Below are 72,089 nucleotides of genomic sequence, written 5' to 3'. Positions count from 1 at the left end.
GGAATTAAATTATGTAGGAACCTGGGACTAGTAGAGAACATTAATTAGGCTTTTGTTGTTAATAAATTGAAACAGACGAAATAAAAAACAAATTTTCTCTTAATGTAACATAATACATTTTTTTTAAAAAAAAAAATCAAACTTTCCATCTGAGCAGTCTTTCAGCTAAATTGCCAGTTATAGAAAGATTCCAATCCTTTCCTCTTTTCTAGGATTTTGCCACTGTTGGTTTGGCTAGAACTAACCAAAACAAAAACAAACAAGGAAATAAAATCCAAAGAAACTATTAATTCTTTATAATCTAAATTGTTGCTTGGGCTATCAAAATTAAGGCCAGCTGGGGGTCAAATATAATATCTTGGTTGTGAGTTTTCCTATTTCAATCATGATGTAACAACTTTGCAGAGCATCACATATGATAGCATGTTATTTTCTTTTTCTCCAAGACATGGGGCTTAAGCTAAATTTATCATTTTCATTGTTGTAGGGATTAAATACCGTCTGTAAAATTCATTCACTGAATTTTCCCTAATTTTACCCAAAATGGATTTCAGTGGTTTTCTGAGCCAATTGGGTAAACATAAGATCAGAGGTAACTATGCTTTGTAATCTGAATCTGATATAGCTTTTAACACATTCAAGAAGTTTGGCATTCCTTTTAATAGGAGGTTGTAATTTTTTAAAATTCTCCCTTTCCCTGTTTAGCCTGATTTCAGACATAGACGTGGCTCTTATTGCTTGCATTGTAACTGTTGGGATTGCACTGAAATGCAGAATTTGATGTATTTAAAAATATACATGCACTAAGTGTTCTAAATGTATTTGTCACTGCTCTCCTTTTTAAGAATAATACCTTCTTGTAAGTCTTTAAATTAACAAAGTCTTTTAATTCTCAGTACTGGTTCATATATATGCGATTCATCTTGATTATTTTCCCAACGATTGCCAAAATTACAGGTTCCTTCTTTAGCATTACTGGTGATGTTTATTTGATAAATAGACACAAGATAGCAATTAGACTTTATGGGGCTTTAACTATCTTCAAAATATCATTTTGTTGAACAGTGTAGAGAGAGTTGCCATCTGAAGCCTTTCCATTCTAATCCTTATATGATATTTCAGATTGTCTTATCCCTAGCTCATTCTCTGATAGTCTCTGTATTTTTTTTTCTTTTTTGTTTTCCTTCCCCACTCATATTTCTCATTCTAATTCTGATAAATGGAAAGATGTACTTTATAACACACATTAAGAAATACTCTCTTTGGGTGCTGTTTGCTTAGATCCCTTTTAGATAAGGGCATTTATTTTTACCAAGTGGAGTGATCACAGAAGAGAAATGAACAAATGGAAGCTTTATTAACTATAAGAGATGGTCATCAAGGCAGAGTTTTATTAATTTAACTTAATGATGGAGAAAATCATCCCACTTTTTTCTTCCAAAGAAGTGAGGATCTCAAAGTAGCTACACAAATACATACATACATAAATACATATTAATAGCATTCATTCAAAGCACATTAAACACTGGGAGCAGCTGAAAGCACAGAGAAACCACACATGTATGCAAACAGACTGAAAACTAACAGTTAAAAAAAAAAACAACGAATCTGTTTGGAGAAAATATTCCAGTACTGTGGCAATGGTCTATATGTAAATGTAATCAAAAATGTTATCACACAGTTTAATGCTGTAGAGACCAGATATTTTTCTGCATAGGAACATCAGTCTTTTTCTGGATGGGAATTATCAGAAATAGGATGGGAATGATACCAATGTTGCTCCTTATGTTCCTATTCTATATTATAGGCAAGACAGTTGCCATCAATTGTTCCATACTTGATGACCCACTTCCAATACCACATCAATTCACTCAGCCAGGAAATGTTATCATTGGCGCAATTGCCACTCAAGCCTTCTTCTTTCAGAACAGTCCTTCCTTCACAGAAGAGCCTTCTCGGATGGTGATCAATGAAGTGATGTAAGGAATTCTATTTTTTTAGACCATTGAGTGCAAAATAATTGGGAACAAAATTAAGCATCAGGGTTATAAAGTGGTAAGTCTTTGAAAATTTTCATAAACCCAAAGTCTTTGGGAATTTAATTAGTTTGCTCTCTCTTTTAAGTAGGGCTTAAGGAAAATATATGGTAGCTGTGGAGATCTTCTCTATTTTATCCTCCAGTGCTGGCTTACTGGGATGTATGTTTTTCCCCAAGTGCTATATTATTTTATTGAGGCCTGAGATGAACAAGAAGGAAAATTTAATAAGGAAAGAAAAATAACTGTCTTTTTGTATTCATCTCTAATGAAACATCTTTAGATTATTCCTGAAGTTTATTTTTATTTGTTTGTTTCTGTGTTAAAATATGTCTTTTTATATTAATCTTCCTTGAAGGAAAGTGGAAATCTTGATTTAAATCTATTCATACATAAAGAAAACTTTATGGAGAAAAGAGGTCCTTATTAGGGGATGTGTTTCAATATGAAAGAATGGATTTTTCCAATCCATGATAACATGAATGTTGATTACATTAATGTAAATTTTTATGAACATAATCATATGTATCCACATATTCCCCTAACCAAAAGAGTTACTATATACAAATATGGAATCTTATTAGGTTGCATATTGTCTTATTGGATATTAAAATTATTATTATTATTATTATTATTATTATTATTATTATTATTATTATTAATAATAATAATAATAATAATAATAATAATTTTGGAGCATGTTCAAGTTTTATGTTTTGCAAATAGGTTCAAGAAAGGGATAGGTTATGTGGGCAAACTCCTAATTAGACTTTGAATTAATGAGAATATTCATGCCCTGGTTGTACTATAATATACAATTATTGAAATAAAGGCTTTGGCATGGTTTTTTACATGCTGCGGTTCTGCCATTGTAAAAGGGGGGGGGAAGTAGGGATGAGAAACCATTAAAAAGCAGATGGCTCCTTATCACAAGCTCTGGCATGCTCAAGGTCATACCAGCAAGAGAATCAGAGGACCAAGAACTAAGGGCGATGTGGGGGGGGGGGAAGTAAGAAAAACAGCTTTTGGTGTGCTTTTAATCAGTCTTAGCAATGCTTTGGATCTGTACACTTATTCTCAATAAATGCACTTTCTTTTGAATCAATATTGGTTGCAAGGAAAGTTGCTGGATTTAGGATCAACAGGTGGCAGCTCGTTACACTGAGAAGGTCAGGGAATTTCTAAAAAAAATTGAAGAGGACTTGGAGGAAACTCAAATGGAGATGTCAGAGAAGACTACACAAAAACTCCAACAAGTGCAACAGGAAACTGGAAGGGATGATATTGAACTAGGTGCTACAGGTATAGATTTTTAAAATTTTTTGGCTTGATTACAGATTACAAATGCTTAAAACAGAATATAAAAGGAGCAAATGCTCTTCAAAAGAGGGGAAAAAATCATTATTTGCAAAATTAAAACAAGATATAATTTGCCTACAAGAGATACATGTTAGAAAAAAGGACATAAAATATTTGACTTATAAAAATTTAGGTGAAGAAAGAAAGAAAGAAAGAAAGAAAGAAAGAAAGAAAGAGACTTGTTTTGTTTATAAATCCCCAGCTAGAACTGGACCTTGTATTAACTGATGAGCATGGTAAATTTGTTGAAATAGAAGTTAATTTGCATGGGACTAAGACTTTGATATTAGGAATTTATGTCCCAAATGAAAACAAAGTATTGTTTTATAAATGACTTCTGGAAAAATGAATAGGTTATTCTTATAAAAATTGGTGTTTAATTGGGGATTGGAACGGAGTGATGTCCCCACAACTGGACTGAATTTCTGAGAAAAATATTAAAATCTCTCAAGGCAAATTACCAAAAAGTGTCTTTGATTTGTTTGACAAGTTAGGGCTGGTTGAAATATGGAGAAAGAAAAATCGCAATTCGAGTGAGTATACCTACTTTTCTGAAAGACATATGTTTTTTGAAAATAGCCATGCTTTAGAATTCAAAGAACTTGGATACTAAGTTTTCTAAAGTAGAAATATTACCAAAGATTTTTTCAGATCACAGTCCTGTGAGTTGTATATAAAAGAAAATCTAATTCTTTCAGATGGAGACTAAATGAAATGTTGCCACAGAAAGAAGCAATAGTGGTGTATTGTAAAAGAGTGAACTGCAACTGGTTTGAGCAACTGGTCAATAAGTTAACTGAATCACTTGATACTAAATTGACAGCTTTTGAAAAAGAATGGATGAAAGACTTGTAAAGATGAAAGAGGAGATGAAAGAAGAAGTTAAGAAGATGGAAAACTTTGTAAAAGAAGTGCCTGAAGATGTAAAACAAATTAATGACAAAGTGGAAACTTTGGAGAGTAAGACAGAAGCTATAGACAGAGAGCTGGAAAGAGAACTAGATAATCTGGCTCTACTGGAATTGAAAGAGAAGGAATTTTGTTTGAGATTTAGAGCAATCTCAGAGGATTCTAGTGAAGGTATTAGAGAAAAGAGTTTCAAAGTTGTAGCAAATTTTTTGGATTGGGATGAGGAGGATACAAAGGCAGAAACTGACAAAGTATATTGAATAAATTTCAGATTTATAAGAATAAGAAATGTTCGAAGGGATGTTTTGGTGCACTTTGTCAGGAAGAAGACAGAGGGTTTTGCAGCAGCATTTTAATATAAAATTCAAACTTGATAGGACAGAAGTAATTGTTCTTAAAGAAATTCCTATTAGAATTTTGCATAAGAGAAAAGAGTATTCTCCTTTAACTCAGAGATTACAGCATAAAAAGCTTCCATTTCAATGGGACAAATTGGAACATGTTATTTTTATTTTTAAGCAACAGAGGTTTCAATGTAAATTCTTTCTTCAAGGCAAGGGAATTTCTAGAAAAATTCAAAAAGGAATTGGAGGAGATTCAAGTGAAGGTGTCAGAGGAGACTACACAAAAACCTGAACACTTACAACAGAAACTGAAAGGGGTGATACTGAATTAGGCACTACAAATATTGGTTTTTGAAATATTTTGGCTTGATTATAGATAACAAATGCTTAATATGGAACATAAATGGAGCAAATTCTCCTCAAAAGAGAAAAAATCATTTCATTATTGCAAAAAGTAATACAAGATATAATTTGCCTACAAGAAGTACATACAGTCAGGTCCAGAAATATTGGGACATCGACACAATTCTAACATCTTTGGCTCTATACACCACCACAATGGATTTGGAATGAAACAAACACAATGTGCGTTAACTACAGACTGTCAGCTTTAATTTGAGGGTATGTACATCCAACTCAGGTGAACGGTGTAGGAATTACAACAGTTTGCATATGTGCCTCCCACTTGTTAAGGGACCAAAAGTAATGGGACAAAATAATAATCATACATCAAACTTTCCCTTTTTAATACTTGGTTGCAAATTCGTTGCAGTCAATCACAGCCTGAAGTCTGGAACGTATAGACATCACCAGATGCTGGGTTTCATCCCTGGTGATGCTCTGCCAGGCCTCTACTGCAACTGTCTTCAGTTCCTGCTTGTTCTTGGGGCATTTTCCCTTCAGTTTTGTCTTCAGCAAGTGAAATGCATGCTCAATGGGATTCAGGTCAGGTGACTGACTTGGCCATTGCATAACATTCCACTTCTGTCCCTTCAAAAACTCTTTGGTTGCTTTTGCAGTGTGCTTTGGGTCATTGTCCATCTGTACTGTGAAGCGCCGTCCAATGAGTTCTGCAGCATTTGGCTGAATGTGAGCAGATAATATTGCCCGAAACACTGCAGAATTCATCCTGCTGCTTTTGTCAGCAGTCACATCATCAATAAATACAAGAGAACCAGTTCCATTGGCAGCCATACATGCCCACGCCATGACACTACCACCACCATGCTTCACTGATGAGGTGGTATGCTTAGGATCATGAGCAGTTCCTTTCCTTCTCCATACTCTTCTCTTCCCATCACTCTGGTACAAGTTAATCTTGGTCTCATCTGTCCATAGGATGTTGTTCCAGAACTGTGAAGGGTTTTTTAGATGTCGTTTGGCAAACTCTAATCTGGCCTTCCTGTTTTTGAGGCTCACCAATGGTTTACATCTTGTGGTGAACCCTCTGTATTCACTCTGGTGAAGTCTTCTTTTGATTGTTGACTTTGACACACATACACCTACCTCCTGGAGAGTGTTCTTGATCTGGCCAACTGTTGTGAAGGGTGTTTTCTTCACCAGGGAACGAATTCTTCGGTCATCCACCACAGCTGTTTTCCGTTGTCTCCCGGGTCTTTTGGTGTTGCTGAGCTCACCAGTGCGTTCCTTCTTTTTGAGAATGTTCCAAACAGTTGTTTTGGCCACGCCTAATGTTCTTGCTATCTCTCTGATGGGTTTGTTTTGTTTCTTCAGCCTAATGATGGCTTGCTTCACTGATAGTGACAGCTCTCTGGATCTCATCTTGAGAGTTGACAGCAACAGATTCCAAATGCAAATAGAACACTTGAAATGAACTCTGGGCCTTTTATCTGCACATTGTAATTGGGGTACTGAGGGGATATCACACACCTGGCCATGGAACAGCTGAGAAGCCAACTGTCCCATTACTTTTGGTCCCTTAACAAGTAGGAGGCACATATGCAAACTGTTGTAATTCCTACACCGTTCACCTGAGTTGGATGTACATACCCTCAAATTAAAGCTGACAGTCTGCAGTTAACGCACATTGTGTTTGTTTCATTCCAAATCCATTGTGGTGGTGTATAGAGCCAAAGATGTTAGAATTGTGTCATTGTCCCAATATTTCTGGACCTGACTGTATTAGAAAAAAGGACATAAATTATTTGATTTATAAAAGTTTGGGTGAAGAATGTATTTCAGCAGGAATTTAAAAAAAGAAAGAAAGAAAAAGAAATGGTTGTTTTGTATATAAATCCCCAACTAAAACAGAACTTATATTGACTGATGAGCATGGTAGACTTGTTGGGGTGGAAGTTAATTTGCATGGGACTAAGACTTTGATACTGCAAATTTATGCCCCAATTGAATATGAAGTATTGTTTTATAAATGACTTATGGAGAGATTATTAGGTTTCTTTTTGAAAATTGGTGTTTGATAGGGGATTACAATGGTGTGATCTCCCCACCACTGGATAGAACCTCTGAGAAAAATATTAAAATCATTCAAGGAAAATTATCAAATGTTTTCCTTGATTTGATTGACAATGTAGAGTTGGTTGATATATGGAGACAGAAACGTGGCAATTCAGGAGAGTATACCCACTTTTCTGAAAGACTCATGTCCTTTGCAAGAATAGATGTGATTTGGATTTCAAAGGACTTGGGTACTAATGATTCTAGAGTAGAGATATTACCAAAGACTTTTTCAGATCATAATCTTGGAATCTGGTTTTAAAAGAAAATCTAATTCTTTTAGATGTAGACTAAATGAAATGTTGCTAAGGAAAGAAGCAATAGTGGAGGACTGTAAAAAGAAATTAAAATAATTTTTTGAAAATAGTTTAGGTAAATGCACTGATTTAATAATGGTTTAGGATACAAGTAAAGCTTTTATTAGAGGTTATTTTATACAACGTAATAGTGAACTTAAAAAGAAAAGTCAAGGGAAAACACAAGCTATTTTGGAGGAAATAGAGAGAAAAGAAGAATTAAAGAAATTTCCAGAGAAGATAAGTATTTCTCAACAAATTAAGCTTTTACAGTGACAATTATTTATGTTAACAATAAGAGAAATGGAAATAAAAATGAATTATGTAAAGCAAAATGTTTGAGTTTGCAAATAAACCAGGGAAATAGCTAGCATATAGCAAAATAGCATAAATTATGAAGGGAAAAACAGAAAATGATATTGAAATTACAAGAGGGAGATACTGTATTAATGGACAGTATGGACATACAAAAAGCATTTCATCAATATTTTTCCAATTTGTATAAAGTAAGTGACATCTTTCTAGAGAAAATAGATGAATACCTAAATAAAAAAAATTACTGAGGATTACAGAAGAATAAAGACAGATTATGAATGGACCTAAAACAATAAGGGAAGTTTCTGAAACTATGAAAAAGATTAAACCAGGAAAAGTGCCTGGACCAGATGGATTATCAGGTTCTTATGATAAATGTTTTGAGGATGAACTTTTACAGCCTTTACAAAACATGATGAGCTATAGGGAGGAAAGATGCCAGAGAGTTAGAAAGAGGCCAGTATAGCATTAATACCTAAGGAGGGACAAGATTTGACTTTAATAAGAAACTATAGACCAATATCATTATTGAACAATGACTCACAAGTTGTTCACGATGACTCTAGCTGATAGAAAATAATTTTGCAAGAATTTATTCATAAGGATCAGTGAGGGTTTTTATCTAAAAGACAGTTAAACAACAATGTTAGAAATGTGTTGGACATTTTGGAATATTTGGAGGAACATAATGAGGTTGAGCAGCCCAAAGTTGAATGGTGCAGTGGGCAGCTTGAGTCGGGCGGCATAGCGAGTGCAGCAGGCAGCCTGAATCACCTAGTGGTGCCCAGCGGAGCTCAACAGAAGTTGGAGGAGCTCAATGGAGGCTGGTGGAGCTCAGCGGAGGTTGGCAGAACTGGGCTTCACAGCTGAATGGTGCAGTGGGGTGTGTGGCAAGCGGCCTTGATCCTAACAATACAGTGCAGTGGGCATCCTGGGTTCAGCGGCAAGGTGAGTGGCTTGTGGTGCCAGGTCACACCCAGTGGAGCCTGGTGGAGGCTGATGTGACTCAGCAGAGACTGGCAGGAGCTGATTAGGAGCTAATTAGTTTCCCTAATTAGACCAATATTTGTGAGTCAATTTCCCTCATGCTCCTGAAAATTATTGCAACAGATACTTGTCACAATAAACAATAATTATTATGATTGACACAGGATATACTCAACATGGCTTGTAGAGATTGACCTTGAAACAGAGAAGCTGGGAGGTTAATATTTTGGCTAGTACAGTACATATGATCTTCATGCAATTGTCTTTACTAAGTCAAAAGAGGCCTTGTGATTTGCTGGAAGAAATAGTCTGCATTGCTTTCCTTAAGCATCCCTATTGTTTCTAATCTCTTCTTTTAAGCTTTTCCCAGCTTTCCAAGTGCCAAATGAGTAGCAGCTGAGCTTGGAGTCTTTCTCCATTTCAAAAAGCAAGAATAGCTTGAGTTTTGGACATCTTAGAGAAGGACGAGGAATGGTTGTGAAGCAAAATCAACACAACTATTTCTTTTCATTAATTAAAGTATTTTGGGAAAAGGTGCTAAGTTGTTAATGAGTGGTAGGATGAAACCTGAACTCTAAATCACTAAAGATAATGGTTGTTCATGAATTCAATGTGTTTGAGCTGAATGAGAGAGGCTGTGATTTTGAAATAAGTATTATCTATCACACCTTAGATCCTCATCTGTATTTTTCAAAGCAAGATTGTCCAATTTGAAATAGTTTTATAAAGTTGTGATTTAAAAGCCTTGCTATAACTTTTTTCATTTTTTAAAAAATATAGTTCCACTTTTTCTTGAAAACCATCGCATTTAACAACAGTATGGGAGACACTATTAGTTTTGATGAAAACAGAGAATTGATTACCAGTTTTGATGCTGTAAACTGGATCACTTTCCCCAATAATTCCTTTGCTTGAGTCAAGGTTGGAACCTTGGAACCTCAGGCTCCACCAGGCAGAGAATTAACACTTAATAAGAATCAAACTGTATGGCATAGAAGCTTTAACCAGGTGAGAAGAAGCTTCACATTCTAAACTAAAGATGAAGGTAAAGCTGGGCTGGGTGGCTGGGCGTCGACCAGCGGCGGGCTTGTGGACTGTTCGCCCTGTGTGGGATGCGGCGGGGAGCCCGGGTGAGACGCGGCGCAGCGCGGCTCGGCGTGGCGGGCTCCAGCGACCGGCGGTGGCATGCAGTGGACTCTGGCGGGGCCTGACATGGCGTTTCCAGCTCCAGGCCCAGTGGGCCCAATAACCTAGTGAACTACAGGCCTCTTAGGGTTAGTAGGCCCCAACGAGCCCGGACGGTGGGGTGACTTCCAGCAGGCCTCGATGCAAGGTGGCTGCCCAACTGTGAAGGAAGATCCCTCGGTTTGGAAGAACAGTGGGGCAGTGGGGGGGGGGGGGTGCCGGATGGCATCCCAATTGACTTTTGCTGCACGAGGGGGGAATTGGGGCTTCAAGAACCAGCCACCCCTTCTCAAGCCCGCCCAGTGCCAGGGCAGAGCCGTGGGTCCCTCCAGTGGGTGTTTGGGACTCCCTCCCGGTAGTGAGAGTCTGGGGGGGAGTCTGGGAGTGTATGGGGATGTGAGGCTCCACCTGCTGGGTGAGAGCCAGGAGGTGTGAGCGTCTGCATGGGATGCCCACCCTGCCGGCTAGTGAGAGAGGTCGTGGAGGGGGGCAGGGGTGATTGAGGTGTGAGGGCGGTGGGGGGTGGGTCTCAGCCTGTGCCGAGAGTGTGAGCTGGTGCGTGGGCGAGTTCCCCCCTTTCCTGGGAGTGGTTGGTCTTGAATGTGGATGCCTGATTGGATGGAGGGATTTTTGCCCAAGATTGGGGTCCCCAAGGGCCTGGGATTGGAGGTACTTGGGCCTGGCACCCCCGGGGAGGATGGGGGGACCACATTATCGAAGTGGTAATGGGCAGGGGACGTTATGGCCGGAGCAGGGGGCAGGCCATTTTCGGGGAAGACACCCCCAGTGTGTGCTGCCGGTGGCATGTTCCGGCCCTCCTTGCTCATTCCCGGGTCCTGGTCAGCAGGTTCACGGGGGCCCTGGCCTTTGGCTGCTGCTGCTTAATGCCAGGCCAGTTAAAAACAAGGCCCCCATCATAGGCGACTTGATCACTGAGGAGGGGGCAGACCTGGCATGTATTACTGAGACCTGGCTGGGGCCTGAGGGGGGGTGCCCCTCTCGGAAATGTGCCCAGCTGGGTTTACAGTGTGGCACCAGCCAAGGTATCAGGGCAGGGGAGGAGGGGTGGCTGTTGTCATCCGAGAGTCTCTAGTGGCCTTCAGGGGCATTGATCCACAAGTTTCTGGCTGTGAGACACTGTTTCTTAGGTTGGGCCCCTGCGAACAGTTGGGATTGCTGCTACTGTACCAGCTTCCCTGCTGTGTGGCAGCCTCCCTGCCTGAGCTGCTGGAGGCCGTCTCGGGGCTGGCAGTGGAGTTCCCCAGGCTTATGGTTCTGGGGGACTTCAACCTGCCATCCCTGGGACGATCCTCTGACGCAGCTCGGGAGTTCATGGCTACCATGACAGCCATGGGCCTGTCTCAAATTGTGCGAGACCCAACCCGAGATAGTGGCCACATGCCAGATTTAGTTTTCTTGTCTGAGCAATGGCAAAGTGACCTGAGGGGAGATGTACAGCTTTCCCCGCTGTCATGGTCAGATCACACCCTGGTGACCCTGAGTTTCTCTTATGCCACCCCCCTCTGCAGGGAGGCAGGACCCATACGATTGGTCCACCCCCGGTGCCTGATGGACCCGTCAGGGTTTCAGAGGGAGCTGGGGGATATTCCCGTGGACCTGCTGCACGGTCCAGCGGAGGCCCTGGCTGCTGCCTGGAATAGAGAAGCAGCCGGGGCCTTGGACAGGATTGCGCCTTTGCGACCTCTCTTGCCACGTCAGCCCTGACACTCCCCGTGGTTTACGGAGGAGTTGAGGGTGCTGAAGAGGGTTAAGAGACATCTAGAGCGCCACTGGAGGAAGACACGGACTGAATCCGACCAAACACATATTAGAGCCACTATTAAGGCCTACATTGTGGCGATAAGGGCAGCGAAGCACCAATACTTCTCTGCCCTTATTGCGTCTGCAGAGTGCCGCCCGGCGGTCCTGTTTGGCATCACCAGGTCTCTCCTGGGTAAGGGGGATATGGTGGTGCATTTGCAGGGCCGCACAGAGGAATTTGCAGAGCACCTGCAGGATAAAATCACTCGGATTCATTCCAAGTTGGACTCCAAGTATGGTGCAGGGTCTGGGGAGATACCGGGGGATCGTCCTTGCCCAGTTAGCTGGGAACGGTTTGATCCTGTTGTTCCTGAGGAAGTGGACAGGATCCTTCGGTCTGTGAGGGCCACCACTTGTCATCTGGACCCATGCCCCTCCTGGCTGGTGAAAGCACTCGGGAGGGGACATGTGGTTGGATCCAGGCGATGGTTAAGGCATCCTTGCAGGAGGGAGTGTTTCCAGTACCCTTTAAAGAGGCGTTGGTGCACCCCCTCCTCAAGAGGCCTTCCCTGGATCCCACTGTCCTGGACAATTTTCGTCCAGTCTCCCACCTCCCCTTCTTGGGGAAGGTGGTTGAGAAAGTGGTGGCTTTGCAGCTCCAAAGGGTCCTGGAGGAAACGGATTATCTGGACCCTTATCAGTCAGGTTTCAGGCCCGGTTATGGAATGGAAACGGTATTGGTCGCACTTATGGATGATCTCTGGCGGGAGTGGGATGGTGGTAGTGCAACCATCCTTGCTCTCCTTGATCTCTCAGCGGCGTTTGATGCCATCGACCACGGTATCCTATTGGGACGGCTCAGGGATATGGGGGTGGGCGGCACAGTTCTGTGCTGGTTCACCTCCTTTCTCCGGGGCCGATCCCAATTGGTAGTGATAGAGAGTGAGAGGTCCCATCCTCGGCCCCTCCTTTGTGGGGTGCCGCAGGGTTCGGTTCTCTCTCCGCTCCTTTTCAACATCTATATGAAGCCGCTGGGTGAGATCATCCGTCATCATGGGATGAGGTATCATCAGTATGCTGATGATACTCAATTATACATTTCCATCCCTGGTGAGGTAAGTGATGCTGTTTCCGCCCTCTCGCGGTGCCTGGAGGCTGTGAGGGTCTGGATGGGGAACAACAGGCTCTGGCTGAACCCTGGCAAGACGGAGTGGCTGTGGGTTAATGGGTCCTCTGTATCTGGGACGTTGACATCCTTGGTTCTGGATGGGGTAGCACTGCCCAAGACAGACCCAGTGTGTAACTTGGGGGTCCTCCTGGACTCACGACTCCTGCTCGAAGAGCAGGTGGCAGCCATGGCCAGGAGGGCTTTTGCACAGCTTCAGGTTGTGCACCAGTTACGCCCCTTCCTGGATTGGGAGGCCTTGCGGATAGTCACTCATACCCTCGTTATCTCCCAGATAGACTACTGCAATGCATTCTACATGGGGCTACCCTTGAAGAATATCCGGAAGTTTCATCTGGTCCAGAATGCGGCCGCGCGAGCAATTTTTGGGGCCTGAAGAAGGACCCATATAACACCTCTGCTCTGTGAGCTGCATTGGGTACCAGTTTGCTTCTGGGTCCAATTCAAGGTATTGGTTATCACCTTTAAAGCCCTACATGGCATGGGGCCAGGCTACCTGAAGGTCCGCCTCGCCCCCACAATCTCTACCTGTCCCACCCGATCTCACAGAGAGGGCATGCTTCGGATCCCCGCAGTAAAAGAACTTCGATTAGTGGGGTTCAGAAGGCGGGCCTTCTCTGCTGTAGCCCCCGCCCTTTGGAACATCTTGCCCCTGGAGGTGAGACAGGCCCCCTCACTCCAGGCCTTTCGGAGGGACTTGAAGACCTGGCTCTGCCATCTGGCCTGGGGCAGGGAGGGAGGATATCAGAAGTGGGGTTGGCTGGCCCCTTAGTGGTATGCTGTGTCCCCAGCGGCCTCTTGGTTTTTTTAGTTGTTTATTTTTCTAATGTTTGGTTTTATAACTTTTAATGGTATTTATGTTTTTTAGTGTGTTGTAAGCCACCCAGAGTCCCCCATTGTGGGGAGATGGGCAGGGACAAATTAAGTAAATAAATAAATAAAAATAAATAAAGCATCTTTTAGAATAATTGTTAAATACATGGCAGTAACTGAAGAAAGTGATATTTTGGCCTTTGGGGAGCCTTTCAGGTGATGAGGTGTAACATTTTCTATGTACATAATTGACCATTAATAAGAACCTGTCCATGGCAGGTTTAAAACTAATACTTCCAATTGTACCTGGGACATATGGATTGCTAAATAGCTAGTGTGACATTCATGGCATGCACTGAAAAATACTGGGCCCACCAGTGTAAGGTTTGCCCTGTTCAGCTCCAATGAAACTCTCATGACATGCAGGTTCAACAAAGAAGTTTACCAGAGTGTAACATAGGTAGGTACAGACAAAGCCAGGGTTGGCTTGGCATAACTTACATGGTGTTTTATAGTTTCCCCATTCCCGTGCTTTACCCCGTTGCCTAGTTACCGATTACCCGCAGTAATCCCCCCTCGCCCAAATGGCAGATTCAGTCCAGTTCTTTTGTCTTCTTGATTGCCATCTGTTGTTTGTGTGGTTGTTGCCTTTGTTGGGTTTTCCTGTTGTGCATAAAGCCAGGAGTTCTTAATCGCATGTTGATCGCTGCGCTTCCCTTTGTCTGCAGTGCTCAAGAGAAGCCGGCGATGATACAATGTATCCGCTCTCAGCCAGAGTTAACCACCGCCACCTGTCAGCAATTATTTCGTGGTTTGGCTAACTTCCCCTTTTCTGCTGCTAGTGCCTGGGCAGTGAAATTGACTAGGTGAAACTGAGCAGCGGTGTTCGCTGTGCTGTGCTGGCTGAATCTGACAACCAGAACCTGGACAGTGAAGTTTGCATCTGCTTTAAACCCTTGTTCAAAAACAGCATTACACAAAGAACCCATTAGGAGTAATCCAAATACATGTCAGATCCTGTAAAAGCATGACTTACTTCAATTCTTAATTGTACTGATACTAAGCATTTCAAGAGAAACTGTCCATATTGGGCATGGGAAACCTATCCAGGATTAGTTTTATAACATTACTCAGCCCTTCCCTGAGTAATGTTACACATCCCTGATATGAGGGTGATCTGGCAGTGATATCTGCCACCCCATTGATCACCAGGATTGATTTGGCTGAACTGGGTGGCCAGGCAGGTGTCCTCTTCCTCACTCTTGGCTCCATCTGGCTCCCATGTGGAAGAGGATCACCATCTTTGGTCAACCTGCTAGAACCTCCAAAGAAGCCCATCCCAGTTCCTTCCCATTAACTCAATTTTCCTCACTTTCCTCTTCTTCTGCTTTCATACAACTGTTGTGTATTCCTTGTTTGTGAAAGCTCTATTGATGCAGGTATTTTATTCCCTGTCTCTCTCATTCAAGTTTCTGTCTAGGTGCTGCCTCCCTCTGTGTGCAATGACCGCTGCTATCCAGGCTACAACAGAAAGAAGAAGGAGGGGGAGAAGTTTTGTTGCTATGATTGTGCGCCATGTCCAGAAGGGCAGATCTCTGACAAAATAGGTAGGAGAAAGAAATGTGAGTGCTTCAGCTAACTGAGTAGCAAAAATCCAGCCTGGTGTCCTTTTTTATTTAAGTGCAACATGTACAACAGCAAAAATAAAGCAAAGAAAGAGGAAAAAAAGAGAAAAAAACCCAATTTCTATCTATCCCTCCATCCATCTATCTGCTTCTTAGGCATGTATATATGTAAATAGAGTTGTTTATGATGGCCATACTGTACTGTAATCATCCATATATAAATTAATTTTAAAGGAATTCATACATAGATCTAGGTAATATCAGGTTTTCAATGCACTGATCAATCTGAGCCATATATTTATCCTTCCAATGTTGAAGGAGTAGTATCTAGACAAAAAATAAAGCATGGGGAATCTATTTCTATTGTTCAGATATCAGATCCCATGTAACAGGTATGTATTTCCAACAACAGGGGGGTTTAGTCTTTCTTCTTTAATAGAAATGCGATTGTATCCAATAAAAATACTCTATGGTACATTAAAACTTTTAATACCATTGTTAAGATTGTTTTCCATTGTTTAGAAAAAATAGGGTTCTCAAATTTTTTGTTCCATCCACTCTATAAATTTGCATATCAAATTGATCTACTGATATAATATTATTTCTAAAAACCTAGATGTCTTTGAAGCTGTAAATGCTGCTGGTACAAAGTGAAATGCTATATAAAGAGTCTATTAATAACCATCTCAATTTAAAAATGAACAAACAGAACAGAAAAAACTAATATGAATTGCATTCTTGTTTTGATTTAATATCACGTTGGCCCTAGGGTTACCCTTACTTTTTGCTAAGAGTTTGGTGAGAACATGATAAAACTACAATTTTAGGTAGTAATTCTTTGAGAAAAAGATAAAGATATGTAGTGAGCTAGTTAGAGATTTTCCTTTGCTTATTATTTTCAGTCAATACCCTCTGTCTCCCCTCCACCCAGCTATATGCGGAAATTTTTGTTGGTGGACACAGAGGCACAGTTGAAAATATAGGCTATTTTTCTGTGTAGCACATTTGTTTCTCATTCGTTTTTTTTTTAAGTTGAACAATAGAGGAAGGAACTTTATATGTGTCACTGAAGGTGCTGACAGCCACTTTGTCACTCCTCTGGGTCTTTTAGTCTGGAACTAGGAACTAGATTATGAAAAGTGCAACTGGGTGTTCATTTCCATGTTCTTGCATAATTTTTATTGGTCATAGAATTCAGCTGTTCTTGGCAGAGGAATTAGATACTTGGAGCACTAACTATTTGACAACATAAGAACAGTTGTGGTTTCTTGGGCCTAAAAGAGACATTACATTAATCTCAATGTAATGAAATCTATCATATTTTTTAGCAACCCAAAACAGTGATCTGACTTTTGTAGAAGCATTTGTAATCTATATTTCTTGTTTTTTTGGGGGGGGGATACTATTAATCCCCACAGGGTACTTCTTTCAAATGACAAGCAAAGCTAAGATATTACAGTAAGTTCTAATTGCCATGTATCCAGCAAGGGCAAGTAGAGTTAACCATTGCTGTTGTAACTTAAGGGGGCGGGGGGGGGGGGGAGAATCTTGTTTCAGTTAACAACCAGCATAAAATGATAAAAAGCTACACAGATGTAAAAAATGACAGACATTTTAGAAGCAATAAACTTTAATACTAGTAAAATAATCATGTGTCAGCCCTTCAAGGTAGACTAGATTAGGATACCAAAGACATGCAGGCTAATGCTACATTATTATAAGGTTATAGTAAGGTATAAGGTATAGTAATGCAGTCTTTCAAATCTGAATGAATGTTCCCCCTCCCTCCCTTTATCTTCATGAGAATTAGGGAAGGTCCTCTGAGATACTTCCTTAGGTTAGAGGTTTCTTTTATCTGACCGTTGCCTTGGTATGGGCCCTTCCTGCTGTTCAAGGTCATTCCCACTTCTCGTTATATAATGTGAGAATTTATAGCTCTTAAGTCCTGTGAATAGAGTGATACTACTATTATTAATCTAAATTATAAAAGAGTTTGCAAAATATAATATAAAAAAACAAATATAATACCATTAATAAAGATTTAAAACAGCTACCCATTCCACTGGACTCTGGGTAGCTTACAAAGTATAATTACTGTATATACTTACAGCTTATCCATGGATACGCTGACCCTTGAATTTTTAACCAAAACACCATGAAAAATGTGACACCAGTGGATAAGCCTACATTCAAACTTTTTGTATGTTTTAATTTTCACAATTGGTTTATCTGTGGGTTATTCATGGATTATCGATTTTTCATGGTATTTTGGTTAAAAATCAGAATGTCAGCTTATGCATGGATGGGCTTATAAATGAGAATATACAGGATATATGGGATATATGGCTTCTATAAAAGAGAGCTAGTTTGGTCTAGTGGTTAAGGGTCCAGGCTAGAAAGCAGGAGACTGGGAGTTCTAGTCCATCCTTAGGCATGAAAGCCAGTTAGGTGACTTTGGGCCAGTCACTCTCTCTCAGCCCACAATGTCAGGTTCAGGTGACCAGCCAGTCAGTCAATTAGTGTCGCAACCAATGGATCAACATTCGGTTGATCTAAAAAAAGAAAAGAAAAAAAACCCCTGGACCCTGCATCTGTAGGAAAAACACTAGGAAAGGGGGGGAAAGGTACTTTAAAAAACCTGAGGGAAAAACTGATTGTATATATTTGCAGATAAGCCCATCTGTGGATAAACCAAACCCAATTTTTTGTGTTTGTTTTGGCACCTAAAATTCTCAGCTTATTTGCGTCTATATAAGGTAATGATTAAAACAATTAAAAACATGGACAAAATGAAACAAGAAAGCCCAAACTAAAACATTGATTAAAACCAAGAATGTCAGCCTCCTCCCAGCACATTAACTCCAGAACTGGAACCAAACCCAGGTTTTAAGGGCTTTTTAAAAGAGGGCACCATCTGTATCTCTGGGGGGATACTATTCCAGAGGATGGGGCCCTGACAGAGAAGGTGACAACATTTAACTGAAGGGACTGGAGCACACCAACTCTGCCCAAACATATCACATGGGCAGAAACCTGGGGAGAAAGGCAGTAACTGGGTCCTATACCATGAAGGGCTTTAAAGGAAACAACCACCTTTAATTGTACCTGGAAGCAAACTGGAAGCCAATGCAGCTCGCGCAGCTGCATTGTCATGTGTCAATACTAATTTCAGACAAAAAAATCTAGTCTTTCATATAGGACAGTCAAAATACTTTTTTTTTTTTTTTTTTTACATCAGGCCATGAGACCGGCAGGCATTTCTGAATACAGACTGCAGACCAAGCCTCACTTTTGAAGGAGAAGAATACACAGTGCTTAGTGTTTGTGGCTCAGTGTTGACTAAACCTAGCCACAAGGGCAGTAAGGAGCAACAGCAAGAGGAGGCATGCAGATAATCTTGCTGAGGAATAAGAACCTGGGTCTGATCGTCACCTTCACATATCTAGTGGTAGCATTTGATTCTATACCCTGAGAGAAACTCTGGAGAAAATCAGCAGCCTCAGCAAATAATCACTGTCTCCTTAAACTGATCATACATTTGCACCAAGGCACTATCATACAGATCAAGTTTAATAGTAATGAGGGCCTAACAGGGTCTATTTCCACCTGTAAAGGAGTCAAAGATGCATACCTTCTCCCTTGGTCTTCAACCTTTATATTAATGGCATTATTGAGATTTTGGGCAACACAGATTTTCACCCTCCCTTTGTTGCCAATTGCCTGACAGCTGTTCCTTTATATGCAGATGACACAGCTCTTTTCTTCATATCGGAAATCAGGCTGTATAGGTGCCCTAGAACATTATCAGCCTTCTGCAATAGGGAATGGTTTGAAATCACTCAAAAACAAAAGTTTTGGTATTTTCAGGAAAACACTGTAAAATAATGAGTATGTATGCATGTATGTATATGTGTGTGTCTCTGTGTGTGTGTCTCTGTGTGTATACATATAGATACATACATAGACATATAGTATGTGTTTTCCCCACTCTTGTCCTACTCCTACTTGGTTTTAATATCCAGGTTTGTTAACATGGGTTTCAGAAAAGTAATATGATTTAAAGATGTAAACATGATTTTTAATCATATACAGAAATGTAGAATGCATTAATATTCAGTATGAAGAATTATGCATTTACATAATGCATAATGCATAATTGGGGCATAGAAAAAAATGATTATTCTTTTACAATAGAAAAACAGCACAACGCTGGATTTAAAGTTTTGGATTGATTATATGTACTCATTCCCTGCTTACGAGCTAGCTCTTTATTAGAGTAATGGGGGAAAAAAACCCCAATATTTTCTGATATGGTTAAGTTTTAACTTTTTGATTGAAAGGTAAAGGTTTTTAAAAATATACAGTACTGTGCAAAAGTTTTAGGCAGGCATGAAAAAATGCTGTAAAGTAAGAATGCTTTCAAAAATATATATTGTAATTGTTTATGTTTATCAATTTACAAAATGCAAAGTGAGCAAACAGAAGAAAAGTTTAAATCAAATCAATATTTGGTGTGACTACCCTTTGTCTTCAAAACAGCATCAGTTCTTCTAGGTACACTTACATACAGTTTTTGAAGGAACTCAGCAGGTAGATTGTTCCAAACAACTTGGAGAACTAACCACAGATCTCCTGTGGATGTTGTTGTTGTTCAGTTGTTAAGCTGTGTCCGACTCTTCATGACCCCATGAACCATATTGCGCCAGGCCTTCCTGTCCTTCACTGCCTCCCTGAGTTTGCTCAGTTTCACATTCATTGCTTCAGTGATGCTACCTAGCCATCTCATCCTCTGCCGTCCTCTTCTCCTTTTGCCTTCAATCTTTCCCAGCATCAGGGTCTTTTCCAAAGACTCCTCTCTTCTCATTAGGTGACCAAAGTATCTGAGCTTGAGCTTCATTATCAATCCTTCCAATGAACAGTCAGAGTTGATTTCCTTTAAGATTGACTGGTTTGACCTCCTAGCAGTCCAGGGGACTCTCAAGAGTCTTCTCCAGCACCACAGTTCAAAGGCATCAATTCTTCGGCGATCAGCCTTCTTTACGGTCCAGCTCTCACAGCCATACATTACTACTGGAAAAACCATAGCTTTGATTATGCGGATCTTTGTCGGCAAGGTGACATCTCTGCTTTTTAATATGCTATCTAGGTTTGCCATAGCTTTCCTCCCAAGGAGCAAGCGTCTTTTAATTTCATGGCTGCAGTCTCCATCTGTGGTGATCTTGGAGCCCAAATAAATGAAGTCTGTTACTGCTTCCATTTCTACCCCTTCTATTTGCCAGGAATTAATGAGTCCAGATGCCATGCCTCAAATCCTTCTGTTTCTTCATGTAATCCCAGACAGACCTGATGATGTTGAGATCAGGGTTCTGTGGGGACCAAACCAGCACTTCCAGGACTTCATGTTCTTCTTTATGCTGAAGATAGTTCTTAATGACATTGGCTGTATGTTTGGGGTCATCCTGCCCTAAGAATAAATTTGGGGCCAATCACACACCTCCCTTGATAGTATGGCATCAGATAAGTATCTGCCTGTATTTCTCAGCATTGAGGACACTATTGATCCTGACCAAATCTCCATCTCCATTTGCAGAAATGCAGCCCCAAACTTGCAAGGAACCTCCACCATGCTTCACTGTTGCCTGCAGACACTCATTATTGTACCACTTTCCAGCTCTTTGGTGAAAAAACCGCCTCCTGCTCTCCTTGCCTGTTGTTGATTTTACTATGTTGTGTACCCCAATACAATAGTATTCAAATATCTTCATCCAAGACAAATTAACTGTGATTGAACCAGAAATTATGCCACAACAGAAGTCTTTTCAATTAATAAATTCAATTAATATGAAGGAAAAGATGAGAAATATAATGAATATAAAGAAAAAGAAATGTGAATGATAGCTTTATGTAGAATTCTGAATGAAATTGTTAAATAATAAAAAAGTAAAAAATGCATTAATAAATAAATACTATTTCCTTTTAGTGAGCTGGTCTTTGCTGTTTAACATAGGCTGAAATAGAATTATGTAGCACTTAGGGAAAAAAATACAGCCCAGTAATCCAGCACTAGAAGCCAGGATGGAGAAGACCTCCACAGCCACCATGTATTTTCCTTTTGTGCTCAAATAAGATGGAATAAAAGAGAACCACACACTGCAAAATACCAACATGCTGAAGGTGATAAATTTGGCTTCATTGAAAATGTCTGGCAGTTTCTTGGCAAGAAATGCCACAATAAAGCTAACAATGGCTAGAAAACCCAAGTAGCCCAGAACACAATAAAACATGGTGTCCGATCCTTCCTTACATTCCACCACAATGTCTTCAGCCAGAGTATGAAAGTCAAAATCTAGGAAAGGAGGAAATATCCATAGCCATATAGCACAAATCCCGGCTTGAATCAGGGAGCCGCCAAGAAGAATAAAGTTGGCCAGCCTTTTTCCTACCCATTTCCTCAGTCTGGATCCTGGCTTGGTGGCCATGAAAGCCAGAAGAACAGTGACAGTTTTGGCCAATATGCAAGAAACAGCGACTGAAAAAATGATGGAAAAAGTGGTTTGTCGTAAATAGCAGGTCAGGGTCTGGGGCTTGCCAATGAACAGGAAGGAGGAGTGGAAGCACAGCAGGAGGGATATAAGCAGATAGTAGGTTAGATCCTGATTGTTGGCTTTAACAATGGGGGTGTTCCTATGTGATGTGAATATCCAAAGCACCCAAAAAGTGATCAGAGATAAAGTCAGAGCCAAGAAGATTAATGTGATCCCCAAAGGTTCACTGAAAGAGAGGAAATTAATTCTCTTGGGAAGGCACTGATCTTGGTTTTTGTTTGGATAGCGATCTTCTGGGCATTGGAAACAATCATCTATGTCTGAAAGACAGGATATGTGCTGTGTTAATATCTAGAGGAGGATTCATTTTGCCATAACTCTTGCCATGAAATAAGTCCTTAAAATAGATAACCTTGACCAATTTTGATGTTTTAATTATCCTAAAGCTTTACGTGATTTAAATATAGAGTACGGGCATATTTGAACTGGATAAAAGCCAGAATTTCTAATAAGAGATTAGAAAAAAATTATTTGTGAAACTCATTCCTGACTCAACCTTACCAAGACCTATTGGCTGTGAGTTTTTGGGCCACACAGATCTGAGGATATTCCATCTTTCACCTTGAGTGGGACAGCACTTTCCTTTTCAAGGTTGGGAAGCAATCTGTGGTCTTCCTGGATGAGCAGATGTCAGCTGTGGCCAGGAAGGCCTTTGAACAACTCCATCTGGTATGCCAGTTGGGCTCTTTCCTAGATTGGGGGGTCCTTCAGACAGTCACGCATGCCCTCGTCACCTTGTAACTTGATTCTGCAATGTGATGTACATGGGGCTACTCTTGAAGACCACCTGTTCCAGAATGTGGTGGTGTAAGCAGTAATGGGCATGCCTCAGGATCATGTAACACTTCTGCTTCGTGAGGTGCATTGCTTGTAGTTTGCTTTCAGGTGCAATTCAAGTTGCTGGTAGTTACCTATAAAGTTCTACATAACATAGGGTCTGATTACCTGAGGGACTGCCTGTCTCGCATAACATCTGCCCAGCCAATTCAATCTTGCAGGGTTGGTGCACTCTGGGTTCCTTCTATTAAACAATGCCATCTATCGTTTCCCCAGAAGCGTGCCTTCTCTGTAGCAGCAACTTCCCACTGAAACAAGATGCCTGTGAGATCTGGGTGGCCCCTACTCTGCTCTAGTTTAGAGGACTTGTGAAGGCCTGGCACATTACCCAGGCCTTGGGTGGAGGAGAATGGGACCCCTCACTTCATCACACTTGTCATCTTCTATCATCATATTTTACATTTTATTGATTTGATTGTAATTGGTTTGATTGTTGTAAGCCACCCAGAGTCATTGAGAGTCAGATGATAATGATGATGATTTTCCATTCTTCTCTGAATGATTCAATAATTATGCTAGTGTTGACTAGAAGTTCCAGAATAAGCTATTCTTAAGTATATCTAATTTATTTTGTATTCGTTTCACTGAATGGACTTCAGCATGATTTAATCTGTACTTCATCTTTGATAGAAAGCCAAGGAAATAAATAAATACATAAATAAATGTCCCTCAAGTACAAAACATTTCTGACATGCAAGAAGAGACACACGTATCACAAAATACCTTGTAACTGAAAAAGTGGAGAGAAGAATTTTTGCATGCCACAAAAGCTTTAGTTTTAAGCTTTAGTGATGATTACTTTTTCTGTTTCACACAGTTATTTCTGGGTTTTCTAAAGATAAACTAACCTTGAATATGTTCTAAAATATATATAATAGCATGCTGAAGTGGAACTTGGGGGGAAGATCAAATTATATCATGTCTCCCATCTGATTTTCTTTTTTTGAACTAATGCACATCCTAGACAATATTCAGTTAACTATCTACACATACTTTCACACACCAAAACACATGCTACATATATTTTATATTTGATAAATGGGATAGAGATTTTCAAAAGGGCACATTTGCTCAGCCTTCTTTTAGTTGTAATTATTCTCTTTTTTTCACTTCTATTCATGCAGAGACACACCAACTTATTCTATCTTGTCCATGTCTGTAAACAATTGTGTGTACGTGCATTAAGAATATACAATGGCACAAGGAAATGTCTTTTTATGGGATAATCAAGTTGTAAATTATTGGTATTATATTTCATCCTACCCATCTGATCTGAAATCTTCCCATCTGCACATGGAACACAATCATAGCAGCAAAATGGCTTCCCTTCCTTCTTTCTTCTGCTGTAACCTGGATGGCAGTTCTCATTGCAAAGAGAAAGGGGTTGCACCTGCCCACCAAGGAAAGAATGTGAACAACTCTTCTATTTTATCTGAAAGATGTCACAGACACTGCAATTTTACCCAATGTCATCTGAGCTCATGCCTGACTATCAGATATGTGTACTTCCCTGAAGTAGAGCATAAACATTTTAAAATAAAGAAATTGGACATGAACAGATGGGAATAATGTATGAGCAAATGAAAGGGGCTTCAGGTAGAATCTGGATGGAATGCTTTCAAAATAGATAGAGAACTTTCCAAACTATCTTCTTGGAATAATATTCTTTTCATCTGATGTGTTTTAGAGTTGGTGAAGTAAAAAGATTGAGAAACTTAGTGCTGGTGACAATAAAACATTCTCAGGTGCTATTGAATGGAATTATCCTAGCAAGACAGGGCAAGACTGTCAAGCGTCATTGCACGATAATTTCTCAGCTAGCCTGACATTTTTTGAACCCAAATTGCATCTCACCTGATTAAATGAACTATGCCATATGATGGCATCTGTCTTAATGATGAGTTCTTTGTCCCATGGATCCATCTTTCCTACAGTTACTCTTAAGAAGGATTGGTTTGGGAAAGTAATCCAGTTTAGAATATCATATCCAGCTGTTAATTCACCATTTTCATTGAAAGACACAATATCCCCAGCACTATTATTGAACGAGATGCTCCTCAAGAAGGGGTGAATCTACAGAGGTAAAGGCACATTTCTCTAATCACTTTTTCTCCTACATTATTCTTGTTTTCATCCCTGCTTAGGGATGAAAGGTTAATTCATGCAAGTTTAAAATCTACAGTTTTACAGACTTCCAATGTGTTCAGCTATTTTCCTGGGAAGGCAGAGATAGCTGAAGACACTTTGCTACCTGTGATGGACAAAATATTGTCATCTCCACCATCTCATATACAAGAGGCAACCAGACAAGAAGTAGAATCTTAATTTGATACTGGCATCTTCTATTGCTGTCTGAAGATAATAAGCTCCTAAGCACATACAGGCTAAGCTTAATATCAAGTATATTTCTCATCAACATTCTTTCAGCATTCCTTCTCTGCCTTTATAATATAAGTTATGGAGCAGCTTCATCAGTTCATCTAATAGTAGGGAAGTTCCTGTTCCAAGGGATCAGATTTGGAATTCAATTTTGTAAAGGAAAAGGAATATTCCATATTATATATGGAGGGGTGGATTCAGGAGGTACTTATATATTCAGCAATCTTGAAATGTTGTCTGATTTAAGAGTTAAAAGCCACAGGGCAAATAGAGATTGCAAATAGAGATTGACATGTCTTAGTATGAAAGTATGTTACCATGTGCCATGAGCAGCGAATATAATAAAAATGTGCCGTGCAAGTGTGGAACAAATACTGGAGATACAAAACAAACACATAAACCCCCTACCTATAAAACCACCAGTGTTTTCATGAAGTGGCATTATTTGGACAGAGGATGACATTTACTGCTTAATATGCCAGTTATCCTGTATTAGACCAAAACTGAAATAGCAATAAAACATTACCTGCCAAGGTTGCAGATTCAGAGGAGCCAGATGACCTCTGTCTCTTGTTTCTGGCCTGGGTTTGTAGATCTTATACAAAGCATGTGCTAAGACATAAATGGCATTGTAAATTCTGTAGCTCTGGGAAGTCATGCTCATTTCAAAAAGAACCCCTGGCAGATGGCCCAGCTTCTCTTGCCCAGTGCATTCTTCTCCAGTATTACCAGAAAGTGAACAGCCAAATGCCTGTTCCCAGAAAACCTGAATAAATCGGTCATTGTTATCTGATTGAGGATCTACAACCTGCAGAAAACGTGTGAATCCCAGCACTTCATTTGAGTGAATTGCAAAAGATAAGGCACCATGGAAGAACTGGATTTCAAAATTCTTATGCAATATGTCTGATGAGAAATCCCAGTGGGCTGTCATAATCCAGATTTTATTTACTGATATATTTTCATTGCCTTCTATTAGTTTATCTATATATATCAACCATTTAATACATGTTATAGTCCTGGACTCTGCATATAAAATAAATACATTAACTTCAGATGAGGTTAATAAAATGGATCTGGGTGATTTCTTCATGAATAAGTCCATGTAGTTTAAATAATGAGATAAAGTTGGTATATTTGCAATAATGGCTGGGCAGATGCCATGCTGAGAAAGCAGTGGAGTTAAAGTCTGAACAAATTTTTCTCCATCATCATCATCTGTTGCAATGATCCCAACCCATGTCCACTGGAAATGCCGAAGAAGTTGTACAATTCCTGAGTATTGAACTACATCACTTGGCATCATCCGATACAAGAAAGGGAGATGTGTGCTTGCGTTCATCACTGGAGCAAATACAGAATAGGCAATCTTAAAAAAAAAAAAAAAAAAAAGACAAACATGAATTTTGTCAAATACTTGCCGTGACTTCATTTGTTCTTTGGTGCATAATTTTAATATGATTAAGCACTCCACAGAATAAGTCATTTAAAACAAACGATTTGAAAATCCTTCATCTTCTTTGAGTGGGGATTCTTCAAGATATTTGAAATGATGTCCATTTGTGGAAGCATTTGTTTAGTATTCTCATCAGTTTCAGTCTCTGCGCTCTGCCAAAAAGATATTGTATGGTGAATTGATCAAAGAACTTAAATTTGTTTATATTTAGTGAAATTATTCAGAAGACATCTGTTTTTGATATCAGGCATACATTTCTCCCATGAAAACAGTGAGGCAGTAACATCTGGGAGTAGAAGAGAGAAGTAGCAACTGGAGGGTGCAAGGCTCCATGTGGCCCTCGAAGACTTGCTAGGAAGAAGCCATGGCTAATGTGGGAGAATAGAAAATTGTTTAAACATATGAGGACATCATCATATTGATTGTATTTAACGTATTTGATTTAAATGTCAGTTATATAAATGTGAATTTTAGTCTAGCAGCTGATCTGAAAAATGTCTTCTACAAAGATAAAGTTAGGGTGGGGAAAAACTTTGGAAGCAGTCATTGTTTCTACCTGTGGCATTTTGTAGAGGCCTGTGAGGGTAGCCATAGAGAAGGAGATGGAGGAGTCTAATCCCCCAACCAGGGCCATCAATTTTTTTGCCTTCTCACAGCTGTAATTAGGAATGGTTCTTTTCCAAGCAGAAAGAAGCTTCAAAGTATTGTAATAAGTCATCCTTTCACTGGAATAACTGTCATAGATGTGTAACCCCAGAGTAAGATTTGGTAAGATTTGGGAATTGTCATTGATCTCCTTCACTGCAAATGCCATGGTCAGGACATGCTGGTAGTTCTTCAGCTTCAGACTGAAAGCAGAATTACATTATGAAAAAGAGATACCATCATCACTTTTTGAACCATTGGTTTGGTGTTGTCAGTGCATGTAGGGAAAACCTATATTATTGTTGAATGAAAGCTTTTAGCAGTCTTAGTCCATATGGCTAACAGTGAATAATGTTGACATGTGAAGTTCAGCAATATCTAAAGGGCCACAAGTTATTGCTGTTTGGATATGGATAGATCAGTTCTTCCTTATTTATAGAAATATGAATGTATATGCTTCTATTTTTCTCCTCTCCTCTCCTCTGTAAATTATGAGACACCTTAGACATATCCATTCCTCCTTTGTTTTTATTTTTTCTGATAAGGTTTGCAGTACCTAATGTGGAAAATCCTTGAAAGGTTCTTTCAAAAATCCTGACTATGGATAAGCAGCTGGAAATCTGTTTCTTCTCCCGTGTGTGTTTGTGTGTTTGTGTAATGTGTATAATTAATAATTCACATGATCCAGCACTTGAACTCCACAACTCACTTTTCTTTAATATGTAAAGAATGTAGTCATATTTCATATTCTCTTCCCACCCTAAATATTACACATTTGCTTCATAGATTGTTACTGAATGTTCTGAGAAATAGGATACTTAGCATAAATGACTCAGTATGCTCTGAGTGACACTAAGTTTTCCTTTCCCCCAGTGCAAAATAGCTTTGTATTCTAATAGCTTAAATTGTAGAAAATTTGTTCTCGTATATGTTTTCATGGAGATTCACATTCATTTTTCAATAGGAAATATGCTATACTTTGAGAACCCAAAAGATTCCTCTGTTTTCATTTCAGTAACATCTACTGAGAATTTTAAATTGTAGAAAATTTGTTCTCGTATATGTTTTCATGGAGATTCACATTCATTTTTCAACAGGAAGTATGCTATACTTTGAGAACCCAAAAGATTCCTCTGTTTTCATTTCAGTAACATCTACTGAGAATTTTAATTTTAATTTATCACATCCTCAATTCAAGAATGTCTGTTCACTACTTTGAATGACAGAAAAAGCACAGACAGGTCTTCAGCCATAGAATATAATGAAGCAAGTACAAAGCAGTTGAAATCGTAGCCAGTTCAGCAAGTCAATTTTCAGCAGAGTGAAATAAAATAACATACAATTAAATAATTTATTTTTAATTTATGTTATGTTATTTTTTGCCCTGCTGGAAATTGACTTGCTGAACAGACTGTGTATTCAACTGCTCTGTACTTGCTTCATTATTTCTAAACATTCTAAAGCCTGTCAATCTTTTGGGAAAGACATATACATAAATTAATTAAATGATAATTAAATGCAGGAGGAGGCTTGCAAAGATATAAAATTTGGCTCCTTTGCTGAAAAATCCACAGCATAAGCAAGATAGAGAATTAGATTAAAAGGAATACTGGGTATGATGAAGGAAGAAACAAAGATTATAAAGCTATGAGAAACTGAACAAAAAAGTCAGAACAGTTTCAAGAAGGTAAGAGTCAAGGCAGCGGGTGAAACCTGAAACTCATGGTGAAAAATGAGATTGACTAACAGGAGAATATAGAAAAGGGGGGAGGAAAAATATCAGGTGTATTTGGATCCAGATTTAGGAGTGGACCTCAGGTTTGGTCATACCAAATTTAACTTCCGTTAATCTAGTTTGTAACGTAGAACAAGACAGATGTAGTTTGCTGAATATTCCATTGCGAGTACATATTTGTGACCTGAATTTTGAGAAAGAAAGAAAGAAAAAGAAATCCGTACACAAGTTCGCATAAAGGCTTCATTCTGAAACTTTCACTAAAAGATGGTTTCTCAAATACGCAGTTATACTGAGTTGTAATGGCTCCTATGATTAGGTCCCCTGTCTGACAATATTCATTGAGGATCTGGATGGGCTCCATAATCATACATATAATACCCTGTGTTTTGCATTCAGCTGAACGCTGCTGTAGCCACAGTATGAGCAAAAGCAACAGAAATATTTTTGCCATTCCAGCAAAAGGTGGTTCAGATTTCACACATCAGTAGTGTCCTCCAACATTAGTCCAGATATACTATCATGTCTTGAGTGACTTCAGATACTTTTCATGAAGGTAAACTTTCAAAGATGGCCTGATGGCTTCAACGGTCTCTCAGTCCAGGTTGGAACTGCACGGAGTTACTTGATATAAGCTTCCAGAAAGTGTTAACGTTGTATGAGTGACTTCAGGAAGGCCTCATAGGGTTTGCCAAGATGGGGATGATTGCTAGTACTTTGATTTGATTGCTAGGTTAATGCATAGTGAAGGCACTCTGTGTTGCACAGGGGAAAAAGTAAACATAATTGTTCAATCTCCCTCTGGCTTGAGACATCAGTGGCAAGTATAGCAAAGAGAGCTAGATAGAAATGGCACATTTGGAATGTCAGGAAGATGTGGGCTCTTGCACAAAATGGTTTGCATAATAGGTAGGGCCAATTGCTAAAATGGTCCCTTTCTTAGTGGGTCTAAACACACCTTAGATGACCTAGTAACTGTGTTGGCTGTGATAAACATTGGACTTGTAGTAATATTGCTTTCCAGTCAAGTTTGGGTTCCTATCCCTATTTCGGAGCCTTAGAGCTCTTGTGCTCTCCTGTTGGGGACTCAGTATAGTCTACAGATCTGTGTTCTGTGCATTTGTAATCTCTTCCCCCTTCTCCTTCACTTGACATATCTATCAAGGGAAATTCCCATCACTATGTTCTTTTCAAAGCTTCTGAGGCTCTCTGACCAAAGCCTTTTCTTCATTTCCCTTCCTCTCATATTCTACTGCAGTGGATGATATTCATTCTCATCCCTCTTTAGTTATTAATGTTCTATTTGCCCCTTTCCAACTCTGCACCTTTCCTCCTTGTAAAATAGAATTCATTGTATTTTGTAAAGGCTGTAAAAGTTCATCCTCAGAACAATATATATTAATAATATCATCTCAACCTTCAAAAGCTCTTTGAAATAATTCATTTAAAAGGCTTATGGAAGGTCAGCAGTATGTGGGATAACTGAAACTCCATACTGCAGATATACCCACTGAGAAATTGCACCTAAGAGTGCCAGTCCCTGTTTAACTCTCAAAAATGGGAAACTAAGAGCAGTGTCTCCTGGGATGCATGGATTGGATAGGTCAAATCTGGTTGGAGAAGACAGCCTGGAAAATCATTTGGTGCCAAGACATACAAGACAAGTCAAAATAAACACTTTCAATTATATCTAGAAGTCAGTAGGAAGCCAGCATGGGATCTGAAGCACTGGTGTAATGTACTCAAGGTGCCATTTACCAGTCTGCTACATACTGGACCAACTGTAGTTTCTGAGTGGTCTTCACAGGCACTCCCATGTAAAGAATCGCAGTAGTCCAAGCAAGGGATGATAAAGGAATAAGTCAACACTGCAAGATTCTCCCACTCCAAATGTTTCCACAAGTGCTTCACCAGCCAGAGCTGGGCCAAAATTTGGCTGGCCACAACCTCTACCTGTCCAAACAGCAGTTGCATGAGTCCAGGATGACCCCAAGTCCGAGACATATTCTCCCATACAGGCCCTCGTAGCCTCCAGACACTGGGAGAAGATACTGACAGCATCTCCTGCATAGTGATGTATCATTAGGTACTACCACCATACTGATAGTTCTGTACTTCAAACTGATAAATTCATCTAAATGGTAAAAAGTTAGGCCCCCACCCTTTTAGCCTTCCAGAAGACCATTAAGGGCTGGCTTTTTTGTGTGTTTTGGGTTGATTGTTGGGGCATCTGAAGGGTGTTGGGTTTGGGTTGTGTATTATGTTTTTATGGTTTTTATAATTCAGTTTTTTATTGTTGGGTTTGTATGGCTGCCCAGAGTTGTGTTTTAAGATAGTGGCCATACAAATCTAGATTAAACATTTGTAAACTAGACAAATGAGGCACCCAGATGTAGATTCCAGAAAAATGACAGGTTTTGAATGACAAACTCCACTTTTTTTTCCTTGTAAAATTTTGGGCAAATAGTTGAGAATCAGATGGACCAGTCTTAAAATTAATCATAATAAAAATTCTCTAAGGAGGCAAGAAATGTTTTTTTTCATGATTTCAAAATAGATTTGACTACTGTAAATGAAATATATTTCCTTTTTATTTCTGATAGAAGAGTCATACCATGGGGAGATCTCTGATGCTTAGTCCATAAGTTTTAATTTAGATTTAAATTTAATTTAGTTAGGAATATCAATAGCCATTTAAACAGAGAAACATTTATTTCTTCTGACAAGGATCTTCACAAAGATATTTTTCTTCCTCTCATGCTACAATATTGATATGCTAAGTGGAAATCATCTAATGATCTCATATATCTGTCAATGATACAAAAAAGTTAATGGAATAATTATATGCCTTGACTGTTTTCTGTTTATTAAATAATCTCTTTTATTTAGTTCTGGCCTCAGAATAACTATGCAATATTTTGGGAGGAAGATGCAACCCAGTAACCCAGTATTGGAAGCTAAGATAGAGAAGATCTCTACTGCAATTATGCATTTCTCTTTTGTAGGTACATAAGGTAGGGGGAAAAAAAACCTTAACCAAAACTTACAAGACAGAGCAAGCTGAAAGTGGTAAACTTGGCTTCATTAAAACTATCTGGCAACTTTCTGGCAAGGAAAGCCACAATGCAGCTCCCAAAACCAAGAAGCCTATGTAACCCAGCACATGGTAAAACATTATCAAGACCCCTCATTGCATTCCAACAGTATTTTTTTCATTGACTGCATCCATGTCAACATCAGGAAATGGGGGAGAGGTAGCAGGCCGCACTGTTTGGATGCCTGCTTGGACAGAAGAGCAGAGAAGAGCCACTCTTCTTCTCACCCATTTTCTCAAGTTGCTTCCTGACTTGGTGACCAGGAAAGCTTGAACTACAGTGATGATCTTTGCTAGTACACAAGAACAGTCACTGAGAAAATTGTCCCAAATATAATGTGATGGAGGAGACACTTTAACTTCTCTGGTTGGCTTATTAACAACAAAGCACAAGGAAAACAGATCAGGAAAGAGATCAGGCATCTATAAGTGAGGAGCTGGTTATTGGCTTTAACAATGAGAGTGTAATGCTAATGTTTCACAGGGCCTTAAAGACCTGGCTCTTCACCATGGCTTTTCTTCCTTTCTGTTCCCCTCTAGGTTTATTTTCTTTGCCATCATTGTTGTTCTTTCTTGTGCTGTTTTTGTGGCCTTCTTTTTTTCTTTTGTTTTTTAAAATGGACATTGAGAGGGTGTTCAAATCATTCTGCCAACTGCAGGAACTAAGATATGAATGAATGACCTCAACCTTCATTGGATAAGGCAGAAGAGAAAGAAAGAAAGAAAGAAAGAAAGAAAGAAAGAAAGAAAGAAAGAAAGAAAGAAAGAAAGAAAGAAAGAAAGGATGACCAAGCAAAATTGGTAGCCCTTTCCTCCCTTGCTGGAAAAAAAAACTACTAATGAATAAGCAAGAGGTAAAGTGGAGAAAACATTGGGTACAGAATCAATTGGCAGTTTGACTCATAAATTTTACCCATGAGAGAAGTGCCCACTGGATTTGGGCTAAGAAGAGAAGAAGCAGTCTGTATTCAATTGGGCCAGGTAGAGGGGTCAAGATGCCAAAAGAGAGATAAAGAAATCCATCTACATGAGACTTTGTGCAGAAATTATGGTGATTTCCAAACCCAGTTTTTGAATATATGACATTTATTGTTAATCAAGATTTTCTGTTCTCATATTTATGACATAACAGAATCATCACAGAGATATTACCTGCCGTGGTTGCAAATCCTTATTCTCATATCTTATTTTGGATCTGGATTGGAAAGAGTACAAGGCATGTACAGAATATGCCAAAGCAACTGTCCAGAGTGTTCTGCAGTGAGATGGGCTGTGACAAATTTGAAATATAAATAAATAAAATAGACTGCACTGTAAATACTGTAACTGTGACTATCACAGTCACTTCAAAGAAAGTCCAGGAAGGCTGTCCAGTCCAGTCCAGTGCAGCTTTTCTCAATATTCTCAATAGCATCTGAGTTTGGAAATGAACAGAGACTTCCAGGGAAGAAATGGCAAACAGAGAAGCTGATGACCATGGTGGAATGAAGAGCCAGCATATAGACCAGCTCTTTGTAATTTCTCTCTGGACAAGGAGTGGACTTATGATTGCCCACAAGTGCTCCAGACAGCTCCTTCTCACAAGGAGACCACAAGACAGTGGTCTCCAGTGGGGTTAGACAAGCCATCTTGGTCAAACTGTGGTTGGTGCCTTTAAGGACACTGGGTTTGCATACTTCCTTTCTAATCACTTTTGGAAATTGCTTGTTAATCACTTTTTAGCTATTAGGAACCTTTGAATCAACAAGTCTGAAAACACCAGGTGAGTTTCCTTCAATCCTTAGTGAAAGAAGTTTTAAATACAAGTTTAAGTATTTTTTTTTTAGTAAATAGCAAAAGGGTGATTAGAACTTTGATTTTGGAAAGTTACAAATGGACTAAGGGTCCAGAGTGATTTGAAATAAGATTTTGGAATTAATTATAAGAATCCTTCCTGTAGGAAAATGCTTTTGTTTTGAATTTTTTTTTTTTTAAGTGACAGGATGAGATGTTGACGGTTGGACACTAGAGGGAACCAGAAGGAACTAAAGATTACAATTAAAGGAGAAGAACACTTGTAAGTCAAAATTGCAATTACATTTGACTTACTAATAAAGAATGAAGCAAAACATTTTAACACTTGACATATTGAAGGATATTTTTGAACAATGGACCCAGAAGTTAATTTTAAGAGTGCCTGCCTCTACAGATAGACTGTGTTTAAAAAATGTTATGGAAAAGGGTCAACTTTTACCTGACAAGATTGAGACTGAAAGTAGATTTAAAAATGGCAGGCTACAAGAATGATATGGAAAAAAATGCTACACTGAACATACAAAAGAAACCAGTTGATGTCTTAATAATTAAAAGGGATATACAAATAACAAACCAAGGAAGTGACCTAGATAATTTTCCTATATTGGATTTACAAAAGAGGCTTGTTAAAGCTTTGAAGATCCAATATAGATCTTCACTGTTAAAAGTAAAAGAAAGGAATATAAAGTTGACTTATTTGATTAAGGTTAAAATGGATACATTGTTATCTCTGGTAACCCTTAATAGATTTTTGCTGATCAGGACTGAAATGACAAGGCTTTAAGGATTTGTTTATAGATAAGACATGGGATATGGGAAGAAGAGATCATATTTTGTATTTTAAGGGAAGGTGATAAGTTAGTAAAATTGTTTATGCTTGTGAGAAAGGGGAAGTTGTTTTTTTATATATTTCTTTTCTTTTTCTTTACTATATTCACTTTTTCTTTTCTATTTTTCTTTCTATTTTTTTCTTTTCTATATGTTCTTTTTTCTTTTTATTCTTTTATGTTTTTAGCTTATATTTGTTTTTATCTTTGTGATTGTAATTTTTTATAAAATTACTATTTAAAAAAGAAAAGAAAAGAGCAGCCAAATGCTTGGCCCCAGAATATTTTGATGATGCCATCTTCCTTGGCTAGATAAGGCTTTAAATTCTGAAGATTATGTTTGAATCCTCACAAACCTCACATGGGTGGACTGTGAATGCTAAAGCCCCTTTGAATGGTTCTATAGTCCAAGGCTTTTACATGGTCAGTGCTGCAAAATCCAACTGTGCTGCTCTAATCCATACTTTAGCAAGTAATTTCTCATTGTTAGATTCTTCTTCATGCAAGAAACCTCTCAAATATTGCATGTTCTTTTTTTCTCTATGGACCGCAATGGCATTAGCCTTACTTTCCTTAACTTCTACAAACATTTCATTCCATCTTACTGGCATATTTAACACGTCATTTAAAAAAAATATTGTGGAAATGTTTGTTCTGAAGGCAGAACAGATGCCATTTTGAGAAAGTATTTCTAGCATGCTTTGCAAAAAAAAATTCTCCACTATCTATGGTACAATAAAGTTAAGATTAATGTAGATTTTAAAAAAACATTACAAGTGCCATATTGAAAATATGGAATAGATACAGACCCAGGCTATGCCTGAAAATGCCTTTGTGGATCTCAGCATAAGAAGCACTTTATAGAAAAGAAACAGGACATAAAGAAAAATGGTTAACAGAGTTGTTAGAACAAGAACATGGAGAATATAAGATGAAGTCTAAAGAGCAACTGACTGCAGAGAGATTTAGTTTCTAATGATTTTCAAATGTACAGTTGAGAGAAAGATTTAAAGTAGACAAAAGGACATTTGGAATTGAACAACATAAGACAGAATTTGAAAATGAATTACGTGTAAATGATGAACATGTAATTGCTAAAATGTATAAGCTTTTACTGAAATTTGAAATGGAAGAAGAACAAGGTAAAGAGTATATGATAAAATGGGCTAAGAACTTTGGTTATTATATAAAGATGGATCAATAGGAAAATATGTGGTTGGAAAGGTAGAATTCACATTATGTTACAATTTAAAAGAGAATTTTTATAAAATGATGTACTGTTGGCATATGACACCAGAAAAAAATTTCTAGAGTATATAAAGGTTCTTCAAATATATGTTGGAAATATTTGATTCTGATTCTGATTCTGAAATGTGGAATCCTTAATAAAAAATTATATGCAAAAAAAAAAAAAAAAAAGAAAGAAAGAAAAAGAAAAAAGAAAAAAGAAAAAAGAAATGTGGAAAATATGAAGGGTCATTTTATCATGCTTGGTGGACTTGTAGAAAAGTCAGAAAATTCTGGGTTCAAATACATACAGTGATGCAAAGAATGCTAAAGATTAATATTCAACTGAAACCAGACCTTTTTTTTGCTGGGACTAATGGATAAACAACTAGAAGAGGCTTATGGGATATTGTTTCTGTACATGATAACTGCAGCAAGACTATTATATGCACAAAGATGGAAAGACTGAAATACCCACAATGGAGGAATGGTTGGTGCAGATGACAGAATTTGCAGAAATGGCAAAGTTGACTTGATTGATTAGGGAAAAAACAAACTATATTTGTCAGTATCTAGAAACCCTTTAGGTGCTTTTTGCTGAAAATGGAAAAAAAATGAACTTGTGATTTATGGGTTTGTCTTTTTTATTTCTTACTCCTTACTTTTCCCTTTCTTTTCTTTTTCTTCTTTAAACTTGTATTGTTTTCACTCCGTAAATTTTTTTCAATAAAAATTAAGAAAAAAAGAAAAAAAGAAAGTTATCCACTCTCATCATCCCTAGTTATTAGACCCACCTACATCCACTGGAGATGCAGAAGTTGCACAATTGGTTTGTACTGATGGATTTCATTTGGAACCATATGCTATAATGAAAGCAAATGTCACTTTTTGTGAGATGGGCAGCTATATAAATGTGATAGATAAATGAATGAATGAATGAACGAACAAACGAATGAATGAATGAATGAATGAGACTGCCCCTTCAGCATAGGGGTGAAATCACCAAAGCTGAACTAGAAAGGGGAAAGGTACATTTTGTAGTTTGCTATCATCATCATCGTCGTCGTCGTCGTCGTCTCAGTGAAGTTTCTGGATTTAAACTGTGCATCTTTCTGGTAGAATAAATATTCAAAAACACTTAATATTGAGGGGATTGCCACATGCTGAAAAGGAATTTCATGTACACCTCTGTATCTCACATATTCATATTTACATATCCAGATGGAAAATTATATTTCCTTAAAACTGGGAAATCCATCTTTGATGATTAGAAGAAGCCAAATTATCTACTATTTATTTCAAAAGAGACCATGGAGGGACAATAAAATAAAATAAAAAGAGACAATAAAAAAGCTAAGAAGGAAACAAAAAGATCAGAACATATCCTCTCCAGCAGCCAGCACCCAGGTAAGCACCCAGATTGTTTGTCTGGTTAACTCCAGACAAACATTAAAGCAGAAAAAAATACCATAATCAAGGAACTACCAAGGAGAAATTCTACATTTCCTTCTTGAATTTTAGAAATCATTTTCTTCTCTCTCTCTTTCTTTAATTTGTATGCTAACCATCTTCCTGGTTTATTAGCAAATTCAAAATGCCTCTGTTTAGCATATCTTAATTTCATTTCAATTTCTTTCACAGTCAACATTGAAACTCGTTGGTGTAAAAACTTAAGTTGACAGACAGTATTAGTATCAGACGGTTTTTTCTGCAGCTCCTTCTCCTTCAATTTAGTCTGATCTAAGACCATTTGTAATTTTTGTTGAGACTTTTTCTTAAGAATGCAATTATAATAAATGAAATTTCCCCTCATAACTGCTTTACTGGTGTCCCACACTGTTTTTAAATCTACATCTTTATCTAAATAAATCTCAAAAAAGTCCTTTAATTTCCTTTTACAGTCCTCCGGAACATTTTATTTTTGCAAAATAGATTTGTTCAATCTCCACCTAAAGGACCTAGTAAATTTTCTAATTATCATGCTTACGGGATTATGATCAGAAAAAGTCTTTGGTAAAATATCCACTGTAGAAATTTTATTTGCCAAGTCCATTGGAACCCATATCAATTCTTGGAAAAATTTATGTTTCTCTGAATAAAAAGTAAAATCTTTTGCCAGTCCATTTTTATATTTCCATGAATCCACCAATGCCAAATTATCCATTAAATCAAAAAAAGATTTTGGTAATTTTCCTTGCTTGCTTTTAATTTGCTTTTTACATGTTCTATCAATCAATGGTGAAGCAACTCCATTCCAATCTCCCATCAAACACTAACTCTTGTATGAGAAAGCTGACAATTCATTCAAAAGCTGCATAAAAAGTTTGCTCTTGTCATCATTCATATTCCCATGACAATTATTTTAAGTCCATATATCTCCACTTCAACAACTACATATCTACCATGATCATCTGTTAACAACAGATGTGGTTTTAGGTGATTTTTGACATATAGAACAGGTCCGTTTAATTGCTTCAAATTAGCTGAAACAAATTCTTGTCACAAATTCTTATTTATCAAATATCTTCTGCATAAAGATGGGTTTGAAGTGTCTTACATGGAGTATAAATGGGGCAAATGCTCTAGAGAAAAGAAAAAAGTTTTTCACTATCTAAATAAATTGAAATATGATGTAATTTGTCTACAAGAAACACATATAAAGAATAAAGATATGAAGATTCCATTGTCCTGACTACTTTTGCCTGGATTTGGAAGCTAATCAGGGTTGGGCCATGTTAGTTGTTAGATGGGAGAGCACCAGGAATCATAGGGCTGTAGGGTAGACTGGGAAATAAAATTAATCCTGGAGGTAGCCAATCTCAATCCTTTGGGTAAAGCTCCAGGAAGACATCCATTTAGTCACCAGGAGTTCAGCTTGAGTCAAACGCAATGGTGCCATTATTGGAAAACCAAGTAACTTTAGAGCCAATGAAAAGAATAGTTTGGTCTCATTGTCAGGAGAATGACTGGTTAAATAATATTACAGTAGTAATTACATTTCAATTTTAATCACTAGTTTCTACTGTCTGAAGGCTGACTTGTATATTTGTCAGGAAATTTGATGAAAAAAAGGCTTATGGCACTTTCATCAAATCAAAAGTCAAAGGAAATCACAGTCATTAAATACACACTTCAGGCCCTTTTCTCAGGAGAGAAGTGAGAATCTCAAAGTAGCTACTCAGACATAAAATCTGTCTTTTTTAAATGGCATTCATTCATAGCACATTAAACACTGAAAGCAGCTGAAAGCTGAGACAAACCAAACATGTATGCAAACAGAATGAAAACTAACAGCTAAAAAATTGGAATCTGTTTGGAGTACATATTCTAGTACTGTGGCAACAGTCTATATATACAGTAAGGATAGTCAAAAATGATTTCTTGCAGTTTAATGTTGTGGAGACAGGATATTTTTCTGTATAGGAACGTCTTACTCTGGATGGGAATTGTCAGAAATAGGATGGGAGTGATACCAGTGATGCTCCTTGTGTTCCTGTTCTATATCATAGGCAAGACAGATGCCATTAATTGTTCGATACCTGATGACCCACTTCCTATACCCCATCAATTTGCTCAGCCAGGAGATGTTATCATTGGGGCAATTGCCACTCAAGCCTTCTTGTTTCACAACAGCCCTTCCTTCACAGAAGAGCCTTCTCGGATGGTGATCAATGAAGTAGTGTAAGAAATTCTATTTTTTTCTCTCTTTAGACCCCTGAATGCAAAACAATTGGGGGAAAATAGTTAAGCAATAGGATAAGTCTAAAAATTTTCATAACCCCAGTGTCATTGGGAATTTTCTGTTAATTAGTTTGCTCTCCCTTTTAAGTAGGGCTACTGAGTAGAAAACTCCATGTGGCTTCCCACACTGCACTAAATCCATATATGATTCCTCTGATTTTCACTTCAATGTTTTCTGAAAGCAGTCTTTGTGATTCATACACCATTTGTAATAGTTTAGGACCATTTGTCAATCTACCAATTATAGGACTCTGAGAAGATCATAGCTAAAGCATACAACATCTTAACACAATGTGGGAAGTAAATTACTATCATATTATATTAGGCAAGGAAAGATGATTCTAAAATAAGGCTACATATTAGATAAGAAGAGTAACCTTTGGAAACAGAATCAAAGCACACTGCCTGCTTCTTTGAGGGTAATGTAATATTGTTTAAATTAATTAATTGATATGTCAGTCTTGGACTGTAATCTGTTTCTTTCCAAAGATAAGTTATTCAAGAGATTAAAAAAAGCCACCTTTCCTTCTCTTTGGACTGGTCCGCATTATTTTGTCACCTCAAGGCAGGAACAAGCTTTGCTTTCTCCCAGTCCCTTCAAACACCCATCTGAACTGGCATTCAGCTTTTTCTCGAACACTAGCAAGGGGACAAGAGGTAGCAACCCTTTTGAAGACCATAGGCTATTTGGAGGGTGGAGGACATTGCATATTTTGGGGTCTCCTTCACACCTTCTGGCTTTCAGCAGCTTCAGCTGGAGGTTCTAGTCTCTCAGGGAATGGTAAGGCTGGTTCCTTGGTCTCCTTTCAACTTCATGGCCTTCTGCTTTATATCTTAGACTACTCTAGATGTAAAAAAGGATAGGAGTATAAAAAAGCACTTTTTATCTTATTTAATTAAGTTGGTAGTTTTTATTGTAGTTCTGTACTAAAGGACTATCAGCAAATCCTTGCTTTGGTGTTTGCTGCCAAAGAGATCAACAAGGATCCCAAACTCTTACCAAACATCACGTTGGGTTTCCACATTTTGAACAACTACTTCATGGCAAGGATAACCTATAAGGCGACCTTGAGCCTACTTTCTACACACCAGAGGTTTGTTCCCAACTTTACCTGTGATTCAAAGAGAAAGCTTATTGCTGCCATTGGAGGACGTTTGACAGAAGCCTCATCCATCATGGCCACTGTTCTTGCCAACTACAAGATTCCACAGGTAGGCCCTTGAGATGGATCCCTAGAAATCCAAATTTTCTTTAAATCCTTCCATTCTTAAAGGACTTTTAAGCCAGTTTTCAGAGTTAAAACTTTGACATGGGACAATCTAGGACTAAAGATTACAGTGCATTCAATAAATATAAATATGAATAAACTAAAGGGATAATTACATATTTAAAAAGAGAGGACTCTTTTAGTCCAAAAGTATTGAAGATTATCAAACATCTGTTATCACTGAGTTCAAAACAGGTTGGGTTATTATAGAAAATGCTCTATTTCTTCCACCTGCTGCTTGACTCCCTTCAGGTGGTCAAAGAAGAAGACCCATTTGCAGATCACAAATGCCTGGCTTTGGATCTAGTGTAATGTTCCAAGTGTTTTCCCAGTCAGTTAAAATGAACACATAGAAACCAGTTAAACATAGAAAGATGCAGTCAACCTTGGTAACTGATATAATGTTGCAGGGAAGTGCGGTCATTGAATATTTTCCAGCAACACCTGAATGCCCATATTCTCACTTACTTATGAGGAAGAGGGATACCATTTAGTATTCTCTCTTAATGGTTCTAAATATTTGCTATATTTCCTTTCAGCTTGCTTATGGAACATTTTCCCCAGTACATGGTGGCAAAAATGTATTTCCATTTTTGTACCAGATGGTTCCAAATGAAGTCCATCAATATACTGGAGTTATCCAATTACTTCAGCATTTTGGATGGACATGGATTGGGCTCTTGGCTGTGGATGATGACTATGGAGACGTGTTTTTACAGAAAATTGTACCATTGCTTTCCCAAAACAACGTTTGTTATGCTTTCATACTTAGAACACCAAAGAGGACTTATATGGATGAATATATCCACTTCCTTTTAGAGGAAAGGGCAACTTTTCATGGACAACTTTTCATGGATCAAAAAGTCCGTGTATGCTTTGTATACGGAGCACCTCCATCCACGCAAAATTTGAGAGTGATCATCTTTATAGCAAGTTTTACTTCATTACCCACTCTGGGTAAAGTGTGGATTGTTACATCCCATTGGAATTTTGACTCATTGTCCGTTCAGAGGCTTTGGGATATACAGAGTTTACACGGTGCCCTTTCATTCGCAGTTCGCTCAAAAGAACCACCTGGATTCCAAGAATTTGTTCATACTGTAAGGCCATCCTGGGCAAAAGAAGACAATTTCATTGAGAATTTCTGGGAGCAGGCCTTTGACTGCCCATTACACATTTCTGGTGTAAATGAAGATAACCAATTATTGTGCACTGGGGATGAGAAGTTAGAGAGTCTGCCTAGTACATTTTTTGAAATGAACATGAGTGGTCATAGCTGCAACATCTACAATGCAATCTATATCATGGCACATTCCTTGCATGTCTTACTCAAGTCCAGATCCAGAGGTAGAAGATTAATGGATGCAGAGAGATTGGGAATTCATTATTTAAAGCCATGGCAGGTACCTTATTCTATTTCTATTACATAAAACCTGTGCATTCAGTTGGGAGTGAATGTGTCTCTGACTCCCAAGAATGCTGCTAGGAATGATGCTACATAACACTGTAATAAAATTAGCAGTAACTTTGCTTAACCAATTGAAAGAAAAAAAATCAAAGAATATAACAAGTATTTTAATTGTGGTGAACTTTTTTTGTGGTGTAGGAGGAAGTGGTCCTCTATTTTAGAGAATTGACTGGGTCCACAATCTTAATCCAAAGTCAGCCATTGTTGATTTTGTTAAGAGCTGTAGTTTTGATATTCATTTGTTTTGGCTTCCAAAAGTCCTAAAGAATAAAGCTGATGATGCAGTTATGTTCTGAAAATGGAAGGGAGTAATATATAAGGCCTTATTTAGGTGCTATTTTGGGGGTCCAGAAAGCAGAAAAAGAAAAACCTTGTCTTCTATGGTTCTAGATGTGTTAGCCACTGTAGATGCCTCTTCCATGCCAATCAATATTGGTCACTTTGTCCTGAAATTTCAGCAACACTATCTGAGTGTCCATTGTAGGGTACATTAAGATTCTATGCAGCCCTTAAGCTGCAGGTCTCATAATTAGACCAATCTTTGTGAGTCAATTTCCCTCATGCCCCTGAAAATTCTTGGAACAGATATTTGTCACAACACTTAGTATAACTGGTATATGATCTACTCAACATGGCTTGTAGAGATTGACCTTGAAGCAGAGAAGCTGGGAGGTTAATCCTTTGGCTGGTACATATGATGTTCATGCAACTGTCTTCACTAAGTCAAAAGAGACCTCGTGATTTGCTTGTAGATATAGCCTGCACTGCCTTCCTTAAGTATCCCAGTTGTTTCTAATCTCTTCTTTTAAGCTTTTCCAGCTTTCCAAGTGACAGATGAGTAGCAGCTGAGGGTGGAGTCTTTCTCCATTTACAAAAGGAAGAATAGGTTGGGTTTTGCACATCTTAATGAAGGACAAGGAGTGGTTGCAAAGGAGAAGCATTAAGATCAACACGACTGTTCATTTTCACTCATAAACTGATAAGGCCCTTCTTTGTAAAAGAGCTTTGAGGCGGTCCTTGTTCAAAACCTGAATTACATCTCCTTCTTGAAGATAATACCTGCATTCAGTATTTTGAGAAAAGGGACTAACATGTTAAAGAGTGGTAGAGTGAAACCTATATTCTAAATCTATAGCAATAATGCTCATTTATGAATCCAATCTGTATGAGCTGAGAGAGATATATGATTTTGAACTATGTATTATCTATGATACCCTATTTTTGTATTTTTCAATGTAGGATAGTCCACTTTAAAATAGTTTTACGCAGTTGTTGTGACTTCAAAGCCTTGCTGTTATTTTTTCATTTTTTAAAAAATATAGTTTCACTCTTTCTTGAAAAGCATCGTATTTAACAACAGTATGGGAGACCCTATTAGTTTTGATGAAAACGGAGAATTATTGACCGGTTTTGATGTTGTTAACTGGATCACTTTCCCCAATAATTCCTTTGCTCGAGTCAAGGTTGGAACCTTGGAACCTCAGGCTCCACCAGGCAGAGAATTAACTCTTAATGACAATCAAATTGTATGGCATAGAAGCTTTAACCAGGTGAGAAGAAGCTTCAAATTCTTAACTAAAGCCGAAGGCAAAGCATCCTTTAGAGCAATTTTGAAATACATGGCAATAATGGAAGAATGTGGTACTTTGGCATTTCTGGAGTCTTTCAGGTGATGAGGTATTATATTCTCTATATAAGCAATTGAGTATTAAAAAGAACCTGTCCTTGGCAGGTTTAACGCTTCCAATTGTACCTGGGACATATGGATTGCCAACGTAGCTAGTGCCACATTCATGCTATGAATTGAAACATTTGGCCCCACCAGAAGAACCTGGAGGGCAAAGTTTGAATCTTCTTTAAACCCATCTTTGGAAACAACATAACACAAAGAACGCATTAGGAGTAATTCAAATACATGTCAGAACCTGTAAAAGCATTACTTCCATTCTTAATTGCACAGATAATGTGCATTTCAAGAGTGTCCATCTTGAGCTGCATGGGAAACCCATCTAGGATTAGTTATTTAACATTAGTCAACCTATCCCTGAGTAATGTTATACATCCCTGATATGAGGGTATGTTATGAAGACGTGATACCTGTCACTCCATTGATTGCCAGGGTTGATTTGGCTGAACTGACTGGCTAGGCAGGTGTCCCCTTCCTCTCCCACCACTCCATGTGGATCCCTCCTGAAGCTGCATGCTCAGAGGGAGAGGACGAACATCCCAGACATAAGGAGTGTTCTGATTTTTGGTGAGGGGTATACCATATTCCTTGTCCTGCTAGAGCCTCCAAACAAGCCTATCTTAATTCCCTCCCATTAATTTCATTTTCCTCATTTACATCTTCTGCTTCCTCAACCCAGTTTGGGTTCCTTGTTTGGGAAAGCTCAATTGATGCAGGTGTTTTATTGCCTGTTTCTCTAGTACATGTTTCTGTCTAGGTGCTGCCTCTCTCCGTGTGCAATGACCACTGCTGTCCAGGCTACAGCAGAAAGAAGAAGGAGGGGGAGAAGTTTTGCTGCTATGATTGTGCACCATGTCCAGAAGGGCAGATCTCTGACAAAATAGGTAGGAGAAAGAAATGTGAGTACTTTCGCTAACTGACTAGCAATAATCCACCCCAGTGCCCTTATTTATTTAAGTGCAACATGAACAACAGCAACTACTGTATCATCTATCTATCTATCTATCTATCTATCTATCTATCTATCTATCTATCTATCTATTCATCCATCCATCCATCCGTCCGTCCATCCATCCATCCATCCATCCATCCATCCATCCATCCATCCATCCATCCACTTTTTATACATGTATATATGTAAATAAAGTGATAAAGAAGAGTTGTTTATGATGACCCTGTTGTATTGCAATCACCCCTATATAAATGGATTTTAACAGAATTCATAGATAGGTCTAGGTTTTCAATGCAATGATCCATTTGGGCCATACATTTATCCTTCCAATGTCCAAGGAGTAGTATCTAGGCAAAAAGTAAAGGATATGTCATCTATTTCTATTGTTCAGCTATCAGATCCCATGCAATAGATATTTAGTTCCAACAACAAGAGGGCTTAATCTTTCTTTTTCAATACAAATGCATTTTGATCCATTAATTTTTTTAATACTGTTGTTAAGATTGTTTTCTATTGTTTAGACAAAATAGGATTCTCCAATTATTCGTCCAATCTATTTTTTTAAGTTTGCATATCAAATTGATCTATCGATATAATATTTATTTGTAAAAAATTCCATGTCTCTGAATAAGTAAATGCTGCTAGTACAAACTGAGATGGTACATAAAGAATCTTTTAATAAACGCCTCATTTTTGAAATGTACAAACAGGACAGAAAACACTAATATCAATTACATTGTTGTTCTGATTTAATATTATGTTGGTCCTAGGGATACACCTACATTTTGCCCAGAGTTTGGTGATACGATGAGAAAAGTATTATTTTGGATGGTAATTCTTTGAGAAAAAGTAAAAGAAATGTCTTGAGCTAATTAGAGATTATCCTTTGCTTCTTATTTTCAGTCAATACCCTCTGTTTTCCTTCCCCCCAAGGTCTATAAATACATTTCTACCAGAATGTATAAGACCTTGTATGCAAGAAATTGGATTCATTATTGTTGATTCTCCCTCAAAAAGAACAGAAAACAAAAGAAAACAAAAATGTAGTTTTTAATGGAATATACAATTACTATTTTTCAAAGGCATAGATTGACTTTATAATTGTACTACATTCCTATGAGCTTCACAAAATTCTCACTGATTTTGGAGGCAGAGAAAATGTAAACAAATCTCTTCAAAAGACCTTATATATATATCCATAACATTGGAAACCTATCACACTAATGAATATCTCAGCTTTGAATTTAAAGGATGAGATTGCCACATCTATTTTCTTTAAAAAAGGAGAATTCCTATTCTATCTTCACTAAACAGATAACAATGGTTGTTCTAGAGATTGCTACAAATTTTGATATATTTAAAAAGACCTTTTTTCTCTTTCCAGATATGGATGCCTGTATGAAATGTCCAGAAGATCAGTATTCCAACAAGATCCACAATCAATGTATTCCCAAAGTATTGATCTATCTCTCTTATGAAGAGCCTTTAGGAATCCTCTTTATAATCTTGGCTATTGTTTTCTCTGTGATTACAACCTTTGTGCTTGGAATCTTTTGGATGCATCGAGAGACTCCAATTGTCAAAGCCAACAACCGGAGTCTCACTTGTATCCTCCTTCTCTCCCTTCTCCTCTGCTTCCTCTGCTCCTTCCTCTTCATTGGAAGGCCTGAAAAGATGACCTGCCTTCTCCGGCAAATGACTTTTGGTATTGTCTTCTCAGTGGCCCTTTCGTCTGTATTGGCAAAAACTATGACTGTGATTCTGGCCTTCATGGCAACCAAACCAGGCTCTGGAATGAGGAAATGGGTAGGGAAAGGACTGGCCAATTCTATTGTCCTTTCAGGTTCCTTCATCCAGGTGGGAATTTGCATAGTGTGGCTGAGTACCTCTCCTCCTTTCCCAGATACAGACCTGCACTCACTGGAGGGGGAAATGATAATGGAATGCAACGAGGGCTCAGTGATCATGCTTTACTGTGTCCTGGGTTACATGGGTTTCCTGGCTAGTCTCAGCTTTAATATAGCTTTCCAAGCCAGGAAGCTGCCCAACAGTTTCAATGAGGCCAAGTTTATCACCTTCAGCATGTTGGTCTTTTGTAGCGTTTGGCTATCCTTTGTTCCAACCTACCTGAGCACTAAAGGAAAATCCATGGTAGCTGTGGAGATCTTCTCTATCTTATCCTCCAGCGCTGGCTTACTGGCATGTATCTTTTGCCCCAAATGCTATATCATTTTATTGAGGCCTGAGATGAACAAGAAGGAACATTTAATAAGGAAAGAAAAGTAACACTCTTTTTGTGTTTTGCTATGATACACAATTCATTTATCATCTTTATATCATTCTACTTCCTAAAGGTTCTTACAGTTAGTACTATATGATCATATTTCATTGCATTTCAGTCTTCCTTTAAGGAATCTGGGAAAAACTCTGGGACCTTGACTGAACTCCATGTTTCCACCAATACAGAAAAAATGCCTGGGACAATTAAGGAAAAAAAATCATTTGAAAGGGACATTCTCAACATCAAAGGATGTAATCAGCCACCCAATATACCTTCAATTATTATGTGAATGTCAGTATGAATTAAAATAATCACTTGTATCCCTATGAACCCGGTTAGATTTTGTAATTTTTTAGTAATTTTTTACTAATTAAAGTAAAATATTTATTTGAGAGTTCATTTCCGTTTTTATTTTGCTGTGGTTTTATTTTGTTGGGTGATTCATTACTGGTGCCATAAACCAAATAAATGTCCCTGGTAAGGTTTTAGATAGATGAGAGAATTACTTTCCTCTTACCAGGGTAATTGGAATTAGAACAATAAGTGGGGATTCAGTAAAGGCTTTGGCATAAGATGTAAAAATATGAGTAAGTTTGAAAATAAATGATCTTTGAGAGAACAGGGTTTCTATAGTGGAAGTACAGATATTCTTAGAAACTTGGGATTTAATCATTGAAGCCATTCAAATGTAGCACTTGATATTATGGACTAGATCAGTGATTCTCCAAGTAAAGTCTTAGGACCCTGGGGATTCCTAGGACCCTTACAGGGGTCCTTGTTTACATAAATATTACATATTTACAGCAACCAGAATTACCTTTTGTGAGTTGGGCAGCTATACAATTTGATTAATAAATAAATATTTATTTTTTCATATTGTCTTTCCTAATATATTCCAGCCAAAAAAAGTCAGCTTTTCAAGTACAACAATGGAATCTTAGATGAAAGATTATTTCTTCTTTGTAGGAGTAGCTGTGTAGGAATGGAAGCACCAATTACACGCTAGAATTGATTGCATTTGTTTCAAGCAATGTGTACCTGAAAACTGGTTTCCCAAAAACATAGTTTAAACAAACTGCTCATCATCATACCCTGTTGAAAGGTCTACTGGGATTTTTAAAATTTTTTTTTTTAAAGGGGAGTATAATAAGCAAACTAGATCAAGGGTCCTTAACCTTTCATTTTCTAAGATTATCTCTCTGGACCGAGAGGCACTGTTATAAATATGGTTTATATTGAAGACTTGTGTTTTGCTATGTAGCACATTCGTTTCTCATTCATTTTTTTTTTTAAGTTGAACAATAGAGCAAGCAGATTCATATGTCACAATGAAGTACGGACAGCTACATTTCACCCCTCTGGGTCTTTTAGTCTAGAACTAGGAATTAGATTATGAAAAGTGAAAAACGCAGCTTCTGGTGGGGAAAAATGGCAGACTGACAGTCTCCAAAGTGCGGAGAGCCATTGCAGCTGAGAACCCTGGCCGGTAGATCAGTTCTGTCATGTGCAATCTTCCTGGATCAAAGGAAGATTGAGAGATAAAGGACACGTGCTCCAGTTGGTGGTTCCTTCTGAGTTAACTGCAGATACGGAAAAGCCTTTGGAGCCGGCTTGGGGGTTGAACTGCCGGGACATCGGGAATTCAATCTGCACTCCTAAATGCAGTGGGGTCAAATGGATATTTCAGCCTTGCTTCTTCCCACTTCTTAATCACCTTGAAAGTAATTAATTACAGAAGAAGAGAGATTTCTTCTGCAGCAAATATGAGATCCCTTGCAGTGAGTTAAACCTTCTTTCGAGATTACCTAACCCCCCCTCACACACACACACAAGAGAGACTTTGATTTAAAGATTCAAGAGCTATTTGCAAAAAGCTTAATTAAGACAAGATATAAGAGGGTTTTTAAAACAGACAAGGGGACAGTCTTTTTTTCTTCCATATTTTTATATTTCTAGTTTTATTATTTTTACTTTTGCTGAAAGACCTTTGGTATATTTTTTTTTATTAAGCCAGCTAAAGGATTAGCCCAGTGTGGGAATGTTACTAGCTATCCTTCAAGAGCCTATGTGATTGGTGGAATCTGCATAACAAAAGATAAGGCACAGAATGTGACCTTTAGTTGCGATGGAGACATGATATATGTTGTGGTGAAAATTATTGAGTGCTACTAAAGTGAAAGTGTTTCAAACAAAAAGATAACAAGTAAAAAAAGGCAATGTCTTTTTATTTTGCTGGTTTGAGATTTTTTTTTTTTTTTGCTTTGGGATTAAAAATGAGTACTAGAAAAATGGTAAGAGATGGCAGAAGAGGCTCACTAGGACAACCTACAGAAAAAAATGATTTCATAAGACATACTTCAGAAATGTTTTCAACAAATGTGAAATACATTGGATGCTTTTGAAAAAAGAATGGATGAAAGATTTGTAAAGCTAAGAGAAGAGATGAGAGAAGATGTTAAAAAGATGGAAAATTATATAAGACAAATATCTGGAGAGGTAAAGCAAATTAATGATAGAGTAGAGTAAGCCAGAGGTTCAGGACACAAAGTTGGAAAGAGAATTGGATAATGAATTGGACCAACATACCGTCCTCACAGTCATGCAGGTACTAATCACGTCCCGTGTGGACTACTGTAACACATTGTACATGGGGCTGCCCTTGAGGAGTATCCAGAAGGTTCAGATGGTTCAAAACGTGGTGGTCACATGGTTTTGCACGAGCCTAGATTTGTGCATGGGTTGACACTTTTGCAGGCTTCATTGGTTGCCAATTGCTTCTGGATCTAATTCAAGATCCTGGTTAGCACCTTTATAGCCCTACACGGTATGGGGCCAAGTTACTTGAAGGACCAGCTTCTCTCAGTTACCTCTACCACGGGGAGGCAGAGTATGTAACAGGTCCCTTCAATAAGGGAGATACATCTACTGGACCAAGAAAAAGAGCTTTCTCCATGGTGGCTCTCTTCCTGTGTAATATCATTCTCCAGGAATTAGACTTGATTCTTTTCCAGAAGGCCTTGAACACATGATAAAACCAGGGGTAAATGATAGAACCTTGAGATCTTCAATTCTGCCAGTATCAACTGGATACCTTCAAGGGTATCTAATGATATATTTTTGAATAATCCTTCCTTTATCGCTTTTAGAGTATATTATTTATTTATTTAATAAATAAATTATGAGGAAAGTCCAGCACAACAGCTTCCAAAGTGTCAAGTAAAGAGTCCATAGAGATGTTGACTGAAACATTATAAAAATATATGAAAGGTTCTACTTCAATTTAAAAATAGGAATTCTGACAACATTATCACACACAAAAAACAACAACAAAAAAAGAACCCCAACCATTAATATTTAACTTTTCCACTTGCTTTTCTGTAGTGCCAAAGTCTTGTTTCCTGATGACTCCAGATTTGTGTTTTTGGGATTGCAGGAGACTTGACCTAGCTACCTGGCAAGCTTCGTGCTTTTTTGGAAAGATGCCCTCATCACTGTCCTTGAAACTACTACTACACTTTAACATAGTGGCCAATTTTATTTGTATAGAATACATGCCATAAAAAAACAAGCTACAAACATAAAATCAAAAAAATGAAAACAATCAGGGTAAAACAAAGAAAGAGAAGATACAAACATATGGTTATTTGAGACTGTGTTGCCAGACACCGCTGTGCACACATTTCTTCTTAGAAACAGCTGCAAACCAGTCCAATCTGGCTGTAGCCCCAAACATGATCTTTATATGGAGATAGGGGAGAACAAGTTTATAAAATGATGTGCCCAATACATTCTGTTCTGCAGAATAGGCAACAGAATGAGTGCTATCCAAAATGCTGGCTTGAATCAGATTTCATCTAAATAACACAACTTTCATCTCTTTCTTCTACCACCATTTCCTGTTGAAAGCAAAAGCCACAAGTATGGTTTTTGCCACTGCTGAAGTAACTCCCCCCGAGGACAACAATGGTAAAAGTTGTTCTTCCTAAAGAACAGGTCACAACGTAAAAGCGTTCAATGAACAGCAAAGAACAGAGGAAGCACCCTGGTAGGGGAATGAGCATATGACACACTAATAGCAGTTTCTGATGTTTTCTGGAGTTGAATGAAGACTGAAAACTAGTGCTATGCACACAGAAAAAGATTGAAGGAAGTTAAAGGCTAAAAGATATGACACCGGAAGATGAGCCCCTCAGGTCGGAAGGTGTCCAATATGCTACTGGGGAAGAGCGGAGGGCAATTCCAAGTAGCTCCAGAAAGAGTGAAGCGGCTGGGCCAAAGCCGAAAGGACGTTCAGCTGTGGATGTATCTGGAAGCGAAAAGAAGGTCCGATGCTGTAAAGAACAATATTGTATAGGTACCTGGAATGTAAGATCTATGAACCAAGGCAAGCTGGATGTGGTCAAACATGAGATGACAAGATTGAACATCGACATCTTGGGAATCAGCGAACTGAAATGGACGGGAATGGGTGAATTTAATTCGGGTGACCATTATATCTACTACTGTGGGCAAGAAACCCTTAGAAGAAATGGAGTTGCACTCATAGTCAATAAGAGAGTGGGAAAGGCAGTAATGGGGTACAACCTCAAAAACGACAGAATGATCTCAGTGCGTATCCAAGGCAAACCATTCAATATCACAGTCATCCAAGTCTATGCCCCAACCACTGATGCTGAAGAAGCTGAAGTTGACTGCTTCTATGAGGACCTACAACACCTTCTAGAACTAGCACCAAAAAGATGTCCTTTTCATCATAGGGGATTGGAATGCTAAAGTAGGAAGTCAAGGAGTAATCGGAATAACAGGCAAGTTTGGCCTTGGAGTACAAAATGAAGCAGGGCAAAGGTTAATAGAGTTCTGTCAAGAGAACAAGCTAGTCATAGCAAACACTCTTTTCCAACAACACAAGAGACGACTCTACACATGGACATCACCAGATGGTCAATACCGAAACCAGATTGATTATATACTTTGCAGCCAAAGATGGAGAAGCTCTATACAGACAGCAAAAACAAGACCAGGAGCTGACTGTGGCTCAGATCATGAGCTTCTTACTGCAAAATTTAGGCTTAAATTGAAGAATGTAGGGAAAACCACTAGACCACTCAGGTATGACTTAGATCATATTCCTTGTGAGTACACAGTGAAGGTGATGAATAGATTTAGAGGATTAGATTTGGTAAACAGAGTGCCTGAAGAACTATGGACGGAGGTCCGTAACATTGTACAGGAGGCAGCAACTAAAACCATCCCAAAGAAAAAGAAATGCAAGAAAGCAAAATGGCTGTCTGATGAGGCTTTACAAATAGCTGTGGAAAGAAGGAATGCGAAAAGCAAGGGTGAAAGGGAAAGATATAAGCAACTGAATGCAGATTTCCAGAGAATAGCAAGGAGAGATAAGAAGGCCTTCTTAAATGAACAATGCAAAGAAATTGAGGAAAACAATAGAATGGGGAAGACTAGAGATCTCTACAAGAAAATTGGAGATATGAAAGGAACGTTTAGTGCAAAGATGGGTATGATAAAGGACAAAAAGGCAGGGACCTAACAGAAGCAGAAGAGATTAAGAAGAGGTGGCAAGAATACACAGAAGAACTATACAAGAAAGATCTTAATGTCCCTGATGTCCACGCTGGTGTGATCACTGACCTTGAGCCAGACATCCTAGAGAGTGAAGTCAAGTGGGCCTTAGGAAGCATTGCTAACAACAAAGCTAGTGGAGATGACAGTATTCCAGCTGAGTTATTTAAAATACTAAAAGATGATGGTGTTAAAGTGCTGCACTCAATATGCCAGCAAGTTTGGAAAACGCAACAGTGGCCACGGGATTGGAAAAGGTCAGTTTATGTTCCAATTCCAAAGAAGGGCAACGCCAAAGAATGCTCAAACTATCGCACAATTGCACTCATTTCACATGCTAGCAAGGTTATGCTCAAAATCCTACAAGCTAGGCTTCAGCAATACATGAACCGAGAACTACCGGATGTACAAGCTGGGTTTCGAAAAGGCAGAGGAACTAGAGATCAAATCGCCAACATTCGCTGGATCATGGAGAAAGCACGAGAGTTCCAGAAAAATATCTACTTCTGCTTCATTGACTATGCAAAAGCCTTTGATTGTGTGGATCACAACAAACTGTGGCAAATTCTTAAAGAGATGGGAGTACCAGACCACCTTACCTGTCTCCTGAGAAATCTGTATGCGGGCCAAGAAGCAACAGTTAGAACCGGTCACGGAACAACCGATTGGTTCAAAATAGGGAAAGGTGTACGACAAGGCTGTATACTGTCACCCTGCTTATTTAACCTATATGCAGAGTACATCATGAGAAATGCCAGGCTGGAAGAATCACAAGCCGGAATTAAGATTGCAGGGAGAATCATCAACAACCTCAGATATGCGGACGATACCACCCTAATGGCAGAAAGTGAAGAAGAACTAAAGAGCCTCTTGATGAGGGTGAAAGAGGAGAGTGCAAAAGCTGGCTTGAAACTCAACATTAAAAAAACTAAGATCATGGCATCTGGACCCATCAATTCCTGGCAAATAGAAGGGGTAGAAATGGAAGCAGTAACAGACTTCATTTATTTGGGCTCCAAGATCACCGCAGACGGAGACTGCAGCCATGAAATTAAAAGACGCTTGCTCCTTGGGAGGAAAGCTATGGCAAGCCTAGATAGCATATTAAAAAGCAGAGACGTCACCTTGCCGACAAAGATCCGCATAGTCAAAGCTATGGTTTTTCCAGTAGTAATGTATGGCTGTGAGAGCTGGACCATAAAGAAGGCCGAGCGCCGAAGAATTGATGCCTTTGAACTGTGGTGCTGGAGAAGACTCTTGAGAGTCCCCTGGACTGCTAGGAGGTCAAACCAGTCAATCTTAAAGGAAATCAACCCTGATTGCTCATTGGAAGGATCGATAATGAAGCTCAAGCTCAGATATTTTGGTTACCTAATGCGAAGAGAGATCTCTTTGGAGAAGACCCTGATGCTGGGAAAGATTGAAGGCAAAAGGAGAAGAGGACGGCAGAGGATGAGATGGTTAGATAGCATCACTGAAGCAATGAGCATGAAACTGAGCAAACTCAGGGAGGCAGTGAAGGACAGGAAGGCCTGGCGCAATATGGTTCATGGGGTCACGAAGAGTCGGACACGACTTAACGACTAAACAACAATGTGGTGCCCATTTTGTCTCCATCAAAAAAGAAAGTCGATGGTCTTGAGAAGGCATTGATACTTTTTAAAAATATATTTGATTAGGATTTTTAATACAATAAATGTTTTAAAATTTAAAAGAAAAAGAAGAAAAAAGAAAAGAAGTGAAGAAAGAAAAGAGAAGTATAACTTCTGCCCTTCTTTCTATTGAGCAATTGCCATCTTACTCTTTCCCCTAAGTTTTTAACCCTTTTTATTCCTCCAATTCATAAAGTTCAGTCTTTTCTTCTTTCAGCAAAAAGTCCAGTTAAGGCTTCCCGTGTTTTAAACAAGACTTTATTGTTTTTTTCTCTTACCAGAGAAGGCATTGAAATTGATCACTTAAAAAAACCAACCCACACTCTGATTTCAATCTTTTGAAGATATTCTGTCTAGTCAATGGTGACTGAATTAATCTCAAATGTCTAATAGGAAGATTATAATTTCTTCCTTTCTTATCCATTCTGTCCAAATACTCCTTTGTCACAAGTTATTAACCCTCCAAACCTGTGTAAATATTCCAGATCTAATCCAGAGTGTAGAAAGAGAAAGATAGAGAAAGGAGCAGAGCTTTGATTACAGCTCCCAGATTGACTTTTTTGACTTTCCTGGGATTAGTTTTTAGATGGGAGAACAGCAGGGAATTACAGGGCTATAAGATTGACTGGAAACTAAACTCCCCCCCCCCCCCACATACACCCTGGACAAGTTAGTGGGGCAAAAGTGTTCTTTTAAAATAAATGTTCATTGTTTATCTCATTATTGTTTTTGTATTTGATGTATACTATTTAGATATTTTGAGGCTAAGGCTGAATTGAATACTTTGTCTGAAATTTACAGAAAGGATTCATGCTACTTTTATGTGAAAAGAGTCAAAGCAAATCACAGTCATTAAATACATACCTCCAACCATTTTCTCAGGAGACATTGGAGGATGACTTGAGCTTTTTCCCAACCATTGTCCAAATTATAGGTTCTGTTTTATCATTGCTGATTACATTGCTGGAAAATACACACAAGGCCTCATAGAAACTCTTTAGATTCTTATAAATAGTCTAATGATAAGAATATGTTTAAAATATTAATTACTGAACTATTTATACAGACCTGTCATGTGAAGCCTTCTCATTCTGACCCTCACATTACATTTCAGGATGCCTTATCTGTAGTTTATTCTCTTATGGTCTCTGGATGTATTTTTTTCTCCTCCCTATTCTCCTTATCTTTCTTATTCTAATTATAATAAATGGGAAAATATACTTTGTGAGGGACAAACTATGTATGTGTGTGTGCTTTAAGCTTAGATTGCTTTAGACAATGGACTTTCTCTTTGCCACAGTGAGAGAACAAATAGAAGCTTTATTAACTGTAAAACCAGGTCAACAGGGCAGAGTTTTATTAATTTATTTAATGATGATGGGAAAAATTATTTCTTTTTTATCCTTCAAACAAAGAAGCAAGCATCTCAAAGCAGCTAATCTTTTTTTTTTTTTCCTAGTCTGTTTTTGACTCCTGGAGACTGCCTGGAGAATTTTCTGTAGGTTTTTTTGGCAAGGGTTTTCAGAAGTGGTTTGCCATTGCCTTCTTCATAGGCTGAGAGAGAGTGACTGGCCCAGCTGGCTTTGTGTCTAAGGCAGGATTAAAATTTACCGTCTCAGTAAAAATACAGCCAAATCCACATATGTGCCCATTGAGACTGAAATCTGGCAAATAAAAAGAGACATGGGACAATAAAAATGGTAATATTTTTATCCTGGAAGTAATCCGTTGCTGTGAAAAAAGTCTTGAAAGCCATACATGTAAAGGAGAAAGAAAATGGAACCAGTCGCTTTTATGCTGTGGGGATAGAAACCGGAGAAGGATCTGCCTTTGGATGAAAATTTTCCAAAATAGGATGGGGATGATAGCAATATTGTTACTTGTGTTCCTATTCTGTATTATATGCTAGACAGATGCCATTGATTGATCCATACCCGATGACCCACTTCCTATTCCCCATCAATTTGCTCAGCCAGGAGATGTTATCATTGGGGCAATTGCCACTCAAGCCTACTTCTTTCACAACAGCCCTTCTTTCATAGAAGAGCCTTCTCGGATGGTGATCAATGAAGTGGTGTAAGAAATTCTTTTTTTTTTTTTTTAGAATACTAAGTGCAAAGTAATTGAGGAAAAAAACTCAAGCAACAGGATTAAAAAGTGATAACTCTTTAAAAAATTTCATAACCCCAATGTCAATGGGAATTTTCCATTAATTAATTTGCTCTCTTTTAAGTAGGGCTAGTGAGTAGAAAACTCCATGTGGCTTCACACACTGCACTAAATCCATATATGATTCCTCTGATTTTCACTTAGATATTTTCTGAATGCAGACTTTGTGATTCATTAACCATTTGTAATAGTTTAGGACAATTTGTCAATCTTCCCATTATACAACTCTGAGAAAATCATAGCTAAAGAATACAACATCTTAACACAATGTGGGAAGTAAATTACTGTCAAATACTTAATATTCTCTAAGACAGGGAAAGATGATTGTATAATAAGGCTACATATTATGTAAGAAGAGCAAGCTTTGGAAACAGAATCAACTGTTTTACACTGTTTTACAGTTTGCATACTGCCTGTCTCTTTAAGGGGAATTTAATACTGTTTAAATTAATTAATTGATATGTCGGTCTTGGACCATAATCTGTTTATTTCCAAAGGTAAATTATTCCAGGAGATTGAAAACAGCCACCTTTCCTCCTCTTTGGACTGGTCCGCATTATTTTGTTACCCCAAAGCAGGAACAAACATTGCTTTCTCTCAATCCCTTTAGACACCCCTCTGAAGTGTCATTCAGCTTTTTCTTGAACATTAGCAATGGGACAAGAGGTAGCAAACCTAAGGCTATTTGAAGAGTGGAGGACATTGTGTGTTTCAGGGTCTCCTCTACCCCTTCTGCTGGCTTTCAGCATCTGCAGCCTGAGGTGGCTGCCTCTTAAGGAATGGTAGGGCTGGTCCTTTGGTCTCCTTTGAACTTCATTGGCCTATTGCTTTATAGCGTTGAGTACCCTATAAAAAGATATATATATATATAAAGGCACTTTGTACGTTATTTGATTACATTGGTAGTTTTTATTGCAGTTCTGAGCCAAAGGAGTATCAGCAAATCCTTGCTTTAGTGTTTGCCATCAAACAGATCAACAAGGATCCCAAACTCTTATTGAACATCACCTTGGGTTTCCATATTGTGAACCACTACTTCTTTGCAAGTGTAACCTATAAGGCGATCCTGAGCCTACTTTGTACACACCAGAGGTTTGTTCCCAACTATACCTGTGATTCAAAGAAAAAGTTTATTGCTGCCATTGGAGGATGTTTGACAGAAGCCTCATCCATCATGGCCACCATTCTTACCAACTACAAGATTCCTGTGATGGACTGGAATGGAGGAAGGGGGGTGAAAACGATGCTCTCGTCTCCAGAGCAACGCTCTAGAGATAAGCGGAGAAAGCTGGCACATCCCTAAACATTCCAGAAGATAGTAGAGAGTTGTGCCTGGGAACTACTGGTCAGTCTGAAAAGATTCTGTAAATAAGCGCTAGCTAATAAACCTTGCTGATTGAACCTACACGGTCTCCAGGAGTTCCTTGGGCTAGGCCTGACAATTCCACAGGTAGGCCCTTGAGATGGATCCCTAGAAATCCCAAATGGTTTCTATTATTTAATTAATTTAATTAATTATTTTAATTAACTATTATTTTATTATTGATTAAGTTATTAGTGATGAAAATAAAGTATTGTTAATTAAGTATTATTTAATTCATACTCTGTTTCTTCTACCTGCTGCTTGACTCCCTTCAGGTGGTCATACAAGAAGATGGTTTTGCAGATCATAAATGCCTGGCTTTGGATCTTGTGATGTTTCAAGTGTTTTCCCAATCAGTTTAAACAAACATGTAGAAACACACAGGCCACCCTTGTTAATAATATAATACTGCAGGCATGTGAGCTGATTGCATAATTTCCAGCAACACTTGAATGCCTACATTCTGCCTTAGCTATGATGAAGATGGATCCCATTTAGTATTTTCACTTAATGCTTATGATTATTTGCTATATATTTCCTTCAGTTTGCTTTTGCAACGTTTACACCAATATATGGGGAAAAAAAAATATTTCCATTCTTGTACCAGATGGTCCCAAATGAAGTCTATCAATTTACTGGTGCTATCCGATTACTTCAGCATTTTGGATGGACATGGATTGGGCTGATGGCTGTGGATGATGACTATGGAGACATTTTTTTTGCAGAGAATTGTACCATTGCTTTCCGAAAACAACATTCGCTATGCTTTCATTCTTAGAACACCAAAGCGGACTTATATGGATGAATATATACACTTCATTTTAACGGAGTTAAGACATGGACAACTTTTCATGGATCAAAAAGTGCGTGTATGTTTTGTATATGGAGCAGCTCCATCCATGAAAAATTTGAGAGTGATAATCCTTTTAGCAAGTTTTACTTCATTACCAACTCTGGGTAAAGTGTGGATTGTTACATCCCATTGGAATTTTGAATGATTGTCCATTCAGAGGCTTTGGGATATCGCGAGTTTACATGGTGCCCTTTCATTCACAATTTGCTCAAAAGAGCCCCCTGGATTCCAAGACTTTGTTCACACTATAAGGCCATCCTGGGCAAAAGAAGACAATTTCATTCAGAATTTCTGGGAGCAGGCATTTGACTGTCCATTACACATTTCCAGTGTAAATGAAGATAACAAATTGTTGTGCACTGGGGACGAGAAGTTAGAGAGTCTGCCTAGTACGTTTTTTGAAATGAACATGAGTGGTCATAATTATAACATCTACAATGCAATCTATATCATGGCACATTCCTTTCATGTCTTACTGAAGTCCAGATCCAGAGGTGGAAGATTAATGGAAGCAGAGAGATTGGCATTTCATTATTTAAAGCCATGGCAAGTACTTTATTGTATTTCTAATACATAAAATTTGTGTTAAATAGGGCCACCAGTTTTTCTGATTACCGAGAATGCTGCTGAAAATGATAAAAATAACACAGTAATGCAATTTGCAGTGACATTGCTTCCCTAGTTGAAAGAAAATACTATCAAATAATGTAATTACTACTTTAAATAGTGGTGAAGCTTTTATGTGGTGTAGGAGGAAGTGGTCCTCTATTTTAGAGAATTCACTGGATACACAATCTTAATCCAAAAATGGCCATTGTTGGTTTTGCTAAGAGCTGTTCTTTTTGATATTAATTTGTTTTGGCTTCCAAAACCATAAAGAATGTGGCTGATGATGTAGTGATATTGTGGAAGCAGGAGGGAAAAATATATTAAGCCTTGTTTAGGTGCCATTTTTGAGGTTGAGAATGCAGAAAAAGAAAAACCATGCCTTCTGAGGTTCAGGTTGGGTTAGCAACTACAGTGGTACCTCAGTTCACGAACTTAATTCATTCCGCGACTCTGGTTGCGAACCGAATTAGTCGTGAACCGAATCAAATTTTCCCATAAGGTTCCATGTAAATACGGTTAATCCGTTCTGACCCTCCGAATTTGGTCGCCAACCGATTTTTGATCGCGTCCCGAATCAAATTTCCCCATAAGGTTCAATGTAATTACAGTTAATCCGTTCTGAACCATATGTTTGTTTTAAAACTGCAAAGATATGAAACAAAATACAGCACGAAGAGAGAGAACGCTAACCTTACTCGATGCGACTTCTGGCGTGGAGGACAGGAAGGCAGGTGGGGAGGCGGATATTGCTTGGAGGGAGAGTCCCCCTCCCTACAGGAAGCCGCGACCACGTGTCACGGGAGGGAAAATGGCCACGGATCCTGTTCGTAACCTGATCCGGCGTTCGTGAACGGAGGCAAAATTTTGCGAACGGAGCTGTTCGTGAACCGAATTGTTCGTGAACCGAGGTATTACTGTATAGATTACCCTTCTATGCCAATGAGGAAATTGCCTTCCTTAAACTTCCCGTATGTTTCTAATCTCTTCTTTAAGCTTTTCCAAGCTTTCCAAGTGTCAGATGAGTAGCAGCTGAGGTTAGAGTCTTTCTCCATTTGCAAAAGCAAGAATAGGTTGAGCTTTGCACATCTTAGAGAAGGAGTGGTTGCAAAGCAGAACAAGCAAAATCAACACGACTGTTTCTTTTCACTCATAAAATTAAAAGGTTCTTCTTTGTAAAAGAGCTTTGAGGCACTCCTTGTTCAAAACATGAATTATATCTCCTTCCTGAAGATAATACCTACACTCAGTATTTTGAGAAAAGGGGTTAAAATGTTAATAAGTAGTAATGCTCATTCATGAATCCAATTTGTATGAGCTGAAAGGGAAAGGGTCATAAATCTGGGCCACATATTTATCCTTCCAATTGACATTGGAAGGATAAATATGTGGCCCAGATTTATGACCCTTTCCCTTTCAGCTCATACAAATTGGATTCATGAATGAGCATTACTACTTATTGAGTAGTAGTCTCAAGGCAAAAAGAAAAGCAAAGACAATATCTTTCCATTCTTCAGCTATCAGTTTCCACATTCCAACAATGGGAAGGTTTAGTCTTTCTTTTTTTAATACAAATGCAGTTGTATCCAAACAAAAAACAACCTCTATGATCCATTAAAACTTTTAATCGAATTGTTAAGTCTGTTTTCCATTGTTTAGAGAAAATAAGGTTCTTCAATTTCTCATACCATCCAGTCTTTAAATTTGCATATCAAATTGATCTATTGATATAATATTATTTCTAAAACCTTAGATGTCTCTGAAGCTGCAAATGCTGATGATCCAAACTGAGATGGTACATAAAGAGTCTACTAATAATTACCTTGTTTTACAAATGAAAACAGGACAGTAAACAGTAATATGAATTGCATTATGGTTCTGACTTAATATAATGTTTCTCCTAGGGATACACCTACTTTTTGCTCATAGTTTGATGTTAACATGAGAAAACTACCAATCTGAGTGGTAATGTTTTGAGAAAAAGTAAAAGAAATATAATGACCGAATTAGCGATTTTCCTTTGCTTCTTATTTTCAGTCAATGCCCTCTGTTTACCCTCCCCTCAAGGTATATGACTAAATTTGTACGGGAATGAGTAAGAGTGTATATGCAAAAAATTGGATGAATTATTGCTTATTCTCCCTCAAAAAAGAGCACACAAAAAAGAAAGCAAAAATGTAGATTTTAATGGAATATAACATCTAATACTTTTTTAAAAGACATGGATCAACTTTTTAACTCATAGAAATTTCTATGAATTTTACAAAATTCTCACAGTTCTATGCGGCATAGAAAGAGTACACAAATATCTTCAAAAGTATGTATAAAGACCTAATAGATATCTATAACATTGCAATCCTATTACAATCATGAACATGTCTGGTATGAATTTAAGGTATGAGATTACTGTATCTTTTTGCATTAAAAGAGGAGAATTCCACTCCTAACTTCACTAAATAGGTAGCAGACATCAAAATCAATTGTTGCCCTATAGACTGAAAAAAACTTAATACATTTGAAAAGTGTTTCTTTTTTCTTTTTCCAGATATGGATGCCTGCATGAAATGTTCTGAATGTCAGTATCCCAACAAGATCCACAATCAATGTATTCCCAAAGTATTGGACTATCCCTCTTCTGAAGAACCTTTAGGAATCCTCTTTATTATACTGGCTATCGTTTTCTCTTTGATTACAACTTTAGTGCTTGGAATCTTTTGGATGCATCGAGAGACTCCAATTGTCAAAGCAAACAACCAGAGCCTCACTTATATCCTCCTCCTCTCCCTTCTTCTCTGCTTCCTCTGCTCCTTCCTCTTTATCAGAAGGCCTGAAAAGATGACCTGCCTTCTGCAGCAAATGACATTTGGCATCATTTTCTCAATGGCCCTTTCATCTGTATTGGCAAAAACCATGACAGTGATTCTGGCCTTCATGGCAACCAAACCAGGCTCTGGAATGAGGAAATGGGTAGGGAAAGGACTGGCCAATTCTATTCTCCTTTCAGGTTCCTTCATTCAGGTGGGAATTTGCATAATGTGGCTAAGTACCTCTCCTCCTTTCCCAGATACAGACCTGCACTCACTGAAGGAGGAGATCATAATGGAATGCAATGAGGGCTCAGTGATCATGTTTTACTGTGTCCTGGGTTACATGGGTTTCCTGGCCAGCGTCAGCTTTAATATAGCTTTCCAAGCCAGGAAGCTGCCCAACAGTTTCAATGAGGCCAAATTCATCACTTTCAGCATGTTGGTGTTTTGCAGCGTTTGGCTGTCCTTTGTTCCAACCTACCTGAGCACCAAAGGAAAATCCATGGTAGCTATGGAGATCTTCTCCATCTTGTCCTCCAGCGCTGGCTTACTGGGATGCATATTTTCCCCCAAATGCTATATCATTTTATTGAGGCCTGAGATGAACAAGAAGGAACTTTTAATAAGTAAAGAAAAGTAACTTTCTTTTTGGGTTTTGCTGTAATGCATAATTCATTTAGCATCTTTACATCTGTCCACTTCCTAAAGTTTCTTAGAATTGCTCCTTTATGAAAATATTTCATTGCATTTTAGTCTTCCTTCAAGGAATCCTGGAAAAACTCTGTGACCTTGATTTAAAACCTGATCTCCAGAGATACGTAAAACACACTTTGGAGAATTTTTTTTAAAAAATCATTTGAAGGGGATAGTCTCCACATCAAAGGATGGAATGAGTCATCCAATATAACTTAAATGAATGTCAGTATCAATGAAAATAATCACGTGTATCCATATGAATCCTCACAAATTTCATATGGATTAACTGGAAATTATGTATTTTGGAGTGCATTCCAGCTTTTATTTTGGTGTGGTTTGATTCTGTTGGGTGATTTGTTTTTGGGGCTGTGAACCAAATAAATCTCTCTTACAAGTTTATTAGTTAAGTTTTGGTTGATGAGAGAATTAATCTCCTCTTACCAGGATAATTGGATTTACAACAATATGTGAGGATTCAGACGAAGGCTTTAGCAGATTTTGTAGAATAATGAGTAGGTTTGAAGAAAAATAATCTTTTAGAGAACAACACAGTTTCTAAAGTGGAAGAATAGATATTCTTAGAAACTCTGGATTCCATCACTGAGTCCATTCACATGTAGCATTTGATATTATGGAGTATATCAGTGATCCTCAAAATGTGGTCTGGGGTCCTGTGGGGGTCCTGAAGACACTTCCAGAGGGTCCTTAATTAAATAAATATACTTGGAGCACTAACTATGTGACAGTATGAAAACAGCTTTGGTTTCTTGGGCCTAAAAGAAACTATAAATTAATTTCAGTGTAATGAAATCTATCATCTTCTTTAGCAACCAAAAACAGTGGTCTGACTTTTGTAGACACCTTTGTAATCTGTATTTATTTAAAATTCCTTCCTTCCTTCCTTCCTTCCTTCCTTCCTTCCTTCCTTCCTTCCTTCCTTCCTTCCTTCCTTCCTTCCTTCCTCTTTCTTTCTTTGTTTCTTTCTTTCTTTCTTTCTTTCTTTCTTTCTTTCTTTCTTTCTTTCTTTCTTTCTTTCTTTCTTTCTTTCTTTCATTTTTGGCCTACTGTTATTCCTCAGAGGATTACTTCTTCCAAATGGCAAACAAAGCTAAGATATTACAATTAATTCTAATTGCCATGTAACCAGCAAGTGCAAGTAGAGTTAACCATTGCTGTTCTAACTTTGGGAAAAAAAGTGTAAGAATCTTATTTCAGTCACTGACCAGCATAAAATGATAAAAAAAACTACAGAGATTTAAAAATTACAGACATTTCAGCAGCAATATACTTTAATATTGCTAAAATAATAATGTGTCAGCCCTTTGAGGTAGACCAAACTAGGAAATCAAAGTCATGCAGGCTATTATAAGGTTATAGTAGCACAATCTTTCAAGTCTGAAGGTGCTTCCCCCCTTCCTCCCTTTATCTTCATGAGAATTACGGAAGGTCTTCTCTGAGATATTTTCTCAGGTTACAGTTCTGTCCCAGACTCAGGTTTCTTTTATCTGACTATTGTCTTGGTAACAGCCCTTCCTCCTGTTTGTCAAGGTCATTCCCTCAACCCATTACATAATATGAAACTTTATAGTTCTTATGTTTTGTGAATAATTGTACCACTACTATTAAGCTAAATGACAGAGTTTGCCTTTTGCCAAAAAATATAATATAAAATAACAAATATAATACAAAGAATAAACTTTATATCTAAAACTGTAGACATATAGTTTTAATTTTTAGAGTATCTATCTATCTGTCATCTATCACCTATCTATCTATCTATCTATCTATCTATCTATCTATCTATCTATCTATCTATCTAAATAAATAATATATGGACAATGTATCTTTAACTTAGACAGGGTAAAAGCCTATGTAACATTGTCTTACTCAGAACAAAATTTAATTATTTATATTCTTAATCAGTTCTTTGTGACTTTTATCAGATGCAGTCCAAAAGGAAATAATGTTGTGTATGTGTATGTGTATATATATATATTTTAATAAATCTTTATTGGCTTATAAAATTTAACACACACAAATACCTAACAAACATAAAATGAAAAGAGCAAATACAGATAGGAAAAGAAAAAAAGAAAAGGAAAAAAAAATGCAAAAAACCCCCTACAGATCAACACCACACAACCACAACCAAAAAACAATAAACAAAAAAGAAACACAATTTTTTTAAAAAACAGGGTTTCCTTCCAACTAAACAGTGAGTTTTAACTATTTACATATCTTCTTCTTTTCTTGGTTCCTTCATCTTGTCTCTGTTTCTATTTTATTCATAGTTCTTACTTGTTATTCTAAAAGTTCATCTGTATGGAGTATATCGTTTCCATATAGCCAAAAAAGGGTTTCCAATTTGTTATAAAGTCATTGACATCTTTATCTTTTAGCTGGTCAGTCAATTTAGCCATCTGAGCAATTTCCAAAGATTTGAGTAATCATTCCTCTAGGGCTGGTACATTTTCCTCTTTCCATTTGGCTACATATACAACTCTAGCTGTGGTGGTCAGATGTAGTAGAAGATTTCCATGTTTTTCCTTAATTTCTTTGTCCACAAATCCGAGTAGGTACAGTTCAGGTTTCTTAATGATTTCCACTGACAATATTTTGCAAATATTTTTATGTACTAACTCCCAATATTTTTTGACTTTTGGACACGTCCACCACATATGGTATAAAGTACCAATTTCCTTTTTACATTTCCAACATACATTCATACAATGTTATGTTGTTGTTTAGTCGTTAAGTTGTGTCCGACTCTTTGTGACCCCATGAACCATATTGCGCCAGGCCTTCCTGTCCTTCACTGCCTCCCTGAGTTTGCTCAGTTTCATGCTCATTGCTTCAGTGATGCTATCTAACCATCTCATCCTCTGCCGTCCTCTTCTCCTTTTGCCTTCAATCTTTCCCAGCATCAGGGTCTTCTCCAAAGAGATCTCTCTTCGCATTAGGTGACCAAAATATCTGAGCTTGAGCTTCATTATCGATCCTTCCAATGAGCAATCAGGGTTGATTTCCTTTAAGATTGACTGGTTTGACCTCCTAGCAGTCCAGGGGACTCTCAAGAGTCTTCTCCAGCACCACAGTTCAAAGGCATCAATTCTTCGGTGCTCGGCCTTTTTTATGGTCCAGCTCTCACAGCCATACATTACTACTGGAAAAACCATAGCTTTGACTATGCGGATCTTTGTCGGCAAGGTGACGTCTCTGCTTTTTAATATGCTATCTAGGCTTGCCATAGCTTTCCTCCCAAGGAGCAAGCGTCTTTTAATTTCATGGCTGCAGTCTCCGTCTGCGGTGATCTTGGAGCCCAAATAAATGAAGTCTGTTACTGCTTCCATTTCTACCCCTTCTATTTGCCAGGAATACAATGTTATACATTTTATTTAATTTATCAGGGGTTATGTACCACCGGTACATCATTTTATAAAAATTTTCTTTCAAATTATAATTTAATGTAAATTTTAACCCTTTGGTCCACCTTTTTCCCCACAGTTCATACTCAATATTATAGCCAAAGTTTTTCTTCCATTTTTTCATACGATCTTTATTTTGAACTTCCCTCCTTTTAGCTTGTAATAAGATTTTATATATTTTGGCTATCATATGATCATTATTTGTATTAATTTGAGTGTCCCACCATGATAATTCTTTTGTAAATTTATAATTTTTGATATCTATTTTGAATTGTTCTTTCAATTGAAAATATGTTAACCAGTGGCATAGGTACTCCTCCTTTTCCAATTCCTCTCTTGTTTTTAATCTGTATGACAATCCTTCTAAGTTTAATAGTTCTGAATATCTCAACCATTTATAATTTCCTGCATTATCCCATCTTGTAAATGCTTCTTGTGGAGAAATCCAGAGTGGAATATTTGGTGTTAGGATAGGTTTATACCTATTCCAAATTCTAAAAATTGACTTCCTTATAATATGACTATTAAAAGCTTTGTTCATTTTAATTTTGTTATACCATAGGTATCCGTGCCAGCCAAATTTTAAATCATGTCCTTCTAAATTTAGTAATCTCCATTTTTCTAATGTAACCCAATCTTTTATCCATAACAAACCACTCGCTTCATAATACAATCTTATATCAGGCAATCCCAAATCTCCTCTTTCTTTACTGTCTTGTAATAGTTTAATTTTTATTCTTGATTTCCTCCCCTGCCAAATAAATTTTGACAGGTCTCTTTGCCAGGTTTTGAAAGTTTTATCAGTAATTAAAATTGGGATAGTTTGGAATAAAAATAATAATTTTGGCAATATATTCATTTTAATTGTAGATATTCTTTTTAATAATGATAGATGCAGGTTTTCCCATTTTACTAAGTCTTGCTTGATCCTATCCCATATCTTTACATAACTGTTTTGAAATAAATCCGTATTTCTTTTTGAAATTTCTATTCCCAAACATCTTACTTTTTTTACATTTTGAAAGCCTGTTCCAGCAATTCTTGGCTGTTTTGCAGCATATTTAAGTTTATCATTTTCATTGTTTGATTATTTATTTTAAATCCTGCTAAGTCTCCAAATTCTGATATTTATTTATTTATTTATTTATTTAATTTGTCCCCGCCCATCTCCCCACAACATCTATTTAGTAGATGTTCTAGGGACTCCTGTGGATTTTGCATTGTAATTACTAAATCATTGGCGAAGGCTTTTAATTTGTATATTTCTTGTTTTATCTTTACTCCTTGTATGCGGTCTTCTTTTCTAATACCTTCTGTTAATACTTCTAGAACTAATATAAATAGTAAAGGAGATAGAGGACAGCCTTGTCTCGTTCCCTTTTCAATTAGACACTCTTGTGTCATGTCTCCATTTACCACTATTCTGGCTTTTTGTGTTGTATAGATTGCTTTCACTGCATTTAAAAAAATCTCTCCAAAATCCATTGCCTCTAATGTCTTGAACATAAAATTCCAATTTAAATTGTCAAACACTTTTTCAGCATCCAGGAATAGGAGCGTAATTTGTTTTTCATTATGTATTTGTGCATATTCTATTAAACCTATAACTGTTCTTATATTATCTTTTATATACCTCTGTGGTAAGAAATCGTTTTGATTATGGTTAACTATTTCTTGTAATATAATTTTTAGTCTTTCTGTTAAGATCAAAGTATATATTTTATAATCAGTATTCAAAAGGGATATGGGTCTATAGTTTTTACATAATTTTGAATCTTGATCTCCCTTTGGAATTAAAACTATATAAGCCTCCATCCACAATTTAGGTATCTGATTCCCTATCAAAATTGAATTAAATAAGTTTTTAAGTAGTGGTACAATTTGATCTTGAAATTTTTTATAATAACCTTCCGGAAATTCATCTGGACCTGGGGCCTTGCCTGTTTTCAATTTTTGAATCGCTTGTATCATTTCCTGGTCTGTAATAAGATTACTTACTATTATCTTTTGGTCCTTTGATAGTTTCTTTAAGTTACATTTCAAAAGATAACTTTCTATCTTGTCTATTGGCACCTCCCGTTTTTTATATAAATTCATATAATATTTGTAAAAGGCATTTTTAATTCCTTCCTTGTCGGTTAAATCTTCTTCATTGTCTCGAATTTTAGTAATAATATTTCCCCCCCTATCCTTTCTTAATTTATAGGCTAACCATCTTCCAGCTTTATTAGCATATTCAAAGTTTCTTTGTTTTATATATCTCAAATTTCTTTTGATTTCATTTGTTGCCAAAATATTAAGTTGCTGTTGCAAGATTTTTATTTGATATTTTATATCTTCGTCCGATGGTTTTGCTTGGTGGTCTTTTTCTTTTTGCTTAATCTGATCTAATGATAACTGAAGTTTTTCTTGATATTCTTTTGATGTGTTTGTTTAAATACATATAATAACCTCGCATATACTACTTTGCTAGCATCCCATACCATTGCTATATTCACTTCATTATTTAAATTCCATTCAAAGAATTCTTTTAATTTCTGTTTACTTTTTTCCACATACTCTTTTTTTTTCAAGAGGTTTTCATTTAATCTCCATCTATATATTTTGGGGGGAATTTTTATATTTACCTGGACTGGATTGTGGTCAGAGAAAGTTTCTGGGAGGATTGTTGCATTTATAATTTTGTTCGTTAAATTTGTTGTTAACCAGATCATATCTATTCTGGAGAATGATTTATATCTATCAGAATAAAAAGTATAATCTTTTACATTGCCATTTTATATCTCCATGCATCTCCATGCAATACAATTGTCTATAATGTCAAAAAAAGATTTGGACAGTTTTCCTTGATTATTTTTTATTTTTTGTTCAGATTTTCTATCAATAGACGGTGATATAACCCTATTCCAATCCCCCATTAATATCCAATTATCATATGAGAGATCTATAAAAAGGTTTAATAGAGTCTTATAAAATTGATTCTGATTCTCATTTGGAGCATATATGCCCACCACTATTGTTTTAAAATTTTGCATTTCTATTTCTACCTCCCTTTTTCATCAGCAATTACCAACTTAGGCTTTAAATTAGGCTTTACATACATTGGTATTCCATTTTTTTTTTTTTTCATTTGCTACTATAAATTCATTCCCTAACCTTTTATTAATCAAATATTTAGTATCTGTTTTTCTGATATGGGTCTCCTGAATACATACAATATCCTGCTTTAATTTATTTAGATAATGAAATATTTTTTTCCTTTTAACTGGCACATTTACTCCATTTATGTTCCATGACAAACATTTTAGTTCATTCATTAGAGAGGAAAGCTATAAATTCTTTAGAATTTGAGGTTGTTGCTACTGTATTTTGTTCTTCAGTAACCACTGGTTTCCCCTTCGTCTCTTTATCTGTCTCTTTACCTCTTTTATCTTTAGTTTGATCTGTTTCCTCCATTTCTTTTCTATATTTTTTAAGAAACTCCCTTGAATACAGCCTTGTGAACTGTATTCAACTTATATCTATGTTGATGAAGTGTCACAGTAACTCCTGTAGTGTTTCCCACCTATATGGGATTTTTTTTTATTTTTAATATCTCTATGAGGAATGTATAATCTTTTCTTTTTTTTAATATTCTCAGGGGAATTTCCTTAAATATCGTCACATCCTCCCCTCCAGTGTTAATTTTTTTTATCATAAGAGGTCTGTATTATCATTTCCCTTGTTTTTTTTTCTTGAGAACTCAACTATAATATCTCTCGGTCTCTTGTGAGTGCTAGCATATTTTGAGTTCACTCTAAATATTCTCTCTATATCCTCTTTCAATCTTTCTTCATCCCATCCAATTAAATCTGCAAACATTTGTACAATTATATCTTGTACTTTTGCTTTGTTCTTTTCTGGTACTCCCCTAATCCTGAGACAATGTTCTTTTTCTTTTAGTTCTAGTAATGTTACTCGATCTGCTTCATTATCTTTATCTAATTCTAGTTTCTCAACTCTTTCTCTTATACATTGAATTTCTTCTTTCATTCCTCTTTCCATCCTTTCCAACCCCTGTTCTAATCTTTAAGTTCTGTGTAATACTTAGAACTGTTTTTTTTTTGTGAAATCTTCAAACATGGCTCTCAGCCACTCTCTTTCTCCTCCCACTTCCGACCCTCTCCTATTCTGGTTCCTCATGTTCATTTTTTCTATTTTTCTATTTCACTATATTTCTATATTTATACAATATATCTATACAATTTCAACAAAGAATATTTCTATATCTATTCTTATCTATAGTCTATACACAGCCTAATAGCTTAACATACTCTAATAAGTTTTCTAAACAATATGGTGATATACGATAATTAAGTCCTTTTCCAGCTTGGTCTTGAAACAGTGGTTCCCTCTTAGAAGTGTGCAATTCACTCTTCTGTTTAGAAAGTCTTTCTCTTTCTTTTCCTCTGTAGTTATTTAGAAGCGGCTTTTCAATAGAAATGAGAAAGGCGACGACTCAAGCCCAAACAACTGGGCTACAAACATGGTCTCCACCGATTTTACCTCCTAGCTCCCTGGCTGAACTCTTTCACGAAAGTGAAAGCGATGGTCTCGCCTGCCTTCGGGAGCTGCTGAGATTTCTTTGCCAGCAGCACTCTCTGTCAGCGCTGCCTCCATGGCCTGCCTGTCTTTTCAACTTCGCAGGATAACTGGCTATCCACGCTGCAGATTTCTTTTTCTCTGAGCCACAATTACAGCTGTTCTGTTGCCATCTTCTCACCGGAAACCCTCAATAATGTTGCATATTTTTGAGGAAGTATGCTCTGTTAATAGGATTGGCAAATATGCCTGATCAGAACACTCTGTCAGTCTTGACAGGAACAGGAAGATAAAAATATTCCATGTGTTTCTATAGGGTGAGCATTGGAGAAAGATGCTCTCTGAGACATTTTCAGCAGTCTCAGCTTGCCTATTTCTACAAAGGGCCTCAGTGGTAGGGAAAGTAAGAAAAAAACTCACATGGCTGGCAAAAGATAGATATAGAAATATCAGAGAGAGTAGTCAGGGCAATATTGAGTTTGCTCATATACCCAGTCCTCATAAATACAATTTCGGTGAAATGCTCTTAAAATTAGATTGAATTCACAGAACATACTAAGCCATAATTTGATTTCTTTGACCTGGCTTAACAGTTTGTATGACTTGTAGTTTGTAAAATATGATGATGATGATGATGATGATGATGATGATGATGATCATGATGATCATGATGATCATGATGATGATGGTTGGTCACATAGTCAGCCAGATGTTTAGACTAGATTTGGCATTTTTCTCCACCTATGGAGTCCTTCCCAAGGACCTGGGATATGCAGATGTTGTTGTTTGATGGTGTTAAAGGTATCGTCGCAGGATATAAGCAGTTCCAAATAAAGCTGCCTTTTGCAATTGACTGATGGTGATTTTGTCAATGCTGATGGTGTTTAAGTGGTGCTCCAGATCTTTTGGGATTGCACCCAAGGCACATACTGGACTCTGGGTAGCTTACAAAATATAATTACTGGCTTCTAGGGAAGAAATGGCTGATTGAACATGGCTCCGTTCTTTGTGGAGCCAACACCCATGGCAGTTAGAGGAGCTGGTCTCAGTTCAGCTCTTCAGAATCATCT

At 37.7% G+C, this 72,089-nt stretch overlaps 3 protein-coding genes across 3 annotated transcripts; 2 read left to right on the top strand and 1 right to left on the bottom strand.

Annotated features, from left to right (window-relative positions):
- Window positions 1–21,257: 21,257 nt before the first annotated feature.
- Window positions 21,258–24,614, bottom strand: LOC103052480 (vomeronasal type-2 receptor 26-like). The gene is made up of 3 exons (XM_088142790.1): window positions 24,588–24,614; window positions 23,997–24,123; window positions 21,258–22,156 (listed from the first exon to the last, which is right to left on the bottom strand). Exons 2-3 carry the CDS (start codon window positions 23,998–24,000, stop codon window positions 21,258–21,260), a joined length of 903 nt encoding a protein of 300 aa, XP_087998916.1. The 5' UTR covers window positions 24,001–24,123; window positions 24,588–24,614.
- Window positions 24,615–39,368: 14,754 nt separating this feature from the next.
- LOC103052244 (vomeronasal type-2 receptor 26-like) lies at window positions 39,369–47,292 on the top strand. The gene is made up of 6 exons (XM_015890527.2): window positions 39,369–39,571; window positions 40,552–40,843; window positions 41,439–42,302; window positions 43,690–43,917; window positions 44,812–44,938; window positions 46,391–47,292. The coding sequence occupies exons 1-6, from the start codon at window positions 39,369–39,371 to the stop codon at window positions 47,290–47,292; spliced, it is 2,616 nt and encodes an 871-aa protein (XP_015746013.2).
- A 14,765-nt stretch (window positions 47,293–62,057) lies between these two features.
- LOC148215787 (vomeronasal type-2 receptor 26-like) lies at window positions 62,058–62,957 on the top strand. The gene has a single exon (XM_088142503.1). It carries the CDS (start codon window positions 62,058–62,060, stop codon window positions 62,955–62,957), a length of 900 nt encoding a protein of 299 aa, XP_087998629.1.
- The last annotated feature ends 9,132 nt before the right edge of the window (window positions 62,958–72,089 follow it).

This window comes from Python bivittatus, unplaced genomic scaffold (genome assembly GCF_059951505.1).
Source record: "Python bivittatus isolate LINGU-HERP-01145 unplaced genomic scaffold, Pbiv_v1 ctg000440_np1212, whole genome shotgun sequence".
Classification (NCBI taxonomy): domain Eukaryota; kingdom Metazoa; phylum Chordata; class Lepidosauria; order Squamata; family Pythonidae; genus Python; species Python bivittatus.
The sequence above is the reverse complement of the archived record's forward strand: the minus strand, read 5'-3'. Positions and strand labels throughout refer to the sequence as shown.

Excerpts from the sequence above, each read along its gene's own strand:
- LOC103052244 (XM_015890527.2), top strand. The coding sequence starts at position 39,369 with ATGCTCCTTGTGTTCCTGTTCTATATCATAGGCAAGACAGATGCCATT. Across the intron at positions 40,844-41,438 it reads CCAACTACAAGATTCCACAG|CTTGCTTATGGAACATTTTC; the intron begins GTAGGCCCTTGA and ends ATTTCCTTTCAG. Across the intron at positions 43,918-44,811 it reads GGCATAGAAGCTTTAACCAG|GTGCTGCCTCTCTCCGTGTG; the intron begins GTGAGAAGAAGC and ends GTTTCTGTCTAG.
- LOC148215787 (XM_088142503.1), top strand. The coding sequence starts at position 62,058 with ATGGATGCCTGCATGAAATGTTCTGAATGTCAGTATCCCAACAAGATC.